This window comes from Canis aureus, chromosome 1 (assembly GCF_053574225.1).
Source record: "Canis aureus isolate CA01 chromosome 1, VMU_Caureus_v.1.0, whole genome shotgun sequence".
Taxonomy (NCBI): domain Eukaryota; kingdom Metazoa; phylum Chordata; class Mammalia; order Carnivora; family Canidae; genus Canis; species Canis aureus.
Genome location: NC_135611.1, coordinates 79,619,314 through 79,691,402, shown reverse-complemented (window position 1 = coordinate 79,691,402; position 72,089 = coordinate 79,619,314). Strand labels below are relative to the sequence as shown.

At 39.2% G+C, this 72,089-nt stretch overlaps 2 long non-coding RNA genes across 2 annotated transcripts; one reads left to right on the top strand and one right to left on the bottom strand.

Annotated features, from left to right (window-relative positions):
* Positions 1-5,798: 5,798 nt before the first annotated feature.
* Positions 5,799-16,702, bottom strand: LOC144288711 (uncharacterized). Its single transcript, XR_013356717.1, has 3 exons — positions 15,716-16,702; positions 15,064-15,151; positions 5,799-7,707 (listed from the first exon to the last, which is right to left on the bottom strand). It is a non-coding gene; the product is annotated as an uncharacterized LOC144288711 (long non-coding RNA).
* A 19,110-nt stretch (positions 16,703-35,812) lies between these two features.
* On the top strand, positions 35,813-40,540 carry LOC144288671 (uncharacterized). Its single transcript, XR_013356660.1, has 4 exons — positions 35,813-35,906; positions 38,790-38,900; positions 39,341-39,377; positions 39,878-40,540. It is a non-coding gene; the product is annotated as an uncharacterized LOC144288671 (long non-coding RNA).
* The last annotated feature ends 31,549 nt before the right edge of the window (positions 40,541-72,089 follow it).

Here is a 72,089-nt window from a genome sequence, read left to right as displayed (position 1 = left end):
GTTTGGGAAATGATTCAATAGTTATTTGTGGTTCCTAAATTCTCAACAGCAGTTGCCTCCTGATATGTGTCACTATATATTCTGAGTTGACATCTGCTGTCTGAATCACCAAAATAGTGCCTTGTTTTAAAATTTATCCACTATTGGCTTATGTTTTATCTTACTCTAGGCCATGTTATCACTACATGTGACATCTCTGTATATGTGTTTGTGAAACTGGGATGAAGTTGGCAAAACTTGAGATGGAGGAAACTCTGAAACATGTTTTTGCATTCGGAGAACAGGAGGCATAAGCACGTTTGGAATAGAGAGAACAGAGAAGCGAAGCGATATTGGAGGAGGGAAAGTAAAATGCAAGGCAGGAGCTTAAATGCCATTCAGGCAACAACCTTGGGAGTTCAGAAGACTATAGACTTTTATCATGGCTTTTGGTCTCCAGCAAATAGATTAACATCTCCCCCAGGAGGAAAGCTTTTCCTTAGTAGAAGAAATCAGTTTGTTGATGGTGATTTTGATGACAATATTCATGATGACATTTTCTGTGAGGAATGTCTCCAAATGGGACTTGACCAAGTTTTATGCCGATAGAGAGATCAACACGCTGACTGACACTTCAGGTATTGACATATCTAAGCGAGAAATAATTGATATGACTGAGTAATTGTGAAGCATAGCATATTAATCTCCAGAGTTTTGTAAAGCTAAAACTTGTGTAAATGAATAAAGAAAATCCTAGTATAGATTGTCATGATGGTGAGCAATGTAGTTATGCTTACGTGTAATGTTGCACAGCTGCCAGGGCATTTCCGATAATGCTTTGTTAATCATTAGTTTTAAGAACGCAAATAAATGTTAAGCCTTTTAATAATTCTCCATCTCCAATTCTCAGTTTCCTTTGTGACCAAAAGATCAACCAGTCCCAGGAGATCCACAGCAACTAAAGATAGGATTTTTTTTTTTTTTTTTTTTTTTGCAGACTTCTAGCCCCACATTTTCAATTCCTTGCTGCTATCTTATAATAGGAAATCCTATCGATCGTTCACATGTCCTCACTAAAGAGCTAATAGAGTTCAGACAAGTCAGTAATTGGCCCACATTGCACCGCGCATAGGCCGAAATGCTGAGACCCATCATAATTCATCTGAACCAAAGACCGGTATTCCTTTTAGCCCACAACACTGTTCCGTGGTGCAAAGAGGAAGCAGGAAGGATATTCTAGCTTGGTCACCCTTGGGTTGGGCTGTGCGTGGGAGAAGGAGGAGATGGGTGTGGGAGTCAGGCAGCCCAGGCGTCCAGTGATGGCTTTGCCTTGGCTTTTTTAACCTGGCTGCGGTTCTCACACCACTGGGTGTCTTTTCTCCCCAGATGACCTTAAAGGCTCCTTCAAAAGCTTACATTCCACAGTTCCTCTGTGTGGCACTCAGAGGCCAAAGCAAATAATTTGATTCTTTCCCGACCTCATCTCCGAAGTATCTTGTAATAGTAAAGTGGAACATTTTGATTGTCTGACTTTGGGATCTGGTAATGAAATTGTAGGGGACAGCATTATTGTTTTCCAACCCTCTTACATGGATGTGTGGCTTATAACCCCTCTGTTCTCTTCGTGTGCCTATCCTGGCTCTCTCCTGATTTGGGGGCATGTATATGTGGGCAAGTGAGGGTGAGCATTTCTGCAGAAGCAAAACAGGCCCTCTGTGCTTCAGCAGATTTTTGTCTCGATTGTTTTGTGAGGCTTTGTCAAGACTGGGGATTTTCCTGCAGTCAGCACCTACTGAAGAACACCTACTATGTGCTGGATCCATTTCAGTCTCTAGGGACTGGGAGAAATCTGGACATAGAGAGACTCCCTTGTATCTACATATTGAGATTATTGTACCTTGGAGTATCTCAAGGTTTGTTGCTATTAACCTATTTTCTTCTGGGTTTAAACAAGCTGATCCAAACCGGTGTTATGAATGAACTTAATTACCTTTAGGGGGAAAATGTCTCACTTGTTGGGTTTTTGCTACAAATTTTAAGAATGAATAGCTGTTTTCAGAACTAAAAGTTTGGCAGCCCACTTATGAGATGTAAAAGGAAGAAAAACTAAAGATACCTCTGTCGTTTTAAAGTATGTGGAGCCATTTTTCCAAAGTAGGCTTTGCTGGCAGAGCAAGTCTGTTAATAACCCTGCAGTACTCCCCGTGTTGAAATAACACAAATTAGCATTTAACCCGGGAGGAAGAACACATGAAGTTATTTAACATTTACATAAAATTATGGAGTAAACTCCAAAACAGGTCGCCTCTGAAATGTATAATTACACTCAGCAGTCCCGTCAGCATACATAGAAACAATTTTATTTCCAATCATCTTCTGCTTTTATTCACTCAGGAATGTATCATTAAAATTTCCACAGAACAATGAACCTTAATAGGTGCTAATGCAATTGTAAATTATGGTAATTGTTACCTAAATTAATCTCTGTACTTTCCATTCCTTATTGCCCTAATGCATAAGGAGTGTGAAAAAGATAATGTTGAAACTGACATTTGTATAAATGGTGTAAAAGATTTATCTTATTTGATAAAAAAAAATCATGAGAACTTGCTACATTTTAAAGTGGTTTAGTTGGGGAAAAAATGTTAGACTTGCTCTAGTTATGGTTTATGGAATCTTTAATGGGTGAAACTTGTGATGGAGCGAAGTTGATGACCACTAGGTCATCTTTGATACCTACACACTTACTAAGGTATCCAGAAGGCACTTGTATGTCCCCGCCCCCCACAGATCTTGCCATATCTGTGCATGTGATCACTTTCTGTATGTTTTACCTTCATTCGTTTATATAAAGTACATCCCACATGCTTTGCTATAATGATACCCACCATGATGGGCTGAAGTGTGCTTCCTTCCCCTAAATTTATATGTCAAAATCTCAACCCCCAGTACTTGAGAATGTGACTATATTTGAAAATGAGGTCTTTAAATAGGTAACTCAATTAAAATGAAGTCATTACAGTGGGTCCTAGTCCAAGTGGTGTCCTTGCAAGAAGAGATTAGGATGGGGACAAAGAGGAGACCATGTGAGGACATAAGGGGGAAGATGGCCATCTGTGAGCCAAGGAGCATGGCCTCAGAAGACACCAGCCTTACCAAACTAGGTCTTGAACTTCCAGTCTCCAGAGCTATGGGGAAATAAATTTCTGTTGTTTCAGCCACCTAGTCTGAATATATCTAGCCAGATTGGAAGTAAAGAAATTTAGGCTTTTGGTCTGTGACTCTTGACCTACATTTGACCTTGGGCATATTGCTTAATTTTTCCATTTGTAATTATAGTTTTCATATGTTTGTGTATTTTAAACTGCCTTATATCACAGCCTTTTCTTTTTCTGAGAGCACTTCGAATTTCCGTGGAGAAAATACTAACTCCTCGATCTCACTCCCCACAGTTGGGGTGAGGCTTATCTAATGCCTTAGCTTTAGATAGGGGCATGTTACTCAGGTCTGGCCAATCAGTATATTCTATGTCTTCATGGATGGACATGTGACAGAGATTTGGACAATGAGATTCCATTTTAGAACTTAATTTTGAAGTATTGAGCAATTAAACTCTATATATTTGTTGGAGCTGCTGAGGTATAAGGGTGTGCCCAAGGCTTCCACACTGGCAGCCACAGTAAAGGGCCAGACAGAGGATGAAGTCAACATGGAGAGAGCTAGGCCACAGATAGAAATATGGAACTGAGGACTCTGTGTGGGCCTCTGATTCAGCCTTGCCTGAAGCCAGTGATTTCCAGAATCCTGTCAATTAATAAGCCAGTAAATGCCCCCACTCTATCTTCTTTCTACTTTAAGGCAGTTTAGTATACATTTCTATCATTGCTACTGAGTCCTTAGTAATATAATGGCTAAATGCTTTGTCTCCTCCTCTGTGAAATGAGTACATTCTTGAAATGGTAACTATATTTTTTCCCCAAATTAAGTATCATGTAGAACACTGATCTTTCTCTAGTGTGTATGTGGCAAGAGGTAAAGAAAGGTAAAGAAAAGACTACCAGAGGTCACATGCAGGTATTTTTCCTCTCGGGGTCACTGAAGCTGCCAGATGGAAAGAGACAAGGACTGCTGTCGGGATACTTGATGGAATTTTTCTCTCCATCTCTGGCAGGACTCTAAGGTGTCAAACAAGCAAAGTAACTGGCATTAGAACTCTCATGGACAGAGGTATACTTGGGCCTGATAGTAATAGCAGAATTCAAGGAGCCATATCATTGGCTTTACCTAAAACAAAAACAAAGACCAAAACCAAAACCCAGGATGGTGAAAAGCCCATTGGGTTCAAGTGGAATGCATCATAATTAGTGTTTTTTTTTTTTTAAGTAGGAAATGTTTTATTGGGCCAAATCTATGATGGGTTTTGCCATTTATAACCATCTTTGGAATAATGATTATTAATCAGCTCTGAAGAAGACCTTAAAAATGCATGAGCCTTCTACTCTCCAATACCAACCTGCTATATAGTTTGCAATCAATTTCGAGGCTCTCTACTTTCAAAGCCCACTTGCCTACTGGACCCATGGCCAAGAACTCTTGCTCTGGACAGATATATCAAATGCATGTTTACTGATTTATTTTCTAAGCTATTTAGATTTTCTGAATCCAGATTCTTTAAACTGCAATTTAGGCAACACTGCTAGATCAGCAGTTATTCAACTGCTGTTAACTTTTTCTTTCATTTTGGAGGTTGTTTTGTCTCTGATTTTATTTACCTCTGCATATAATCTAAGGAGGAGTTTCCTTGTTTATTTGACAAGTGGTTATTTGGTGCATGCTGTAGACCAGGAACTGTAGGAAATGCTGGTGATATAACTAGACTAAAGAGAAAGGAGTCCAGTCCCCCTGGAATTTATGGGCTGTTGGGAGAACACAGGACTCAGGTGATATTAAATCAGCAGAATCTAATATTGGTCATTCTGTCTCTGGAGCGAGGGCACTAGTTCTGTGGGCCCAGATCAGCCAGGGACTGGAGTACGGAAGGGACTCTGGTATCAGAGGATATATAAAGGCTGCCCCTTTAGCTGGTCCAGCTTTGCAGAAGGACCAGCTTTGCTAGAGGGCATCACAGGGCAACAGACTTAGGAGGACCAAGGGTGGCTTATCTTTTACTGATGACTTCCAACTAGGATCAGAATTAGGATGAGGTGAATGAGTAAGACACTTAACCTCTCAGGTGGAAAACTGATGAAAATTCCAAAAACACCCTCTGCAATCAGTATCCAACAGGACCTTGAGGGAGTGAGGTGAGCCTTGCAAGGTCAAGGTGGGTTTCCTGTCTTTACTTAAAATTTTGATATTTTGTTTATCATGGACATCTTGATATTTTATTTATCACAGATAAATTCATTTTGATAGTTTAAAAACATTGCATTAAAATTTGATTTCTCTTGATTGCTGAGATTTTCGGTGCCCCCTTAAATTTTGTGCCCAAAGTCAAGGCCTCACTTTTCTCACTCTTGTTCCTGCTCTGCCTTGTGATATAGTGATAAGCACTTTGTTAAGAAATGTTTGCAGTGTATTGTTTTTACAGTTGAGTTTATATAAGATGTCTTTATTATTATTTATTTAGTTCATTTAATAATAATATCGATCATTTCATTTATTATAATAAACATTTTGTATACTATGTGATATGTACTTTTCATATACATAATTGGGGATATAATTATATAATCATAATCATATAATATAATATATAATAATTATATATATCATTAATTTGAATTCATAGAATCCTTAAAAATGTAAAGTAGGTGTTATTCAGAGTCAGCAGATTGAGACACATAGAGTGTCCAGACATGTCATTTTTTGAATCAATGTCTCTTAACTTAACTGGGAAATCCCCAGGCATAGCATCACATCCAGTTCTGAAGGTTAGTCCTTGTCTACATCTGTACTGGCCAGCCACAAAGAGCTAGTGATGAAGAGTTAATTGTGTGAGCGGTGGCCGTGGCCGGCAGGCTGTCTTGAGAGCACTGTGCTCCTTCCGTGTCCTGGTCCTCTGTGCGGCCTCTCAGCCCAGACCTCAGCCCTCATGTTGGCCTTGTCTCCCATGGCTCCATGTCCTGTGTCTCTGTTGCTTCCTCTCCCCAATGTCCTGCTTGCTCCCGGATCTCCCCAAGATCAGACTTTACTTTGTGTTTCACCCTGACTTGTCTTGCTGGTATCTATCTGTCTCACACTTGATTTCTCCACCATCTGGAACAAGTTCTAGCAGCCTAATTAACTTGTAAAGTGTGTTCAGTTTGGATGGCGAAATCATCTTTCTTCCCTGTGACTTGAACCTCCTGACCTTTCCTCATAAAACACTCATGTCCTATTTGCTACCCTGTGCTCAGTTGTCATTACTTTGTGTTGACAGTTTTATTGTTTCCTGGTGACCCCTGTCCATCCACAATTACTATGGTATGTGGCAATCTACTTATTTCAAAGTTAAATGTGTGGGATAAAAATAAAACCAAAAAGTTCCACATTTGAGGGAGGAAAAAAAAATCCATGTTTTTAAGATATAACATATATTCGTTCATATATATAAAAATTCATTGTAATTTATCTTGCTAAATGAGTGAGTAGGTCTCTTAAACATATCTAGATATCAGCTAGTAATGCTTGGCTTTTTAGATCTTCCAGGCTTTTAAAATTATGCATATAAATAAGCAAACATCTAAGGAAATTTTTTCAAAGAAGCGAAGATCGACTACAAAAAGATATATTGCAGCAAGAAACAAAAAATGGCTTTAAGGTATTGACGATAAATGAAGATGATTCAGTCTTTCAAAATATCCAAAATTTTTACATAAAGTAAATGTATGTACAGGAAACTTGTGTGACCAAATCATAATTTGGGAATGAAAGTAATGAACAAAAAATAGTCTGGGTTATGTAGCAGTATAGGGTGAGGGTAAGGAGACCGAAGTCTTTCCCTTCGTCACTATCACTGATTACAAAATAATCTTGGGTGGAATGTATACCATGTGGATGCCTCATGTTGGTAAGTAGACGATGGGGGCTAAAAAGAATGGCTTCCACCCAGTAATCTCTAAAGCTGATATAAATTAGTGTCACATAGCATAGCTACAGACATATATTTAAGGAAATCATTTATTTGTGGTTGCATTCCTGTTATGAATTTAAATAGGAAGGGACTATCGTTTACTTTTAAAAGTTGAAAGGCCAACAAAGATATGAAAAAAAAGTATGCTATGTTCCATAGGAGGCCAAGAAGTCTGGAATTTTTTAAGATACAAGTAAGTTCTTCTTTGCATCTATATGCTCTTTATTTAGAGTGAGTTTTTATTAATTTCCATATTCCTCTTGGAGTCTGTGGAATTCATGTCTTCTGGAAGAATGAATGAGGAAGAAGAACATGTCTATTTGAGGAAGCAGGCCCTTGACAGTTTATCTTTGGATTAACTGATAATTTTTGTGAGTCAAATTGTCCAGGATTTTATCCTGAGTTTCTTCAGAGAAGTGAAGGGAGGCAAAAGTAACACTTCTCCAGTGCTTTGGGATGCTTGGGAAGAAGCTATGTGAGAAGCACAAAGTATCGCTCTCATTTGGCAATCGTGATTCTAAGGCATATTGAAGCAGACACTTGAATGCTCCAAATGACGAGATAATCCAGATAAACTTTACGCGTCTTGCAGCTTTTGAAGTTCTTAAAGCCAACTAGAGTGGAGGGATAAAAGACAAACCAAGTTCTTAAGTTAGTTCATATCATACACTTAGTGTCTCTGCTTCATATGAATCCCCAGCTGCCAGCAGCGAATACCACAGCCAAGCACCTAGAGTCAACTCATCTGCGCGTGGAGAGTTCTATCACACATAAGTGCTATGGATTACAAAAATGAGACTATCTTCCTAAGTAACTTGCTTTCTTTCAATTAACACAATACTGAGTAATTAAATGTTTCTCTATAATATCAGTTGTAAATGCAAAAATAGTTCTCCATTACATAAGAATGAATCAGAATTTAACCAAATCCCCGTAATTGGATATTCACAATATACATTAGAAGACTCCACCAACATATCAACATGGAAACAGATTAGATCTGACCTTTTAAATTTCCTAAAGCTGTTGGTAAACACAAAGCCTGTGGAAAGCCCACATGGATAGAGTCAGAAGCCCTCTGAGTATCACACAGTGGGTCAGAAGGGTGTGGGTCCTATAGACCTTGTAGGAGGACTAGATGCTTAAGTAATAATCCATGTGAAGTCATTGTGTAAACTGTATCAAGTGTACAAATGTGACTAAGGCTAAGAAATGACTATCTTTCAACATAGATCTGTTCATCATTCTTTCCATCCTAAGATATTAGCCTATATTTAATCATTAGTTAAGGTTTACATAGTTTTATTTTGAGTGTATCTTTCTTAGAAAAGCCTTTTTAAAAAGATTTTATTTATTCATTTATTTAAGGGGGGTGGGTTGCAGAGGAGCAGAGGAAGAGGGACGAGCAGACACTGCTGAGTCTGACTTGGGCTGGATCCCAGGACCCTGAGATCATGACCTCATGATCATGGCCGAAATCAAGGGTTAGATGCTTAACTAAGTCATCTTAATGCCCCTTAGAAGAGCCTTAATATGGACTCATGTATAGTTCAGTTGAAAACGTGCTCACGGCTTTATAATCAAAGGAACACATTTAGATTTATGAAGTCCTGTGGCTTGTATTGTCAGTGTAGCTGAGCAGAACTACATTTCCCAGAATGCCCTTTCCTGGTAGGTTTCAGGTTCAAGTAGGCCATTAGGGAAATTCTTACAAGATTTGGAAGACCAAAATGAAGTCATAGCAGTCCAGTTATTTTTGGCAGGTTGGTTTAGCATGCCACACACGGGGCCACTGACATACATTGTTGCTGGTCTGGCCGGTCACCTCGCTGCTGTGGGCAGCACCCAGGCTCATCCTGCTCCCAGCCCCCACCAGATCAGCTCCTTCAACTTCTTCAAAAGTTGGGCCAGGTATGCATGTGGCTCTGCGGTTAGAGTACAGGTTTTCCTGCAGATTACCCCAGCAGCAGTATCTCAGAATGTGACTGTATTTGGAAATAAGCTCATGAGGGACCTAATCAAGGGAAAATGAGGTATATAGATGGGATCCTAATCCAATATGACTGGTGCCCTTGTAGGAAGAAGAGATTAGGACACAGACACACAGGGAAGCCTGAGTGGCTCAGTAGTTGAGCATCTGCTTTTGGTTAAGGGCATGATCCCAGTCTGGGGATCGAGTCCCACATCAGGCTCCTCATAGGGACCCTGCTTCTCCCTCTGCCTATGTTTCTGCCTCTTTCTCTCTGGGTCTCTCATGAATAAATAAATAAAATCTTAAAAAAAAAAAAAAGGATACAGACACTCATAGAAGGAAGGCCATGTGAAGACACAGGGAGCAGCTAAGCTGCAAGCTAAGGAGAGAGTCCTCAGAAGAAACTAATGTAGCTGATACCTTGAGCTTGAATTTTTAGGCTCCAGGATGGTGAGAAAATAAATTTCTGTTCTTTATGCCACCCAGTCTGTGGCGCTTTATTATAACAGTCCCAAAAAACTAAAATAGCATTGTTAGTTTTTATTAAATGACTCAGTTTCTATAAAAGCAATCTCTGTTGTCCGCTTAGATATACATCTCTATTTAACAAGTGACATAAGCTAGTCCCACAATAAGCATACTCTTGAACTTGGTACCCACCTACCATTTAGCAAAAATCAAGCTGAAATAATATTTATGAAAGGAAGTTTGCTCAAAGGCCCTTTATTTCATGAATTCCACCAGATATTCTAAAGCTTACCTCTGGAGCAAACTTTATCCTCTTCTGTGTAATGTTGGTTCAGCATTAGATTGTGTTTAATAAATTACTTTTTTATTAAGGTGTCATCAGCATAGAGCAAAGAAAATTCTAGAAAGGGTTTTGAGAAATGTATTTGTGTGTCTACGGAAAGGTTGCTACTGAAAACATTGCATGGGATTGTTGCTAAAAGATCCCTAAGGAGAAATTCTGACTAACCTAAGTACCAAGAATATCTGTTCTTCTCATAATCAATTAATCCAAAGATTAACTTAGTATTTAGTTTCTTCAAGGATGGCTAGAAAGTTGGATAATGGTTCTTAAGCTTAATATGCAAAAGAATCACCTGAGGAGCTAATTCTGAAACTGAGTGAATAAAGAAATGTGACAAAATATTCAATTTAGAATAAAGCTTAGTCTGATCAAAAAAATTTAAACTGTTTCTTTAGGTAATATTCAACTCCTCTTAGATAAAATTGCTTTGGTCCAGTTTCCCCTTATTTTCCTTCCTAGGATGGCATATGGGTTTATGCGGGGGCTTCAGTGTCTATGGTAGTGAGTGGGTGGAGGGGCCTCTTTGCTTTTCTGGTTCTTGAGTGTCCACTGGTTTCAGACCTTGGTTCTCTACCATGCCTTCCACCTAGTCTCGTGACCAGCCCACCCTGTTCTACCTTCTACTGTGGTGCCACTTTGTCCCAGCACAGCAGCTACCACATCAGTCTGGCTGGCTCACAACTCAGATGCCCACATGCCAGGTCTTGAGGGAGAATCAGAGGTGTCAACCCAGATCACACTCCCTCTAACATGTGGTGTACTTTCTATTTAATTAGGCTGAATGGTTGTATGTTGGTGTGGAGTCCTCTGCACCATCACCTTCTCCTTGACTCCCAGATGGAGAAAAGAGTCAAGAGTCCCTTCTCTTTAAGGTTTCTTTCCTTAAATAAGACAAATCACCCTTGCTGAGTAAAAGTCTGAGAGAGGGACATCACGAGACAGGACTGAACACTTGACTCTCATTTCTTCCTTCCTCCTCTGCTCCCTATAAATCCCCAAGCTGGAAATAGCTTTTGTTTTTCTTTACCTACATTTTGATCTCCTTCTACAATGGAGCAAGAGATTTCCTGTCATTGCATTCATGGGTGGAAATGGAATTTTTTCAATAGTAAGAAGAAGTCAATGGGCCTGGGTCCTCCTGCATTGCTTGTTGATATACTGAAGGACGAAATAAAAGCATTTGGGAAATCCCTTCTTTCTAAGAAATGCACGGCTCTTAAGCTTATTGACTTTCTGCTAAATCCTATTTTGTATGTCAGATGCTGAATATCACATCAGTATTTATTTTTATTTTTCTCTCCCTAACACATCTCCCCAAGCAGATGGGTGCTCTGAGACACGTACTTGGAAATGCAAAACAAATAAAGCACATTTATAATTTAAAAATTGTCTCTAATATGTACTGCTCTATTATAAATAATAATAAAAGATACCAGAAAAAAAAAGAAAAAAAAAAAAAGAAAATGGCTTTGAAAGTGGGGAAGAAAGTAAATAATAAACTCGAAGTCATCAAAACTGATTTCTTCAGCCCTGGTTGCAAGAAGCAGTCCTAAAGGCATAGATACCAAGAAAGAATAGTTAGTGTCAGTGCCATATATTGGTGCTCTAATTTGGTACATCTATTGATAGACATTTAACTACTTTGAAAATTAGATGTGGATTATGCTATGACCTGACTAAGGATTTAAGGAGTGAGGTCAATATTTCCAGGAGTAGTAGGATGCTGGCAAGTAATCCGCATTTTCTTTGCTTCAATTTCTTCTCTTCACTTTTACAAAGTTTGATAAAATCATTCTCTCATCTTTCTTGCTGACCTCAAATGAATGTGGTGGAGGAAAAAAAAGTGAAGAATAAAGGTCCCTTTAGAAAAAGGTCAAGATATTAAATTTATTACATCATTTATTGTTACACATCAGGAATGGGCAGCTTTCTTATTCTGTATCCTGAATAAAGGAACCCTGGCAAACTGGTGGGCAGTTTTAAAAACTTTGAAAAGAAGTGAGTCTTCCTATTTCATTTCACATGCCTCACTTCTTGTTTTGAGCGAGACTGAGATAAAAGGAAGACTTAGAAATACATGGTCATTGGACATGTAGACAGGGCAGGAGGAGAGACCCAGCATGTGACATTAGGTGCCACGTGATTCCAAACAGTAGCCAAACCTCAGCGAGGAAAACAAGGACATCTACAGTTAGAGAGTAACAGGAAAAATTTCAGAGCAGGATCACTTTCATTTGAGGGGATTTATTATTTAGGCTTGTACAGCAAGCACACACAGCTGGCTACAAAATCCTTGAAGATTTGAGAGCTTTACAGTTGGCTTAATTATGGGCCCCCTCATTTCTCTTTTCTTCCACAAAGAATCCTTGTTTTGTCTAAAGGTTGTTACCAGCTTTAAATTCCATCTTTACCATGAATGTGAGATGTGGTTTTTGTTATTTTTGGATCTACCCTGGTCTCCATTTTCCATCTCCAAAGTCCTGTCCTTATGCTCTTTTAGACCCAATTTCTTTTCTCCCCCATGTGTTTTTGTAGTAGTAAGGACATGCCATCACTTTTTTTTAATTGAAAATACTATAGTAAAGCTCGGCCATGAATATATTCTGGTGGCATGGCTTGTAAATGAGAAATTTTTAAAAAAATGCCTTTCTTGATGAATCCAGTAGTATTGTCTTGGTTAAAAAAAGTGATGGCAGGGTGGAGTCTCCTCTTCTCCCAAGCACCTCTGATCCCAGTGTACAAATAATGTTTATATTCCAGTTCACAGGAAAAAAAAAAAAGGAATGTGAAAATATTTCATTGAAAGCTGACAGCTTTAACGAACTTTAAAGGTTAACCCTGGTGCTAGTTAACATATCTATTCATGTCTCCATCAGCCTATTGAATTACTCAGCTGAACACGCACACAAAAGCAAAACTTGAAAAAAAAAAACACCCAGAAAGACAACATTAATAATTCATAAATACTGGAGGCTGGTGACTGACAATTTTCCCCCTACTGTGTTGAAGTCTGTTAAGAACTGAATCCTGATAGCTTCTACATTACTTTAGAAACTCAGTGAGCAACCCTGTCCAAGAATGTTAATGTTTCTGTAAGTGGTTAGCTACCGAAACAGTGGATTTCTATCCCCTCAAGCACTTGTTCATGTCCCTTTGGATTAGTATAAGGTACAGCTTTTCATGAGATGTTTAACTGACAGTTTTTATATTTGAATTTCTCAAGCATCTGCAGACCATAAAGAACTCCAAATTCAGCCATAATCCTCTGTTACAAAGTAAATCGGCATTTCTGAACAGATTCCAGATACCAATTATAGCATTAATGAAGATATACAATCGTGTTGTCTGCCTGGGCAGGGTTAGAAGCGATGTTGCTCCTGACAGGGCTGGCCTACCTCGGAATTCACCATCCTCCCTCTTCCACATGCATAAAATTGTGCTGATCAAACCTTACCATTAAAAAGAGGAGTTATGAACATCTTTAAGGATTAACCATTTTCCTGGGGACATAAGGGACAAATACCACAACTGTTTGTTGCCTGACAGTGAATTGATTTCAGGGTCTTGTCTAGGAGCAATAAACACTCAGGCTTGATGTTATTAGAAAGATATAGAAAAGAGATGCCATGGAGGACTGAGATGGGAACTTTGGACCCTCCCGCTGGTGCCAATGGCCTTTCTCATCATGGGTTTGCTTCAAAAGGGCTCCATGGATGTTGTCTATCTCATGGCTGATGTTTCTACCACTCAATAATGATTAAACTCTCTTTTATGTTCCCCACCCAGAGATTTTAATTGTCTGTCACACCTGCTCTTTGGAAAAGCAAGTGGAAGAAAGGGGTCTTCTCAGAATTGGAACTGGTTGACAAGAGATTCTCTATGATTCTCATAAGCCAGCTTCTAAATAGGAAATGATGGTGGTAGTCCAATGTTAAAACCCTTATGTGGCTTCCTAAATTTCAGGGTTAGGAAGGCTTATATGAGGAAGGTTTACATGAGGGACAGTTAGAGAAATAACCCAATCTCTGCCCTGATTAGCAACAAACTTGTTTCTATTTCTCTTACATTGCATTTATGGCAACAAACAGAAACTATTATATTAACTAGTTAAAGTCCTTACTCATTAAAATTTTAGTCTCAGAAACAGCCTCTAAAGGATGTGAGTTTTCAAGAAGCTGTTGCAGAGTAGAAACTCAAAAATAATTGATTACCTTAATGGATTGGCTTCTGTATTAAGCAATAAATAAAGCCCAAAACATCTACCGAGCACCTTCCCTCTAAGAAGGACTTCACCAGGTATGATGTCTGTGTTACTCATTTGTAATGGAGGCGGTTTGAAATCCTGCACTGCTGATCAATGACCATGTAAGAATGGACAAACTGCCTAAGCCTTCTGACTCTGTTTTCTGGTCTGCAAATGGAGGATAATAGTATTTACCTAATAGGGTTGCAGAGCAGTTTAAATAAAATAATGTAGATGAAATATCTAGCAGAATTAAAAGTAAGTGCTATTTCTTCCCCTTACAGTGGAATCAGAGTGATCTTTTAAAAGGTATTGTGTGTGTGTGTGTGTGTGTGTGTGTCTATGTGTGTATTGTTTACTGTGATCCTGTGAGATAGAAAAAGCAGTCTTTGATTACTGCTATTTTTCAGATGAAAAAAATCCAGGCACAAAGTAATGAACGTGATTTGTCCAAGTTTGCATCTAATTCCAAATTGGCAGGTGTCTATAACTTTTCTTCTTTATACTATTTCTGTATCTAGTGACTTTTTGCACCAACTTATAAGGAAGTTCATATTAAATAATAAATACCTTACTCCTAAGTATTTCAGTCAAACTTTGTCATTGGGCTAAAAGTTATAAGTTAACAGGAGGAAGAAAAAGGTTTCAAAGAGCGCTGATGCAATATTTAGTGGTCTATGCTTTTTATAGAAAAAAATGTAATAGTTATCATAGCTAATAGTTATTTTGGGCTTGCTAAGTATCGGAAGCTGTGTTAAATGCTATAAAGATATTAACTTTTTGAATTTTATTAGAGAGAGAGAGAGAGAATGCAGGTGAATGGGGGAGTGGCAAAGGGAGAGAATCACCAGTAGACTCCTCACTGAGCTTGGAGCCTGAAGAGGGGCTCAGTCTTGTGACCCTGAGATCATGACCTGAACCAAAATCAAGAGTTGAATACTTACCCAACTGAGCCACCCAGGTGCTCCTTAACTTTTTAACCTCTTGCAGAAATCCTAGGGTATTGATACTGTCAGCATCTCCATTTTATAGCTAAAGAAACAGAAGCATGGAAAGGTTCAGTAAACAGCACCAAATTACCTATATATAGTGGGTGGTGGAGCTGTCTCTCAAACCCAGGAGTTGTAATCAGAATTCACAATACTTAATGACTTGATTTTACATCCCAATTGTTTATATGAAATATAAAATTATGGTAAAAGAGACAATAATGTCTCAACATGTTTATGATTTTGACATTCCTTGAGGTTGAATTTCAAAGTTCTTTAAGAATAAAGGAAAAATTTCAAGGAATTCAATTAATGCTCATTCTGGTCTATATAAATTTTTATTTTTATAATTTCTTTTTAATCTCTTATTTAATAAATAAAAATTTTAATACAAAATTGAATGACAGGTCAGACAAATGCAATGGTGCAGGTGATCTACTTTTTGTATCTGAGACTATGTTCACTTTATTATAAAAGAGGATGTCAATTATAATTTTGTCTCTAAATCCAAATTTAATTAATATGGATTTAGTCATAGCATTTCCTCACCTATACAGAATTCTCAACTATACAGAATTTTAGATATTATTAAAAACATTATCAATACCTTTTTCTTGAATTTTTTGGTCCCTCTCCATAGCCTAGAGACTCATAGGACAGGTGGTTTAATCATTCCTCAGCTTGATCATATTTTAGAAAATTTAACTTTGAAATCCGGAATTCTCTTCTGTCCAATGTGCATTTGACAAAATCTATTTGATTTTTTTTCCTTGAAGATTTGAGGCAGTTTGTAACACAGCAAACCAAAACAAAATAAAAAATCAGGATCAGATAAAAAGAAGAGCATAATTATACACAGTATAAGGCTCAACCCTTGTTGCCAAAGCTGGTGTGAGAATTTGGCTTTAAGCCATTGTGTAACTCCTTGAGGGCAGTGAATGGATGTAATAAACACTGACCTCAACTACATTTTTATAACCTATAAAACACTAAATTTCATATGGCCTGATTATATGATGACATTTGATAAAAGCTGAAGGTAAACATTACTCTCTTAGGGATATGCTAATGTGTACCAAATATATCACTTTCTGGTAGCTCAGCTTACTTCAAGGATGCAAGTACCTAGAGAAGTTAATGGATTATATAAATATTTTCAAGACTTTTTTTTCTATATTACAGTTACTTTGCAAAAGTCTCATGAACTTTCTCTCCCAAATTTATAAAACATATATAAAGATACAAAGCAACATAAATGCTTATTAATCTTTCTCTCTCCTCTCCTTCTCTTTCCTTTCCTGTAACTGTATATCCATAATTGATGTGTATTAGTCTGTTCCACAATAAACAATGCAAAAAATGCTAGATCCAATGCTTTAAAATATCTTTTTTATTTTCTTTTTTAAAGATTTACTTATTGGTTTCAGAGAGAGAAAAAGCACAAATGGGAGGGACAGAGGGAAAGGGAGAGAAAATCTCCAGCAGACTCCGCACTGAATGCCGAGCCTGATGTAGGGCTTGATCTCACAACCCTGAGATCACGACCTGGGCCCAAACCAAGAGTCAGATGCTTAATCAGCCTCCACCTTTTTCTCTTTCTTCTTTCTTTCTTCTTTCTTTCTTTGTTTCTTTCTTTCTCTTTCTTTCTTTCTTTCTTTCTTTCTTTCTTTCTTTCTTTCTTCTTTCTTTCTTCTTTTCCTTTCTTTTTTAAAAGATGTATGGCTGAGCTAGGGTTATAGATTCTGAAATAATCAAAGTTCGAGGTCAGTGAGAAGGAAAAGAAGAAATAGGAGAGAACTGAAGCTGGTATTTGCCTTGATGACATCTGCTGAACTCTATAAGCTAGGCCCTATGTTCTGAAGTTCCACATGTGGGGAATAGGAGATAACACCTGTAACCCAAGGAGAATGGGATGGCAGGTCAGCACCTTCCACATATGGCTGAAGTCAACACCTTCATTTGGTACCTTGGAAAAGTATATGTCTTTCATAAGGAGACTAGCCTGTTTTGTCTTTGGTGAGAAAAATATAGTCTTCTCAGAGAAGTTAAAAAAACAAAGGCACAATCACCACTTTAACTGGAAAAGCTCATCAGTAAGAGAAATTCCAGGTTGTTAGTACTGCCAGGTCCATCTAGAAAACAAACAAACACGAATTCTATCTGGAGGGATGAATAAACCATAAACTCAGGAAGAAGAGGCACAGAGCTTTTGACAGTTTCATGGTACTCAGAAGACAAGAATTGGAATTCATTGCTCTTCAAAATGAGGAACTCTGAAAAATACTCCAGGCTTTAAATTGAGTCTCCTGAGGGATAAGCCCTGGGAATAAAGATAAACTGAAAATAGACTAGATCTTCCAAAAACTGACACCAAATCCCAAATCATCTCAATCTCTGATTGGGTAAAGATGATCAGCCTCTCATCCAGCTGCTTGTCTGAAAAATAGTAAATTATCTCTATGGAAAGAAAACAGCATTTAAAACTTCTGCATTTAAAAAATACATTACATCTGAGATTCAAAAAAAAAAAAAATTACCTGATATGCCAAGAGGACTACTTACTAAAAACCAAGAGGAAAAATATCAAAGATATAGACCTTTAGGTAATCCAGGTACTGACATTAATAACTTTAGAAAGAGGTGAATGGAGGAGAATTTCACCAGAGAATTACAACCTATAAAAAATAACACAGAGGGAATTCTATAACTGCAAAATTTATGAACTGAAATTAAGAACTCAATAGATTGATTTAACAGGAGATTAGATAAAGCAGGAGAGAAAATTAGGGTAATCATTAAAAGAATAATAAAAGGAGGCATAACTAAAAGCTAACAAAGGGGAAAAATTGAATAATAAAAGCTACTTGATAAATCCAAAAAAAAAAAAAAAAGCAAGGAGAAGACAAAATGAAGAATAGTTTGGACAAATAAGAAGCAAGAGAAATTTAAGCAGAAATAGTTCAATAATTACCTTTAACAGATACGGAGCAAATACACCAGTTAAAATACTGTCAGTCAGATTGGGTCAAAAACAAATCAAAATATGTTTTATATGATTGTAATATATGACACAGAAAGGAGAAAATATAGAGGAAGCGCACTGGGCAAACACTGACCAAAAGGACCTGGTGGGCTGTACTACTAGTACTAGCACATTTAGTAACAGGTAAAGTGTCCTTCAAAGAATAAGTATCATTAGGAAAAAAAGAGGAAGATATAGTGGTAAAAAAGTCCGTCAGAAAGCTATAATAATTCCAATTTGGTATGCATCAAAGAACAACACCTGAAAATGTAGGAAGCAAAATTGACAAAACTAGAGTGAAAACAAGTCCACTATCATGTTAAAAGATTTTAACTTAGAGACACCTGGGTGACTCAGTGGTTGAGCATCTGCCTTTGGTTAAGGGTGTGATCCTGGGATTCTGGGATCGAGTCCAGAGTCCAGCATGGGGTTTCTTGCAGGGACCCTACTTCTCCCTCTGCCTATGTCTCTGCCTCTCTCTCTCTGTGTCTTTCATGAATAAATAAAATCTTAAAAAATTTAACTGACACAATATGAACACAAAAATTCAATAAAAATAGAGACAATATGAACAGCATAATTGTCTAATTTGGCCCAATTAGCAAACATAGAACACTACACTTCAGGATATACCTCTTTTCAGGTGCAAATGGAACATTACCCAAAATTGACTACAGAAAGCCATATGGGGTAGAAAGTAAGTCTCAATAACAAATGACTGAAATTAGAAGTGTGTTCTCTCTAATAAAAAGGTATCTTGAAAGTCCTCAAGTATTTGGAAATGAAGCAGTTTTCTTTTGAAATGAACCAAAAGTTATCATAATGGAAATTAGAAAATATTTAAAAGTGACTGTTGGGCAGCCCAGGTGGCTCAGCGGTTTAGTGCTGCCTTCAGTCCAGGGCATGATCTTGGAAACCTGGGATAGAGTCCCACGTCAGGCTCCCTGCATGGAGTCTGCTTCTCTCTCTCTCTCTCTCTCTCTCTCTCTCTGTCTCTCCTCTCTGTGTCTCTCATGAATAAATAAATAAAATCTTAAAAAAAAAAAACACAACCTGACTGTTAATAAGAGCATTCACATATTGAAACATGAAGGATACAGCTAAAGCCATGATTGTAAGGGAAATTAGAGTTTTCATTGTGTACATTGGATAAGAAGAGAGGCTGGAAAGTCAATGATCTGAGCATATAAAGGTGTTAGAATACAAACAGCAAATTAAGACCAAAGATAGTAAAAAGGAGAAAATTTTAAAAAGAGAGAAAATTAATGAAATAAAATACATATGTATATAGAACATATCAACAAAATAACATTTGACTCTTCAAAAGATTTTTAAAAATTCATAATCCTATGGCAAAACTGATAAATAAAAAAGAGAGAAATACAAATTACTGATATGAGGAATAAAGAGGGGACATTATTACAGATCATACAGTCATTAAAACTCACATCAGCGTATTATAAACAAGTCTATCCCAATATATGTAAAAATTCAGTTTAAATAGATATATTTGTAGAAAACTACAGTTTACCAAAGCAAATTCAAGAAAAGATAGAATATTTGAAAAGTTTTATATCAATGAAGGAAACTGAATCCACAGATAAACAGTTTTCACAAATAATTCTCTAGGCCTAGATGGCATCATTTCTAAATTCTTCCAAATATTTAAGGAAGAAACAAATAAACAATATTTAGGCAAACTTTTCCAGAAGTTATAAAAGAGGAGACAACTCCCTATACTTTTTGTATCCAACATGTAATACTGATAACTAATTGGACAAAGACAACAAAACATAAAAATTATAAGTCAATGTCTTAAACATAGGTGCAAAATCCCTAAACAAAAATATTTAAATAGCAAGTCCAGTGATGTATGGAAAAGCTAATATATAACAACCAAATTGTTTAGAAAACAAAAGGTGAATTTAATATTTGAAAATAATTGAAATAAAAAATTAACCAAATAAAGAAGAAAATTATATAGTTATCTCAATATAGTGGGAAAAGCATGTGAAAAAATAAAAAAATGGTTCATGATAGAAATACTTAATAGCAACTAGCAAACCGATAATAAAGAAAAACATTATCAGCCTGATGAAGAGTATTGCTACATATTGAATGTTTGTATGCCTCCCCCAAGTTCGTATTTTGAAATCTTTATAAGATACCCAGTCTTTGGTATTTTGGTATAGCAGCACAAATACACTAAGATGGGTATTCTACAAAATACCTATAGCCAGCCTCATACTTATGATGAGATGCTGAAGGCTTTCCCTCTTATATCAGGAATGACACAGCATCCTAGCTCCTGAAAATAGGCAAGAAAAATAAATAAAATATATAAGGGTTGAAAATGATGAAATAAAATTTCATTATTAAATGGTGACATGTAAATATAGAAAATCCAAAACAATTTACAAAGAGTTAAAAAGTGAACTTAGTGAAACACTTAATAAATGTCAATAAACAAATATCAATTTTTCTCTATATTAGCAAAACAATTAGAAAATTAAACTTTAAAAACATGTTATCTACAGTAGCATCAAATAACATCAAATACTTGATCATAAATACAAAGGAATTGTGAGGATCCTCTACACTGAAAATTAAATAACCCTATTCCAATCTATTGAAAGTTGTGAAAGAAGCCAAAATATGGGCCAAAACCACGGTCACATGTTTGGAGGTTTAATATTAAAAAGACATTAGCCCTTCCCCTATGGATTTATAGATACAATACTATTCCAAGTTGGTTGGTTTATTTATTAACAGTCATCTCTCTCTCTTGCTCTCTCTCTTATTTATCTCTCCTGGAAAGTGCCATGTTGATTCTAAAATGTATATGAAAATATAAAGGGGTAAAATTAGCTAAGATGATTTTGAAGAAGAGGAACAAAGTTGCAGGGCTACAATACTAGATACCAAGATTTATCATAAAGTTGTTATAATTAAGATAGTACGATATTGATATGAAGATAGCCTAATCAATGAAACAATAGAGTCCAAAAGTGACTCACCCTTATAAGGTCACTTGATCTATGATAAAGATTAAACTGGAGATCTGTGGGAGAAAGAATAATCTTTTCAATAAATGGTGCTGACTCATTCAGATATACATATTTAGAAAAAGAGTATTACTCCTACCGTAGACCATATTGTAGACAAAAAAAACAAAAGCAAAAGCAAAATAATCCTAGAATTAATGATTAAGTCTAACTAGGGAAGTTGAAACAATAAAAATTTTAGAAAATAACACAAAGATTGTAGAGACTACAACTTCTTAGTGGTATCTATAACTCACAAAAGAGATGCAACCCTTCCAGAGATTCTGTCCAGAGTGGCAGGGTAGAGAGACAGAAGAGGTTGGGGGGGGCGGGGGATGATAGGAGGAGAGGTAAGGGAAGATGATGAGAAGGGAAGGGAGGGGAGGAGAGGGAAAGAGAGAAGAGAGAGGAGGGGAAGAGAAGGAAGGAGAGGTGAGGGGAAGAGAGAGAAACACTACCTGGCTTCTCCCACCTTTAATCTCCCACTGGAGCCTACCCTGCTGGACAGAGGTAAAAGCCAGTTGTCAAGGAAATTTGAAAATACAGCAGAGCAGAGGACACAAAAGAAATGTATCTGAGAGTAAACAAACAAAACAAGAAAGCAAACAAAACAAATAAATAAAAACTGCCTGACACAATCAAGTTCAAAAGCTAAGCATCAGTCAAGGAATAGAAGATGAAGCCTAAGTCAGAAGATGGGAAGATACAGAAATGAGACATACAGAAGGGAACAGAAATCCTCTGTGAGGTGAGAGAGTCCACATTAATTACAGAAAATGAAGCAATGGCATCAAATGGGCTATTTTCCTGAGGTCCACATAGACTATGTACACAACATAGACCAGGTAAACCAATTCTATCTCAGATTTCACAGAGTCTTCTCTTCACTGGGAGTTCTCCTGCCTGTGTTGCTTCCTGATTTGGATTGTGAACAAATACTAAGAGGAGATAGTAATGACTTCTTAAAATGCCAGTCATCTTTATTATTATTTGGATAAATTGATTCCATATAACAAGAATCAAAAAAGCTCATGGGTGGAATAGGATAATTATTAAAAATAAGTTTATTTCCTTTAACCCACCTATTACTCTTTATTTACTTTTATTCAAACTTTAAAAAATTCCATTTGATTTGATTTTTAAAAGGCCTTTCTATTGAAAATTTTAAATCCATCTATACCTATACTATTCCTATATCTGAATATGCTGTTAAGTACATTCTGAAAGGTAATAAGTCAAATAGTTACTGTTGACAATGAATTGAATATAATCCTTGACTCTTATTCAGCCTTTAAATTGTTAGTATGAGCTGAGAGGAAGGAAAAAACCCAACAAAACTCCAAACTGGTTCCAAGAATGGCTTTCCTTTTTAGCCAGTGTTACATTTTTCACAGGATGGGGGAAAAAGCTTTAGTGGTTGCATGCTGTTCTCGGGTAATACTTTTTAGTAATGCAAGAGCTTAGTTGGCTGGGTAACTTGATTACTCTGGAGGGCATGCTATTAGCAGAATGGGAAGGAATCAAAAGAAAAAAATTTACATTAAGGCCACAGACATGCCATACAATACAATTACTTCAGGTTTTATATCCAAAAAGCTATTATACTTTTTTTCCCCATTCTTTTAGCACTGTGGCATTCTGGTAAGGGGCTTTATAAGAGGCAAGAAATGGATGCTAGCCCAGAAAAGCCCAAGAGATTGTTTTGTGAATGAAAAAGGCCTGAAGCTGGGAATAAGTCCATATGGATTTTTCTTTTTAGCTCTTTCCAATGAATTGTGGTTATCCATGGATAATCAATTTACTTCTTTTTGCCTTAGTTTTCACATGGAAATGATCATTCTAGTTTTTATCACAGAATGCTATATGCATAAAAGAGACAATCTGTACAAAATACTTTTGAATACCTGACAAAAAAGCGTAATGTCCTTCCAAATCATTACATGGAATCTCACTGTTACTCACTTCTCAGTAGAAATTGTTATAAGAGAAGTGCATTTTGGAGTTGTTAGCAGTCAGGACAGGTTAGGTTATGCTGTAGTAACAAATCAGTCCCCACATCTTAGTAGCTTAACAGAAGGGATTTAATTTTCCACATGAGTTTCCTACATGGGTCTACAGTAGAAGGCTTTGCTCCAAACAGTTACTCAGATCCAGGCTCGAGAAGCCCACCATCTTGTGTTGCTGTCACCTCAAAAACATGGTTTCCAGGGCACCTGAGTGGCTCAGTTGGTTAAGCGTCTGACTTTAGCTGGGGTCATGATCTTAGGGTCCTGGGATTGAGCTTGGAGTTGGGTTCCCCACACAGTGGCAAGTCTGCTTGTCCCTATTTTTCTTTCCTCCCCCTGCTCATGCTTAAATAAATAAATAAAATCTTAAACACACACACACACACACACACGCACACACAAACATGGTTTCCAGCATCTTTGTGAGAGGGAGAGAGAGATTGCATAGAGCACTCACACCTCCTTTTCAGTGTCTTGACCAAAAGTGGCACAAATCATTTGCTATTAATCATGTGACTGCATTTATCTTCATGAGGCCTGGAAAGTTTCGATATGCCTGGGAAGGAGCAGAAAACCACAGGGGGTGAACCCTGTAGTCTTACCCATAGTTCATTTGAAGTCAGTGATTGAAATATGGCGTGGGGCTCATCAGAAGGACACCATTGACAAATGAGGTGGACTGTTATCACTTAACACATGTACGTGATCACTGTAGTGTTTTAATTTCACTCCTACTTTGGTGGATGTCCAACCAAAAATTTTCATGGTGTTAAGGTGAGCCATCAGCGTAGGTACAAATTCTTACCTTAAATGTTAGACTCTGAGCTGCTCTTTGAGCAAACTATGACCTTCTGCTTCCATTGGGAAGTCTTAAATAGTCCATTTATCCTTCCAGGAGCCTGCTATTGTATTTTGGCTAGAGAGAACAGGATCAGGGACAAGTTAAGATCTTGACATTTAAGACAGAGACACATCTAGTCTGAGTTTGCTGAGCAGCTTATCAAATCCTGCCTTAATCTCAGTACATGTGCTGCAGAAACTATTTGATAAGCAGGTAAAAGAGATAATTTATGTAAAAGTGCCTAGCTCAGTTCCTGGCGTGGCTATAGTGGGTGCTCAATTGTTCCACTTGTCCTCCCTTTGCAAAGGAAGTGAAAATCATACTGGTTTCTACTCTATGTATGAATATATTTGTTGGGATTCTCAGGTAATGATATCCTTCTTATTCCTGTACTTCTGTCTTACCAGTTTTATAATTATGAAGCTATTAAAACTTTTTTAAAAAGATTTTATTTATTTATTCATGAGAGACAGAGAGAGAGAGAGAGAGAGAGAGAGAGAGAGGCAGAGACATAGGCCGAGGGAGAAGCAAGCTTCATGTAGGAATCTGATGTGGGACTCGAACCCGGGAATCTGAGATCACGCCCTGAGCCAAAGGCAGACACTCAACCGCTGAGCCACCCGGGCATCCTAAGAACCTATTAAAACTTATTCAAAGGTAGGACTTTCTTTGCAGTTAGGACAGGTTAGATTATGCTGTAGTAACAAATTTCTTATAAGCCATGTACTGAAGATACAGCGGTGAATAAAACAGCCATAGTGCCATTTGTGCTTTTTGGCATAGGGGTCCAACAGCAATGGAGCCAGAGAGTAAACAAATAGATGAACAAGTCAAAAATATCAATGAGATGTGCTGGGGAGAGAATTAAGGGCAGAGGTGACATAGCAAAGGACTGAGGGCTACTTCAGAGTGGTGGTGGATCAGCTTGGTTTCCTCGTGGGAAAACAGAGGCAATTTAAGTGCTGCAGGAATAAGGAGTCAAGTGAATGTGGGAGGAACTGGAGAGTGAAGGTGTGGAAAGCCTCAGACTGGGAGTCAGAAGCAGTCACTGGCCCATTTGGAAAAGCCACAGATCAAAGCAAAGCTCAAGAAGTAGCACAAGACCGCTCTTGAAGCTAGACTTCTTGGGCTGTGCAGTGAGGCTGACTTGCCCAGACTTGCAAGAATGATGATCTCTATCTTCTAAATCTTACTCAAATTCCTTTCCATGGGGGAAACCTAAAGCAGAAGCATTACAGAAGCTAAGCAGAAGCTTAGCTTTCAGTGAGTATAGTGATTCCACCCAGAGCAGACAGCAGACATTTTAGCACCAATGGTAAGGATGACATTTAAGGGAATCTGATGACATAAAGGAGTCAACTTTGGAGAATGTTAGGGAAGAACATTACAGGTGGAGGGAAAAGCGAGTACAAAGTTACTAATGCTGGAAGGAGCTTCCTGTGTTTTCTAGAAACATCCAGGAGGCCAATGTGGCTGGAGATGAATGAGAGAAGAGTAGGAGAGCTATTGGGGAGTAAGTGAGGAAATGAGTCATGTGGGGTCCTACAGCCTACAGTGGGCCCTTTAGGGGTCTATGTTCCTGGCTGGCTTGTGCCTGAGTCCTGCGGATAAACTGTGGTAGAAAGCTGAAGAAGCTGCTTAGAAAGGGAGACTCTGTGACACCTAAGGACCCAGGCTTTTCTGTTTTAGCATTAGGCAGTGGATAGTGACAGAGCAGAGAGAAGGGTGTTCACTGCAGAGTTACCAGCACACAACAGGGTTTTGTAGCATAGAGTGTGCAGAGAATGCAGTACTGTATGGAGACTGGAGAAAAGACATTTGGGAACATCTGGAGACAGTTACGTTAGAAGAGACATCAATGCTTTTACAGTTGGAAAGAGCCACCTTGTCAGAAGGGAGGTGCTCTGTAGTAGGTTTGAGTTGTCAACTGACAGATTCAGAAACAAATGTGAGAATTCTCATCCAGAAATGATAGGATGAAAAGATAGAATGAAGCTTTGAAAGGGAAGATGAAGGTCCGGTGAAATATGGGTTATTAAATATTAGAGTGGCCTCATGGTCCTCCAAGCTTGGGTAAAAGCCATGGGGAACCTCAGGTTTCATTCACTAAGCCCTTGCTTGAATGTGTTTAGAAAGTTAAAGGATATTCATTTCCCTCTGGGAATTCAGTGATTTCCTTCCCACTAGATGTACATGCTTCATGGAAACAACTAGGTTGCTTGGAATTTTTATTCCTCATAATTTCAAACCTCAAAGCTATGGTTTTAGATATTTCAGTTCTTTTAACAAAAATGCTGGCTAGAGTCTATCAAAGGCAGGTTGGTCTGTGCCCCATTGTAGTGACGGTTCTGGGATGAACAAGATGGCTCCAGTGCCCTCACATGTCTCTCCTTCCCATTGCCTGAAGCACCATGACAGAGAGGCACTTGGCCTGTTAAAATTGAATCGCAGTTGCCCACCATGATAACTGCTCATTAAGGCTCCCTGTTTTGGCTTTCTTACCTTTTCTATCAAACTTCTGCAACCCCCTACCAGTCCTTACTAAGATCACCTCCCAAAAAAACCACTTGTATGCAAATGCTACTCTCATTGCCATTTTCAGTGAAAGTCTAGCTAAAGCCAACAATCACAGCTGAACGTACTGAGGGTGTGCTAGGTGCCAGGTGCTACACAATTATCATCTAATTGCTGAAACAATCCTAGGAGGTAAATATTTCATCATTATTATCCTTATTTTACCCATGAGGAAAACGAGGCACAGAGTAATAATGTAGTTTGCTCACCGTCACCAGCTAGAAAATGGCAGAGCCAGGAACCCATGGGACCCTTATTTGATTGCCATCCCTCTTTCACCAATTTCTGATCAATTTGGTTCTTTCTGGCATCCCATTGGAAAATATTTAATCTCTTTGTTATCCTACTTTCTAAAAATTGCTCCCCCCACACACTTCCTTCCTCATTATAATATATAATAACACGGTGCTGTTTTTATAAAATTCCCCTCATCTGAGCACTTCTGTAGAAGCATATATTACTACTGATGGTAATAACAGGCCACCAGCCTCGCCAACATCTTAACGTTCTTCACATTTACCAAAGAATGCCTTGATTGATGTATTTCCCCCTAAAGCTTTTGAGACTTGTCTGCCTCTGTATGAGAGGCTGAGGCTTTGAGCCCAAGGCATCTCTTTGGAGAGTGATGATTGCAAGGAGAGGAATATGTGTGATGCATTTAGATTGCAATGCCTGTGGGTCTTTACTGAGGTTCCTTTTTTTTTGCTTTTTTGGGTGCAGTCCCAAAATAGCCCACTTTCCTTCACCCAATTTGATTTCTTCTCTCGGGGCTCCTCCGGCAACACTGATCTGTTTATCTATCGTGGTACCAGTCTGCCCCAGGATGGAAGCTAGAGGACTAGAGGTTGCATCTATGTTTATATGGCTGTTGAATCTCCTGCTCAATCTTTCTCCCTGTGTGTGTGTGATTCAAACTTTGTTTCAGTGGGATTTTTCTATGGGATTTGTTTGATTACACTGGAAACTCTTAAAGAAGCCTAATGTATATTCTTTATAGTTTAGGTCACAGAGATGGACTCCATGATTTCTCCCTCCTCTCTTTACATATAACACTCATTTCTGTTTCTCTTTTTGTTTGTTTTGGTCTCTCTTTCTACCTGCTGCCTTTTCCGCTCACTCATCTGTCTATCCACCATAGTGACCTCGGTTCCCATACTGTTATGGTCTTTCAGCTTAGCTTCCTACAACTAAATGAATTGGCTTCTGTGCTCTGTTTCTCAGTTCCTGGGAGATGGAATATGATTTGCCATATGATTTGCCCAGTTGGAGCCAAGAGACCATCCCTGCTACAACCAGTTGGTGGGGACGATGTTGTTTACTCAGAAGGAGTTGCCAGTCTAAGAAGATGCTCCCAGTGGCAGGAAAACTGACCTTTGTGTTGACTAAAATGTTTTTGTTTTATATACATATATATTGTTTATATATATACAATGCCAACACATTTCCAAAATTACACTACAAACATTATCTCATTTAATTCTCACAGTTATCCTGAGATATAGGTGTAATTATCACCATTTTACAAATGGAGAGTCTGAGTGTCTGTGGCTTTCCCAAAAGGAGAGGGCTGGTGTTGGATTTGTAATAGAGCTTAGGACTCTATCTCCAATACTGGTGCCCTTTCTCCATGGGAAAACTGATTGGAAGGACTAGTTAGAAAAACATTTTGTTTTATTTTCATTTTTAAAAAAAATTTATTTATTCATGATAGACACACAGACAGAGGCAGAGACATAGGCAGAGGGAAAGGCAGGTTCTCTGTGGGGAGCCCGATGCAGGACTTGATCCCAGGACCCCAGGATCATGCCCTGAGCCAAAGGCAGATGCTCAATCACTGGGTTACCCAGGCATCCCTAGAAAACCATTTTAAATGCAGGAAGCATACTTAGTAGATGTTACTGATCTCCCATGAAGAGAGGGGTGAAGTGCATGGAGCACATTTTTATTTTCTCACTCCATCAGGTCAGCTCACCAGAGGTGAAGCCTGCCTGCTGATACATAACAAGGTTCTGAGATGATGAGCAAGAAAGCCCTGCTGTTCTGGAGCAGAGTTCCCTGGGGACAAGACTCAAAGAGCAATAAGAAGAGAATAAGTGAATCAAGAAGACTCCAGAAGGAAGATGAGAGCTAGAGTCGGGCATCTGGAGAGCAGCGGCGTGGCCCAGACAGGACTCAGGGACCATTTGAGAAATTATTTCATGCTGCCTTAAATGAGACTGAAGAGCAAGAGTAGCCCTTCCCCAAGGATCTGAGGAAGTTCTAGTTTTATTAAGATAATAAAAATGCCTGATGTTTCCTTTGCCAGTTTAAGTTTTGTATGCACTGTCCTCTCCCCTCAGTCCTTCTCTCTTGCCCGCTCTCTTACTCAGGAGCTGCTTGTATACACACTGGAGTTTTTCAATCTATTTATGACTCTTTGTGTTCTTGCAACTTCTTCGTCCCACTCCAAGGACACTAAGGAAGAAGCGTTAGAGATAAAGCACTAGTGTAGGAAAAATACACTAATTCATGCAAAATGTTTACTGCCAACAATGGCTTTATCTGTTGGCCAGGCAGGGTTTTCTGCAAATTCCCGTTTCCTGTGACCTATTGTCTTAACCAAAATGAAGGATGCTTTGATGGAGAACAGCCCTGGCTTGTCGTTACCAGAACATATGTATTCCCAATTTTCACATGACTGAGGTTGGCTTATGGCTTACTTAGCTTCAGGCTTAATAAGAAGTAAATGAATAGAGTGACGCCTGAGTAGGTCGGTGGTTGAGCATCTGCCTTTAGGTCAGGCCATGATCCCAGGGTCCTGGGATTGAGTCCCACATCTGGCTCCCTGCAGAGAGCCTGCTTCTTCCTCTGTCTGTGTCTCTGCATCTGTGTCTCTCATGAATAAGTAAATAAAATCTTAAAAAAAAAAAAAGACTGATATCATGCTCTTTGAAAACTCAATCACTTCAATTTTTAAAAAAAAGACGTAAATGAATAGAGGGAAAGTTTTCTGGAATACATGACAAACATCATGCAGGAAAATCTTGATGGAGTCGAGGGGATACTAATTTAGTGAGGATCCACAATGAACCAGGTACTCTATTGATCACTTCCCTGTACACATTCCCTATTCTTATCATTTTATATTTTGGTCTCCCCTCCCCCCCCTTTTTAAAGATGTGTGTGCAAGGGACACCTGGGTGGCTTAGCCTTTAAGCACGTCTGCCTTCGGCTCAGGGCGTGATCCTGGGGTCCTGGGATCAAGCCCCACATTGGGCTCCCTGCATGTAGCCTGCTTCATTCTCTGCCTGTGTCTCTGCCTCTTTCTGTGTCTCTCATGAATAAATAAATAAAATCTTAAAAAAACCAAAGATGTATGTGCAAGGGAGAATATGGCTCTTAGGACTCCTGCAACATGCCTGGGGGTTCTGGAAAGTGGAAGACTTCAAGATTTCTCTCCTGAGATGAGAAGTAACTCCTGAGGGAGATAGGTAACAAAGTTTCCTTACAGTGTTTGCAATTATATATATTTATTTTTATTGAACATAGCCCTTGGATTAAGATTAACAATAGTGACAACATAGCCCATTCACACATGACTAGCACTGTTTTAGGTTCTCTGTTTATATAAACTCACTTAACTCTCTTGCATCCCTGTGAGATACATATTATTATTTTACAAATGTGGACATTGACATAGGTTAAGTGACCATCTCCAGTATGCATAACTGGTTTCAGTAGTGAAACCAGGATTCATGCATGGTGAAGCCTTGCAGAATCCACATTCTTAATCAGCGCAGTTATCAAAGGTCTGAAACAAGTTATACACACATTAAATTATGACAGGAAAGTTATATACACAGAGTGGGACATTACTGAGAGGTCACATCAATAGAATTCAGTTCTAGTTCAAGTTTTGTGAATCAATAGCCATGTGACCTTGGGTACTTCCTGCTCTGAGCCTCAATCTTATTTGCCAAATGAACAAAAAGTAGGCCACTTCCTGTATTGCTTTGTATTAACAGTCTAATTATTCTTGGTCTCTATTCTTTCTGTGCCTTGGAAGTACATGAGGGATTCTGAGTAGTATACCCCATACTGCAGAAAAAATGTAAAGCATGGAATTTTTTTTTTAAGTAGCCTTCACAGCCAGTATGGAGTCCAATGCGAGACTTGAACTCATGACTCTGAGATTAAGATCTGAACTGAGACCAAGAGTCAGATGCTCAACTGACTGAGCCACCCAGGTGCCCCTAGAATATTTTCAAATAGAATAAAGTGTGTCTTGTTGTAATCATGTTAATTTGTCTTTAATGTTATTAGAATAATTAGAGAATAATTGCACAAAGTAAAATACAAGACAATGAGAAGTTGGGATACTTTCAGCTGTATCAGAAAACCAAACTCAGTAAGGACATGTTTCGGGTCATGTAACTGTTTCCAGGATGTACTCTATGCCATACCTAACAGAGTATCTTTGCTTAGGCCAGAACTGGCCACACTGGATCTTAAGATGGAGAGGACTACACCTGCTAGTTTTCAGGTGGGACTAGCCATACCAGAAAGACCAACCATGTGACTTAGGGTGGAGATTTTGGGTGACTGGGTTTCCGATGACTTAAAGAGTTTAACCACACAGTCATGCCCGCATCACAAAACGCCCCCCTCAAATCTAATCACTGGTGCTCAGGCACATTTCCTTGTCTGGCAATGCTCCATGCATATTGTCATGCATCAATACCGGGAGGGGAATGTGTCCTGAGGAGTGGCACCCAGTCACTTGCATTTCTTTCCTCTAACCAAAGCCAAACCCAGGAATCCCCACTCTCAAATGATAGACTTGTGGTTCCTGGGGAGGTAAAATAGGACAATAGAAAGTGCTTGAGTTTTGGAAATAAGTGTTTGTAATTGAACACTAACCCTGTCACTTATTAATGATGTATTTGAAAAGTCATGTAATCTCCCTAAGGTTTATTTATTTTTTTTAAATCTCTGAAGAGTAGAAAATAGAGTCTATTGCAGGGTAATTGAAAAGATTTGGGATAATGAATATAAGACGTCTTACATATAGTAAGCACTTATTTTTTATTTTTTAGAGGGGGGTCGAGAGGAAGAGAGAAAATCTTAAGTCAGCGTGGGGCTTGATCTCACAACCCAGAGATCATGACTCAAGCCTAACTCAAGAGTCAGATGCTTAACCAATTAAGCCACCCAGGTGCCCCACTAAGCACTTACTTTAATTAATATATTTTTGTCATTATTCTTAGGACATAGATATTTGAGGGTCTTGAAATGAGGTCAGGGTTCATGGGAATTTGGTGCTCAGGAAAACTCAAAATATCTGGAACTATTACTAGATTTAGTGTACTGAAATTATGAGTCAAATAGGCTTATTTTAATTCATCTATTGGCAGCTAGACTATGTTTTTAAGTAATTCTTTCATTAACGATACATAGTGGTATCATGGTCTGATTTCTTGGATATTTATGATCTTTCCTTTGGTTTCCTTTAGATTTGATCAAAAACTTGAAGTCACTATTTTTCAAAATATGGTTGTCTTTGTGATAGTTGTTTCACTTAGTATTACAAAGAAAGCAAATGTCTGATTTTTGTTCTTTGTATGTGTATGAGAGTTTGTGTGTTGTAGCTGTTCCTATGTATCTGTGCACACACCTGTCAGAATGTTTGAGGGAGATTTTATTTACTTATTTTTATTTAGTTTTGTTTTTATCATACATAGGCAGCTTTTAATGCCTAACATCTCACATTCTGGTAAGCACTCTATAGTTTTCTTTTTTCCCTTAGTTTTATTGAGATGTAATTGACATACATCACTGTTTAAGGTGTGTGGCATAATGGCTTGACTTAAATTGTGAAATGATTACCACAATATGTTTAGTTAGCAGAGGGATCTTTTAAAAGGAAAAAGTTGATATATGTCTAGGTGTTAGTTTCTTTTCATTATATTTTCTTTCTTCTTCTTCTTCTTCTTCTTCTTCTTCTTCTTCTTCTTCTTCTTTTGCAAAATACTTCAATCTTCAAAATCAAATTTTCAGGTAAAAAGAGTTTCTCTTATTCCTTTAATTATTGCTTTGGTGATGTCTATTTTACTCTTCTTAGATTCCCTTTACAACTTTATCAAATCCCCATACGTTTGTCTTCCATGTCCTCAGCTTTCTGTAACCATTTAAAACTATCTGCTTTCCCTGTGTTGGGGGGAATTTCTAGTTGGTCTACTACCTTACAAATTAGAATTCCTTAAATAACTAACTGGTAAGGCAGCCTCTATTAATTTCATTAGGTTTTTTATTTGTGCTTTTTACCTCCGTGTCTGATATGGTTTGATAGAAACAGATGCTGGTGACTTCTATTGTAAACACATGATATAGATGTTCTAAAGCCCTTCTTTGTTCCTTGTAGTCAATTTATTATTTTATACGAAGACATTTGCTCTGAATTCTCATGGTGATCCCTTTCTTTTAAACTCTTATATCTTTTTTATGTCTTGTACTTTTTTTCTTAGTTGTTTCCTTTCGCAAAGGAATAGTTAGGCTTGTCAGGGATTGGGAAATGAGAAGGGCTCTCCCAGACATGGGCACGAAGCATTGTTTGAAATTTTTATGCCCAGATGAAGGGTAAAGGACAGTATTTGGTTTCATTTTGCCACTTCAAAGATCCTTCAGCCTGGGGGGAATGGGGATAGAGTAGAAGCCAGAGCCAGAGCTGGAGCCAGTTATACTTGGGAACTTTGCCCAGAATTTCTATTTTGTGTTTGGCATGCAGTCAGGATTTTTTTTTTTTTTCTGGGGCAGAGCTCCTGCTCTTGTCTGGCAAAACCACACTCTGTTAGATTTAATGGTATCTCTTTACCAAGTGTGGTCACCGGGGTCAAGGTCAGTCTTAACCAGGGTGAGTGTCACTGCAGGGTCCCTGCATGGCATGGGCTTCAGTTGGAGGGTCCTTTTGGCTTCACTGACGGGATGTAGATTTCTCTTTCTTGCTCCTCGTCTTCCTCTCTGATTTTCCTACCATCTACTACCCAGCCTTCTTTTTCTTTTCCACCCTCCGAGCCTTCACTCCTCCGACTTAGGCTTCCGGTCAGCATCTCCTTACATAAAAGCAGAAGGGAGAAGACTGCTGAGAGGGGCAGCTGGGCGCACAGTGTAGGTACATGGGGAGTTTGCTTGACTGTTCTTTGGTTTTATTTTCGGACTATTCCTGGGTCTCCTCTTAGACATTCAGTGTTAGAATCTCCAGGGGAGTAGGTTGAAATCTATATTTTTAAAGTTTCCCAGCTGATTGCAACGCAGCTGGCCCTTGGATCTCCGACGGTGATTTGCAAATCTCGAGCCTGAGAGCAAGGCCTGAAAAAAAAAAATGCGCCAACGTGCCTTTCTAACACTTTCCGAGCACCTACTTTATGCAAATTGCTCTGCTTTGACTGTGCGTAGGATAGAGAGAAGTACAAGGGAGGAATGTACAACCTAATTAGGCAGAAATAGTTCCCATTTACCCAGCGCTTACCACACCCCAGGCACTTCCCTTAGCACTTTACACACATTAGCTGGAATGATCCTCGCAGTAACCCCAGGATCTGGAAAACTACTATGTTCCTTCTTCCACCAATAGGGAAACGGAGGCTGGAAGGGGGGTAAGGAGCTCGTCAGCGTCACGCACATGGCCAGCGGCGGGGCTGGGACCTCAACAGGCGAAGTTTGTCTCCAGGCTGCATTTGAGCTGAGCTCTGCGGCCTCCCCCTGAAGGTTAGGCCAAGTGGGGGTTCAGGCCCTAAATACCGTGCGCGTTCAGAGGGCCGAGGCCAGGGGCCTGCAGGCCGGGGCGGTGCGCGGGCCCCCTAGGCCGCAGGCTCTCGGCGCAGCTGCAGCCGCGTTAGGGATGCACCTTGGCCCCCGCCGCGCATGCGCCCTGAGCGCCCGCGGCCTCCCTTCTCCCCGGTTCCCGGTGGCCGCCCTCGCGGGTGGGGGCTCCCCCCACCTGTGTTTGCGAGAAGCCTGAAGGCTCCCTTGTCTGTTTCTAAGCCGTTTGCCTATGCCAGAGTATGCATAACAAGATCGGAAACATCTCTATTATAACTTTAGAGGCCCTGTGTGCCACTGCAGCGTCATTTCGTTGCCTTTCCTTTTCTCCCTTGGATTGTAAAGATTGGCTACTGGCTCCGGTCTTTGCAAAGAGGCATAAAAGGGTCATTTACTGGCTTTCGGGATAATTTATCCAAGTGGATTTTCAAATATTTTGTATAAACAGCTTGTAAAAAAAAAAAAAAAATGTAGCCTAAATGCAACAGTCACATCCAGGGGAACTTCGGAGGGAAAAGATGTTTTCAGGGTTGGTCGGTTTCTTTTCTGTGATGTCATTGGGGTTTGGTAATATGTTATGTCATTGTTATTACTAAGCATTTAGGAAGTGATTAACTAACTGCACAAGTTGTTTCGGTTGGCTTTACACAGAAAAGTAGAGAAGCAGTCTCTGAAGGGATGCTGTGTTTAAGATAAATTTAAGACAACAACTACTGATATAAACACTAAATAAAACTAGAAATGATGAAGCCCCTGTGACAGAGGTGGTGTATCAGGGCCTTCAGTGGTTAGTGTATAGGATGCCACAGTGTAGTATTTAAGAACACAGATTTTGAAGCTAGACTGCCTGATTTCAAGTCCTCACATTCCATGCAGCTCCCTGACCTTAGGTAGGTCACTTACACTTTAGTTTTCTGATCAGCAACGTGGAGAAGCTGAGCCCAGCTGTCTCAGAAGGCTGTTGTGCTTATTAAATAGGGTGTATATAGCATATATTAGAGCAAACTCTTTGTATTATTTATATAGATCATAGATTCATGTCTATAATATATGTAATATCTGAAAAGAAAAATTAGCAGCAAAATTACAATAAGTGTATTGCCTGGATGCTAATTATAAAAGCCTTGTGCTTGATCAAAGATGCTACTACAAGAGAGCGTTGGCTAAGCCTGGTTTCCCTATGGTTGAAAGCAAAATAGGGAAATGGAAGCATTAACAATAAATAAACATTTATTTATAACATTTATGTTATAACTATAACATATAAATGAAAACATTTATATATTGGTGGATTTTATTTAGCCAAGGGTTTATGTAGTGCTTACCATGGGCCGGGCTCTGTTCAGAGGATTTGCAAATATTGGCATATATAATTGTTTAATTAAATGGGTTCTTTTTATTCCCATTATTTTTTTTCAGATGAGGAGACTGAGATATTGTAAGGACTCCAAATCATACCTTGTTAGTTGCAGAACTGAATTCAGATGGTCTGTTGGGCTTCTTGGCCAGCGCTGGTCAGTGTTACACTATGATGCCTTTCCCAGTATGTACAAATTAAAGTCACAGCAGAATATTTTGCCACCATACTTACACAGCTTTGAGCACAGAAGAGTAAAAGGAAAAACTTAAATATGTTTCTTTACTTGCTTGCCCCAGCTGACTCAGCAACTATTGGATCCTCAATAGTTGTGCATATCAGACACAAGGCATGAAGGAAATCCTAGGGTGAGAGCCAAGAGAGCAATGAAATATGTTTTAACTTTTCTACAAGGGCCAACGTCTTGCCTCCCATTTGCTAGTTTTCCTTACCAACTCTTGGGTTCATACCATTATGAAGCTGGAATGGGCCTTCGTACAATGCTTCTCAAACCTGAAAGTGCATATGGTTTGTTCTGGTAACTTGGTAAAGATCCTGATTCTTTCGGTCTGGGTGGGATGAGAGTCACTGCTAACAAGCTCCCAAGGGATGTTTCAGGTTCCTGGATCACAAGGCCTTGGAGTTCTTTGTGTCAATGCCTTTATTTTACAAAAGGAAACAATGAGGGCTAGGAGGTACAGAAGCTTGCCTATGGCCTCATGCCTAGAGTGAGATATGTTAGAGAGCATACCCAAGAAGACCTCGAACATTTCTGTCACTCACAAGGAGCCTTAATCCTTACAACATATTCCTGGGGTTTTTTCTCTTCTTCTTATAAGAAAGTAAGATGAAACACAAGGAAAAAGGAAAATGACTTAATTTGAGCCTGTTCAGTAAAGTGTGCTACACTTGGAGTGTAAGGTAAGCTTCATCTCAACCCTCCTGGCATCATAGTCCCCCTTGAGAAGTGTCATGTAGATCAGACAATTAGGGACGTCCGTGCTCTCAGCACTAACGTGTGTCCTAGACACAGATTCAGGCACATCAGTCTCTAGGTCCTGTTAAAATTGCCCTTTATTTTGAGAACTCCCCTCCATTTTAGCAACTTAATTTAGAGACCATTAAGTAGAGTTTCAGCTGTGAAAGTCACATGATCTTTTTTATTGAGGCTATTTGTAGTGCTACTCTTGGTCCCAAGGACCTTTGAGGAAAGCACCACTGATGTGATGCCACGTGATGTTTTTGTGTTTTGACATCTGACACTTGCCATGGAAAGATCCATTTCACCTATTTACTGATTTCTACCTCTGATGTCATAGAGGATTTAAGGCCATTTAAAATTAAATGTAGCAGGGATCTTAGTTGGCCTAGAATTTGTCTTGTCAGAGCAATAGAAGCTCTCCCAGTTGCTGAGCCTCTACTTGGGCTGGGGTCTCAGTGTCTCTCCTCTTTTTCTTTTTAAGATTTAATTTATTTATTCACGAGAAACAGAGAAAGGCAGAGACACAGGCAGAGGGAGAAGCAGGCTCCCCGCAGGGAGCCTGATGTTGGACATAATCCCAGGACCCCGGGAATCATGCCCTGAACTGAAGGAAGACACTCAACCACTGAGCCACCCTGGCATCCCTCTCAGTGTATCTCCTTAAATCCATACACTAATCTGCTTCAGTTCAAAACTATGAAGATGAGAAAACTAGAGCCCAGGGAGTTTGTGACGTTCCCAGGGCCAAACAGTAAAGAAAATGGCATTGCCAAGCTTCAAAGTCAGATCAGCCAGATCTCAGAGCATTGTACACAGCTTTGTAACTCTTGGACAAATGCAGATTAGTCCTTTGGAAATCTCTGGACAGATTTTTTCGAGGTGGGTTGGGGTTGTTTTTGTTGTTGGACCTAAGATCGGCCCCGGACAAAAATAATAAAGTAGGCAACTTTCCCCCATCTCTTTCCCTTGTTCTTCCAGGTCCTCTGGAAACCAGAGTCTGTTTTGTTTTTCCAAAGGCCAGCAACAGCCCTTTCCTTCCTCTTTTTTTTTTTTTTTTTTTTACATCTTCAGTACCTCATTTTTTCTCAGCTAGCTCTTATATTCAAAGTAATATCTGGGAGGTGTCTGGGTGGCTCAGTGGGTTGGGTGTCTGCCTTTGGCTCAGGTCATGATCGCAGGGTCCTGGGATGCAGCCTGCTTCGGGCTTCCTGCTCAATGGGGAGTCTGCTTCTCTCTGCCTCTGCCCCTCACTCTCTCATGCTCTCTCTCTCTCAAATAAATAATCTTTATTTTTTTAAAGCAATATCTGCTTCCATTTATTTGCAGGGAGACTCTTATTTTAAGTAAAGCTATTTGAAGATAAAGGAGTGCAACCCCAAAATTCTCTAGTTGGGTTTTTGGCATTCACTGGAAAAGATTGACTTAAAGACCTTCCTTTAAATACTACTTTGGAGTTGTCTACCTACTTTCTCTTTATCGGGGTTTCCCCACTATGGCACTATTGATAGTTTTGACCAGATAATTATTCCCTGCTGTGAGGGAGTCTGTCTCTAGACATTGCTAAATGTCCCCTGGGGCTGGGTACACAAAATCAACCCCAGTTTGAAGGCACTAGTCCTCACAAAAGTTAAGTTCTGCTAAAAGTGATGATATAAGCAGCTTTTTGTCTCTTAAGAACAGAACTCACTTGTAACAGACTTCAGACTCTGTGTCTATACTTTGGTAAGCCTATGACTGCCTGAAACATAGATGTTGAAAAGTAAATAAATTTTTTTTTCTCATTCATTAAGAGGCATGACTTCTCATTCCTACTTCCCTATAAATATTATTCTGCTTTTAAAAACATAACACAGTGCAGTGGATAATAGCATAGTCAGTGCTGAAAACGGATCAGAGATTACATTTCAACTCTATTAACTGCCTACATAAGCTTGGGTGCGATTAGTTTTTGTGGATCTCAGTTTTCCCATTTGCAACAGGGGACTTTGTTATAGGACAACATCTTCTTCACTTGTCATGCTTCTATAAAAGGGGTATGATTTCCACTCTACTTCCCAGACAGGAGAAATTGTCGGATGATGGAATGAACACATTGGACTTCTCCCTGGCCCTCCCTCCTGCCTTCCCAGGAATGAAAGAGCCTGTTGACAAATTGGGTGATGGAACTGGGTGAGTCAGGCTCAAGACCTTTTCTCTCCACATCTGCCTCTATGCCATCTGCCCCTGTGGTTTTTCTGCTGGTGGCCAGGTATGACTCAGGGTAAAGTTTCAGGAAACCTGCTGAAGACTCCCGCGGGAGCCCTACTTCTCAATCCAGTTGGAAAGCTGACATTTTGGTCTGAACCTGTGCTCTTCCTTTGAATGTTCCACATTCAAGTTGTAAGGAAATGTTCTCCACGGCTCCACAGCTCTCAACAGCAGTACCTAGAGCTCCTGTGGAGGGTGGAATTGAGTGCGTAAATGGATAAATACAGATCGCCAAAGTGGTGCCTGCTGCATGGCAGATAAACCCTAGTTACTTCCCATTTAAAACATTTTTATGATGTCTTGCTTTCCTTTGAACAAATTAAATTCTTCTTAAAGCTAAACACCCTTTTACTTTTGTCTAGTTCACAGGCCATGAAGGAGGAACACTGTCCATGGGAGGTAAGAATTCAGGTCTTCACGGCAGTGTGGAAGTAAGGAACCTCATTATTTCACTTCTGAAGTAGTGGCCTGAATAAACTTCACGGTTTATCATTACAGTGGGATTTGCTTAGCTTATCTTAAAACATAACTTCCTAGGGGCACCTAGGTGGCTCACCGGTTGAGCATTTGCCTTTGGCTCAGGTTGTGATCCTGGAGACCCAGGATCGAGTCCCACATAGGGCTCCCTGCATGGAGCCTGCTTCTCCCTCTGCCTGTGTCTCTGCCTCTCTCTCTGTGTCTTTCATGAATAAATAAATAAAATCTTTGAACACTACTTCTTATTTCTCAGAACTGGCAGTTTCTCTGAGAGAATTTTCTCAGGATGATTTTTCTGTACTTCTTTTCTCCAGTTTTCTCTTTTTTCTTACTAATCCTCTCTCGTGTCCTTGCACTTACTCATTTACCTCCTCTCCTCTCTTATTTTTATGTCCTTCCCTCCCTTCTTTGTATTTTGCAAGAGGCAGGTGGCATCAGAAATTTGGGCAAGGGGTTAATTTCTTCATCTGGAGGCTCAGTCTGCTCAGTTCTGGAGTTTCTGCAGGATTCACAGCCGACTCCCTGAATGTGCAGCTGCCTGCGTGGTTCTCATGGGCAGCGCCCTTGAGTGACACACGGAAGGGTCCTCGCACTGAGACATCAAGAGGCCAGGGTTCCAGGCTGGAGGATGCTGACAGTGAAATGTGAAAGGTGAAATGTGAACCTTACCTATTCTCTCCCGGTCCCATCCAACTGTTTCTGCAGAGTAAATCCAGTGCGGCATGAAGATAAGAAACCCATACTGAACCCCTCAAATGCTTGTCACCAATCAGCAAACACCTTCTCCCCCTGGATTGGGAGCATGGATACTCCTGTGACTAATTTGCCACATCTTTTTATAATAACAAGGGATTTTTTTTTACAGGTGTTTATCCCATCTACAGCTTTTTAAAGCAGCATGTTCATTTAAATAATTACCTAGTCATTTAGTTAATGCATTCTTTTTTAAACTTGACTAACCACAGCGTATGTGGTTTTGATGGGAAAAAAAGCCCCCTTTATGTAATAGCACTGTTTTTTTTCACCCCTGCAAAATAAATGCAACACAATTATTTTACTGCAGAGAAATTAGCTCATTTGCAAATGCCACCTCAGAACACAAGAAGAATGGCATTTATTGAAGCACTAATAAAGGCACCATGTTAGAATAATTTTATGCTGACGGGCCCACAATCACTCAATATTTTAAGAGCTGTCATCACACCAGCATGAGCTGCATGCAAAAGTACAAATTTATGCTGTGACATCATGGCATGAAGAGTATAATTGGAATAAAATTACCCAGCTTCTCTCTGGCATTTGCTGGTGTTTCCGAGCCCTTCTCTGCCCACCCAGAGAGGATTTTTGGTTTCGCACCAGCAGCCACACATCCCCTTGAGTGTAGGATGATGCACCAGGTTCCCACTGGTGAGTCCTTCAGGTTATTCTGGAGGACACTTTTCAGTAGGTACTCAATGACCTGTGTGCTGTTGCTGAACGGAGGGCTACATAGACCTAGAAAGCTGAAAGAATCACAAATCAGCCAAAGCCACTCTTTAGATATGGATAATTAAGCAAACAGCCACCACACAATGGCTGAAGACCTCATAGCATCAGTTTTAGCGAAGTTAATAAATTCCAGTCATGGCCTGTGGTTAAATGCGAAGCTTGAACAAATGAGAACGTCTGCATGAAAATCGGGGCTTTAAGATTCAACCTTAGGCCTTTCTACTGAGCAGCTTTCTTCTTATTGGAGCTGGGGGAGGGGGCTAAGAGGTGGGGGGTGTCGAAAAAGGGCACACACTCACCTGTCATGTTGAGACATGACATTCCGCTTGAAATCTCACATCTCCTCTCCCCCTCTTGGGCATGATCAGACATGTTGCACACCACGGAGGGAGGTGTTAGGGTACCCCTGCGGATATGTGGGGTGAGCTCCAGGCATGGGTGAGTATGTTGGGACACACAGGTGTGCCTGTCTGTTAAGGGATTTGCGAGGGAATGCCAGCCGCCCTTGGGGGAGCACCGTGCACCCTTCCCCTCGGTGGGGCTCGAAGGGTGCAGCTGGGCGAGCCTGTCTGCAGCCTCTGGGACCGCTGAATGCGTGTCTTTAGTGAGCTTGATGAGATAGTTAATTTGGATGTAAGAGAGGAAATGTTGTAATTAACGGCCCGATAATTGGTAAACATAACACAGTCATGGGAGTGGATGACAGACTATAGCGGCTGTTTAACTGGAGCGCACAGATAGACGCGTGCACTCAGGCTGTCTTGTTGATAGACTTTGTGGTGGGCACAATGATGCCCCTTCCCCAAGATGCCCATAGTCTAACCCCCAGAATCTGTGAATATGTTACCTTACATGGCAAAAGGGACATTGCGCGTGTGATTAAGAGTCTTGAGATGGGGAGAATATTCTGGATTATCCACCTGGACCCAGTGTACTTACAAGAGGACTGGCAAGTGAAAGAGGGAGGCAGGTGGCTTGGGAGTCAGAGAAGGAAGTGTGATGGCAGAAGCAGGGTTGAAGTGATGAGATCACTGCTTTGAAGATGCAGGGAGAGGCCTCCAGCCAAGGAATGGGTGTGGCCCATAGGACCTGGAAAAAGCCAGGACACAGATGACCCCCACTCCCTGGGGATTCTAGAGGGAATTCAGGCTGCTGACACCTTGATGTTAGCCCTGTGAGATCCATTATGGACTCGGACCTCCCAAACCATAAGATGATAAATCTGTGTTGTTTTAAGTGGCTAAATTGGTGGTAATTCATTACAGAAGTAATAGGAAATGAATAATCTTTTATTTATAAGTACCTTAAATACATTGAAAGTATTTAGTTTTTGATGTTTGATGAGTTTTTTGGTTGTCATATGAATGAAAGCTTGATGGCTAAAACACTACACTTTCCAAACATATTAGTAAAAACAAAAAACAAAAAACAAAAGAGGACACCTTCATTTGGAAAAGAATTTTTATTAAAAAAAACAAGTAGACGTAGCCTTGTCTATAGTACATAACAAGTACTCACAGACATGATGAGTAGTGAGAAAGTACCCGGCTTTGGCATCAAATGGACCAGGGTTTTTGTACAATGCTGTGTGTTTTGGGTAAGCCTGCTAACTCCTGAGCTGTTGATGCCACACTTATCAACTGGAGATGATAATAGTTTCTTCGTAGACGTGTTGTAAATAAAATTCCTAGTAGTGTGTAGTACATAATAGGCAATTAATCAATATTAGTTTCTTCTCTTGCTTTATCTACATTTAAGATGTGGCAATTTTAAACATGGCTGCACATTCTTTGACAGCATCAAGAGGTGGTATCTGGGTCTCCTCTTTTTGAACCTGGGTAAGCCAGGGATGCTTCAGCCCAGACAGTACAGAAGAAATGATGCCATGTGATTTCCTAGTCTAGATCAGGAAAGGCTTTATTTGCAGAAACCATCACTCTTGGTGCCCTGGCCACCAGGTACAAAGTGACCACTGTGGTGCTTCCACACTATGAAGAAGGCCATGCCTCTGAGACAGGCACAAGTAGGCAGTTTAGTTGACGGCCCCATCTGAGCCCAGCTTTTGCGTCATTCCATGTCAGGCACCAGATGTGCAAGTGAAGATGCCTCTAGATGATTCCGGATCCAGCTGTTCCAGTCACTCGAAGCCACTCATCTTACCAGATGAGACCCCAGACATCACGGAGTAGAGGAATTATCTGACTGTGCCCAATCCACATTGTTGACCCACAAAATCCATGAGCAGAATGAAATAGTTGTTGCTTTCTGCCAAGGCGGGCTGATTGCATGGGCTACAGCAGACTCCTGGAGCAACAAATTCATGACCACTGTTGGTGACAAAGGAAGGCAGAACAGTGTGGTGCTAACCAGAGCCCATTGCAGATCAGCAAGTCAGAAATGAAACACAGACAAATGTACTTCCATAGTACTTGCAGTCTCTTTGTGAAAAGTAGAGATGACTGTAAATGCTTTTATTTGTATTTCTTCTAACTGTAGTGTACTTAGGACAGTCTCTTCCTTCTCATTCTTCTAAATTAAGACAGGAGCCATGCTTTTAAAAACATCAGAGAGGATAACTTCTGGATCTTCTGGGTCTATCCCTGCCTCATCAGCAGATGATTGCTTGAAAATATAAATCTGGATGGTAACACTGGCTCAAATGTGAGGAGACAACGTCCTGTTTGTCCAGATGATTAATTAACAAACCTTGGATTCCTGACTCCCCTTTGTAATGGCTTCTTTATTTGTGTATTACTGTTATCTCCCTCCTGCTTCAGATTTGAAATACAGTATTAATCATATGCTAGACATACAAACAAAGGGATTGCAGCTAGATCATATTGATAGGATCACGCTATTTGTGTTACACAGAACCTAATCTCATCCCTCCATTTTTGGATGACTTGGCATTGTCTCTCGAATCAGCTTCTTGCAGGATTTCCAGCGGGCACAGAAATGGGAAGCTCGCCCAGACTTCACAGTTTGGCAAATGTAATGAGATAGACCTTACAATGGCTGCATGTATTTTCATGGACCGCCCCCCCCCCCCACATTCCGTTTTAATTTAAACACATATGTTCATTATTTTTGAAGTACATGCATATGCTTGACTATTTATTTGGAAATAAACAAAATCATTTTCTTCACAATTATTTTTCAAAAGCTGAGGCTAAAGTAACACAAAGGAATCAATATTGCAGATTATGCACACAGAATAAATGGCTAACTGAAAGTTTTGACAGGTTTACAATATTTCACAAGATGAATGGTTGCCTTTCTTTATTTAATGTGTATCTGAAATAACAAAGTGAAGGAGGAAAATGAGTTAAATTTCTTACCTTATTTGTTAAGTCTTCCTATTATCATGTTACCTTGCCTTGCCTCAGATTCATTTGGGAAATTAGAAATTGTAAAATGCCATTGACTTTCAGCACTATCATGATCTGAATGTGATGAAGAGCAAATCATAAATGGTGAAGTATGTTTCTTGGGAACATTTGGATATTTTCGGCAACTAGCATGACCAAGCGTACACTGCTCAAAGCACATTTAGGCTGCCCACAGGTGGCATTATCTTCCTTTAAAGATTCATTTATTTATTTTTTGGGGGGTGGGAGGAGAGAAAGGAGGGAAGAGGGGAGGGGCAGAGGGAAAGAGTCCCAAGCAGACTCCCCACGGAGCATGGAGCCCGACTTGGGCTTGATCTCACCACCTTGAGGTCATGACCTGAGCTGAAATCAAGAGTTGGATGCTCAACCAATTGGCCCATCCAGGCAGTGCAGTGCTATCTTCCTTCAAACTAATGTGTTCAACACACCTTAGCAATAAAATCTCATTCTCTTTTCATGGCCATGGCATTTGCCCACCACTTCTTCTGGAATCCTCTTCCAGGGCTCCTCACGCTACCGATGGTGGCTTTAGTTATTGTTCCTCTCACTACCAACACTGCTTTCTGAAAAGCTGAAGCCTTTTGAGTCATGTTTCTTTTGCTGTCAAATGTGTCTTCTTTGTTGGATGATGATAGCATCTTAAGTCATTACTTCTTGGCAGCAAAACTCTTTCCATGTTCATACAAGTAATTTATAGGACCTAAATTTCTGGACCAGATTATATTTGGGAAACATGATCTGGGCAATCCCCGATCTGAAGTTTATACAATTTGATGGGTTTTCTGTAAGGAAAATAATACAAAATTCTAGATAAAAATAGGTAAGAAAATGAATGTGTATTTAGAGTGAAAAAAAGAAATCATGACAAATTATTGGAGCCTAACAGATTCAGGTGTTTTTCTTCTGATGTCCTTTGAAGCAATTGGCCAGAAATGATTTCATAGAAATGTTTCTTCTTATAACCTGGCTTCCCCTGCCACCTAGAACATTCTACAGCTCCCAGTGGCTTGTGACACTCTCAGAGTTGAGCGTAAGAAATGCCCTGAAGCTTAAATTCATTAACCTTAGTGTAAATTTTCCTCTGGTCAAGTGACTGGTTTTTCTTAAAAGGTTTTATTTACTTATTTGAGAGACAGAGAGAGAGTGAGAGCACTATTGGGGTGGAGGGGGATAGGGAGAGGGAGAAGCAGGCTCTCTGCTGAGCAGGGAGCCTGACATGGGCTCTATCCCAGGACCCTGAGATCATGATCTGAGCTGGAGGCAGACTCTTTTATTTTTTTAAAGATTTTATTTATTTATTCGTGAGAGACACACGCAGAGAGGCAGAGACACAGGCAGAGGGAGAAGCAGGCTCCATGCAGGGAGCCCCACATGGGACTCGATCCTGGGACTCCAGGATCATGCCCTGGGTGGAAGGCAGGCGCTAAACCTCTGAGCCACCTGGGCTTGGAGACAGACTCTTAACCTACTGAGCCACCCAGGCACCCCAGTGACTGAATGAATTTTGCCAACAGCAAAATAGTACTTTTGGGCACTAAGCTGGATGGGGCCCTGTTGCAACCACCTCCCATGCACTGACTCATTCTCTCAGTAGTACCTTTTGATTGTCCAGACCAAGAAGCCAGACAAGTGGAAAATAATTGTATAATTTCATTTATATAATTTGTGACATATAATATTTATAGACTATTTATAGCTCATACTCAGAGATGAGGAAAAACTCCGTAACTCCTGGCAGGCAAGTTTGTGGCAATGCTATAGACTTCATTAAAATACTCAGAGAAATATTAATATCCCAAAGAATGACATTCTTATCAAGTAATAAATTCTGACTCAAAAGTAAGTATGCTACTGAAAATTGCTATTATTATTTTTTTGATTTAAGAATTCACAGTCAATTCTACCTTGTCCAATTGAAAACAGGGTTTCTTGTTTTTTTGCTCTCTTGTTAGGTTACTCCATACTGTGAGATAAGTAGTATCAGGAAAGGAAAATATTTTCAAGGATATTTAGTCAATAATTTCTAGAAGGTTCAGTTATAAATATTAAATATTCTATTTAATTAAGTTTCATAATTTGTAAATATTTCTCCTCCCATACATGATAGAAGATTATCAAGGTGTTTAGTATATGTTAAACCTGGCATAATGGCATACAAATTGGAAGACATCTTATTAGTTTGACATATATATTAAAACTTCCTAAAGTAATTCATTTTAATATTTTCTGAAGAGTAAATTAAATGAGGTACAATGTAGATTTAACATGGCCAGATTTCAGCCCACACTGAATGTTCACAATGAAGCTCAAAATCATAATGAAAACACAGTTGGAATGGTGACATTCCAAGGGTGGAATGCCAGTTCTGAAAGGAAACAGGTAGTGAGTGAGCTCACACACAGTACTCTGTTGTGACAGATGTTTGCTTAGTACTTTCTCTAGGATTCTGACTCCTTGGGGTTGTTAATTATTTTAACCGTTCCTTTCACTTTTTATTTGTTTAAAGCTTTTAAAAGAAATTCATCATATATGATGTATCAGTCAGGGTCCCAGCAGGAAACAGACTCCACTCAGATCAGCTTAAACAAGGGAACTTAAACAATGAGATTACTTACAGAGGTGTAGGAAGGGGTTGGCACACACACTGAAAATGGATATTGAGGCACTCAGAGAGTAGCAGCTAGAAGCCAGAGAGCCTTGACCTCTAAAGCTTGAAGGGCAAAGGGTGGGGAGAATATTATCAGAATCCAATGACACTTGGCATCATGAAGAGGTGACCACCCATGGGTAGTCATCATAAAACATGACTGCTGATAGAGAATGGCCCAGAAGCAAGAAGAGCGGAAAGAAATACCCCAGCCTCTCTCTTCTCTCTTTCTCCAATTTCTTGCCAGTGCCCTCTACTCACCTAAAAGAATCAGAAGGTAGCTGGAAGCAGACAACCACAGTGATGTAGAGCCTGGAGCACACAGTATGGAAGAGAAGTGCCGAAGAGATATGGGTGGGGAAAAGTGGAGAAGAATAGACACCGTGACTTCCGCTGATCCTCAGTTTGAGATGGTGAGTTATCAGGGTAAATATTATTTCCATTTTATCAAGGAAGAAGTAGCATACGTAGAGTATGACCTGTGAGCTATAAGAAGTGATTTTAAATAACATTTTATTGCCTGAGCCTAGTAGAATGCTCACATGTTGTAGGCACTTGATAAATATTTGTTGAATGAATTGTGTATTGATTGATTACTGCATTTTGTGCAGGCATTATGATTGGATTTTATACTCTTAGATGATTTATACTTAAGCTAGACCGGCTCACATAACCAATTTGGCCATCTCTCCTTTAAAAGTTTTTATAATAAGTGAGAAAAATCTCTAACTAGATAGCTTAAAATTGTTTTTCACATAAACTTTCAATTAAGAAATTTGTAACACTCAACTAGTTATTTCTGTATCAATTAAGCATAGACTCCTGAGTATGCCTGACTATATAATAAATGACATTGATACACTAGGACAAAATAAGTATATGTAAGTTGAATCAAAGTTTAAACACTCTAATAGGAACCCCATATCCAAAGAATGATATTTTGTGTTGTATTGTAAAGCAAATAATCTCTGCAAATTGTTATGTTTGCAAACCTGAATGTTCAACTCTTGGTTTGGTCAATAATAGGTATGTCACAGCTTGGAGTCAGATCCAAGCTTTGAGGGATTTAGAATTTATAAACAATGGAAGGGGGAGTTCTTTTAAAAAATTATAGAATTACAATTCAAAATTGTTCGATTATCTTTCAGACCATGGGTAGGAGCCCATGCAAGTATGCAAGGTGCTTTACAGATTCTAACGTTTCAGGGTACCTGAGTTGCTCAGTCAGTTAAGTGTCTGCCTTTAGCTCAGGTCATGATCCCAAGATCCTGGGATCCAGCCCGACATCAGGCTCCCTTCTCAGTGGGGAACCTGCTTCTCCCTCTCCCTCTGTCCCTCCTCCCTGCTTATGTGCTTTCTCTCTTTCTCAAATAAGTAAATAAAATCTTAAGGGAAAGAAGGATCTCTAGGATCACTTTACAGCAATGTGTCTGTACTCTTCATGCACATTTGCTGTCTGCCAGCTGTGCGTAGGCTCGATTGATCTAAGCTAATTTGTCATTCAAAATTTCATTATTCTTTTGATTAGAATAGATAAGGTTAGATGAGGTTTAAAAAGCCACCTGAAAAGTTAGTGGTGCATGGGTTCAGCTATTCCCCCACACCACCACGACCTGGTACCATGAAAGCAAGTCTCATACCACATTTAGTCACATTCATTGACAGCTATTAAACAAACATTTACTAGCAAAACAGGAACCAGAAACCAGGGCAGGACTAATACGAGGTGAGTGAGACCCATACCTAGGGCATACAATTTAAGAGGATACCAAAAACTCAGTAGTCAAGATAAATAATATTTGAATAGATATTGTTTTTCAACATCAAAATTAATGCAACATAACCATGATGAAAAAAGAGCAAATGTTTAAAATAAAGATGGGATCAATATTACTGGGTTTTTCTTTTGCATTTGGCTGCAACATGGTTCTGCACAGCACCCCAGAGGATTTTATACAATCTCTTCGGTGAGCCTGCAGCATGAGCTTTCCTTGCATGAAAAGTCCTCTCTAGGCTGGCTCAGCATTCCAGGGGCAGGACTCTACCTTCTAGGTGGTGTCAGACCAATAGAAATACCATAAATAGAAATACCAGAGTGACCAGGTCTGAAGCTGGGATGTCATTCCCTAGGATGGTGCCAGAGGTTAGGAAGTGCTTAGAATGTATTTTTTTTTAGCTAATCCACATATCTTGAATACCATGAGGACTTATTTCCCATGTTCACTCTACTGATGTCACAATTAACACCTAATCCTGACCTTCATTCTGAATAAACACAAGGCGTTGGCTGGGGATGGTGATAGATTAGAGCTGGGCTTGCGGTGGTCCCTTTGGGGAGGTGGCTTTTGCTCATCCCAGTACTATCTGACCTCTCTGTTGGTGGCTTCCTGATTGGCCACCCTTACTGCATTCTTCCTTAGCTCTGCGGCTCTGGCTCACCCTGGGTCATAGCCATGTCATGCACAATAGGCTCTAGGATCTTAAAGCAACTTAGAGGCATTGAGGTCTTAGAGTGAGGCACATGGCCCCGCCCCTGCTCTCACAGAGGGAGCTTTCAGTGGGAAGGGGAGACAGAGACAGCAAAAGAGCAAATATAAATATATGTTATAATATCATAATCTCAGGCATTGATAAATGCCATGAAGAAAACTGAAGCCGTATGAGGGGCTAGGGCCGATGAAAGGCATTGTTTCATTTAGGGGTCAGGCAATCTTCGAAGACAAATGACGTTTGAGCAGGGACCTGAGAGAGGCAAAGCAGGGGAAGCAGGAGCTGTACAAATATCTGGAGCGGGAGAATGTTTCCTGCAAACGAAATAGCAAGCACACAAGTAACACGTTAAGAAAATTACCACACTCATGTTGTGAAAGATTGAAATAGGAAAATAGAAAGCACTAAAGTAAAAGTCTTCTCTGTTCTTATTCCTCAGGGATAACCCCTCAGAGCAGTTATTATGCCTCCTTCCAGAAGTTTTTCTATATACATGAAACCCTATATCCTTCCTTGCTTTGTCCTTCCTTCTCTTCCTTGCTTCTTCTTTTCCTCATTTTTTCCCAACCATCTCTTCTTCTTTAAAAATAACCATATGGGGATCCCTGGGTGGCACAGTGGTTTAGCGCCTGCCTTTGGCCCAGGGCGCGATCCTGGAGACCCGGGATCAAATCCCACGTCGGGCTCCCGGTGCATGGAGCCTGCTTCTCCCTCTGCCTATGTCTCTGCCTCTCTCTCTCTCTCTCTGTGTGACTATCATAAAAAAAAAATAATAATAACCATATGGAGTGGGGTGGGGGGTGGGAGCACCTAGGGGGCTCAAGCATCTGACTCTTGATTTCAGTTCAGGTCATGATCTCAGGGTCCTGAGATAGAGCCCTGTTTCGGGTACCATGCTGGGTGTGGAGCCTACTTAGGATTCTCTTTCTCCCTCTCCCCCAGCCTCTCCCCTCCACTCAAAATAAAATAACCATACCGTACACACTTCCTGGCAATGTTTTAAAATTTTTACAATTTCTTTTAAGTATTTCTTTAATGTCTTCCGTTTTAGCACATGGGAAGAGAAACTTCCTTCTTCATTTCATGGTACCATATGTGTTTCATGGAATGGATATGCCCACATGAACTTGACCAGTCTTTGGTGATTGAACTTTGTGTGAGTTTCCTTTCTTTTGCCTCTTAAAATAATGCTGTGATGAACATCCTTGTATATACTTGGCATGTGTGTATGTGTATGTGTAAGTACACCAGTGCAAGTATTTCTTGCAAATCCTCAAGTCTGAGTTATAGGTCAAATGACATGCACTTTTCTGATTATAATATACATTGCTGAAGTGCCCTACGAAAAGGTTATGATAATTTATATTCCCACTACTCTTTATGAGAGTTCCTGTTTTGTGATATTCTCACCAGCATTGAAGTATTGACAATCATTTATATCTTCACCAGTTGATAAATAAAAATTACACCTCCTTATTAGGCTTTAGTTCACCCTGTGACACAGCATGGCTTTGCATTTCTTTTCTTTTTGGTGAGGATGAATATTTTTTTCTGCAGCGTTTGGCTATTGACTAAGACAAGGGTACTAACAGTAATTGAGGATAGAAATCTGTACCCATTACCTGTCTGATTTCAAGGACTGCCATGAGTACATACTATGTCTTAAGGAGAAAGGTATCCTTTCCTTATGAACTTTATTTCTATCCACTAGAAAATTGCCGTTATAAATAAATCCATGATGAGTATTGTGTGAAAGGTTTATGAAGACCTGCAGAATTGTGCAGTGCTCAACCTGCACATCTGTAGGGGACAGCTCTGCTAATATTCCAGTTTAGCTTCTGAGTCTTAGCCAAGATAACTGTTGGCTTCTTGACCTCTAGCTTTCATTCATTGTGAGTTAGCTATCTGACTAAATCTAGGACATGGCCCCGTTTTCTCTTTCTGAGACAGAGTACATTCCTTGGGCTGTCTTACTCCTTTCTTTCTGGCTCATTTAATCTGTCTGCAAACTTAACTCTTTCAGTGATCTGGTGGGTGCCCTTTTGTCACCTTCTTGACAGAAAGAAGTAATTCACATTTTCCTATAGAAGCCCGTGATTTAGGGTCATAACCCCATCAACTTTCCTAAATGCCAAGGAGACACACTGTGATCATGTAGCCCATTTCTCTTTAACAACACATACCATTTTCTTTCTTTTTAGAATATAAGTATCCTGTAGGCTTGTGGCACAATACATATGATAGTTAAGATTGATTGAGCACTTACTAAAGACAGGGCACTTTTCTCAGCTCTTTACAGGTGTGAATTTATTTTATCATTTAACCACTAAGTGAATTAGATGTTAATTACCAATAGTATTACTATTATCCCATTACTATTACAACTACTACTAGTATTTTCAGAGGCAAGTAGATAAGGAAGAAATGGTAGAGAAAAGGAAGCAAAAACAAGCAAATGTAAACCTAGGATTAAGGGCAAATATCCCATTCTCATCTTTTCAATAAGGGAGGGCACTGAGTTTACCTACTCAGAAATATAATAGAGGAGTTTAATGCCGTTGGGCAAACTCTACAACAACCCAACCCGCAAGAGGCTGGAGATAATTCAAGCCCTTTAGCTTTAGAATAAACTGATGAGGCTCACAGAAGGCTGTATCCTCGGGAAGTAGGTCCCTGTTGACCTCCCTTTAAAAGTGTACAAAGTTCATGGTTCCCCATGATCCGCTGAGCAAATGTCACATGCCTCTGATACAACTCACAGTCCAACAAAAAAGCAAGCAGGGGACTCTATTTGAAAATACCCAGATGAAAGTATGTGTATATGTGGGGCAGGCTGAGAGAAAAGTTGAGGAGCACAGTATACCCAGTAAGATGTAGAATCTGGGGACTACAAGCAGCCTTGGAAATCAGAGCTGAAGACTCCTGTATTTAAGACTTGGAAACTAAAACACTGCAGGGGGCAGGGAGTGACTTGGCCAAACTCCCATAGCTTCAAGTGGCCCACCACGATGCCCAGAATTGTGCCCTTTCCCGAAGCACACTGCTTCACTACATTGAGAGACAAGGGGCTTCAGTTTTAATATCAGGCCTATTGATGGTTGATTATGCAGCAGTGGGCAAATCACTTTATGCAGTTGCATAGAGATTAGATTTCTGAAGGTTCTTTGCTCCTTAACATTCAATGACCCAGCTGTAAGTTTCCTTTCTAACCCTGGCTCTTTCCTTCCAGGCTCCACATCCATTGAGTCTCCTTGCAGGACTTAAGAATGGCCTTCCTTTGTGAGATGTCTCAGCCTGGGTAGGCAGCAGTCCTGGGGCCCACCCAAGAAGATTTATAGTGTGGAGCTTTCTCTTAGCAGTGCTTTGACAAGGAAAATGGCAGGCAGCCAGCATCCCAAACCAAACAATTGTCAGATGGCTGGGGAAAGAAAAATAAATGTTGAGCGGGGTCAAGAACTCAATAGCTATTTTCAAGGCAGTAGAAGGCTTCCTTTATGGACATTTCTACTGAAGCATCAGTGCATGCCTGAACCTGAGGATCTGCCCCTTCCTGACCCCAAATGCCTGGGGTCCAGCGGCCTGGGTGCATTCGGTCAGCCATCTGCTTAGGCCTGTGGGACCACCACCAGTGAGGGCAGGATTCCAGCTGCTACTGATGGATCTCTGCGGATCTCTCAGGCCAGCAGGGATGCGTTCTGAAACTCTTGCTAGCCATATCGCCAGTGCACAGAGCCGCCCTCCTATTAATCTTGGTATGCAGAAATATGCTTCTCAAGCTCACAGGGGCTTTTTGATGACATATGCTTGTTTCCTTGACCAATTACTCTCTGCATCCATCTACCACACCGTGGGGTTGACTTTTTTTTCCCCTAGATTGAAAATATGAGATAAATGACTTATTTTCACTCTATTCCTCAATCTGGGAGACAGGGTTGCTTTCTACCCCCACCTCTCTCTTTATTTATGTTCATACTTGCATCTATTTTTATATGTTTTATAGATACTGTGTATTTGGGGCCATCTGAGCTCCATTTGTGTGGAGATTCTATACTGGCAAATACAATGTAGCCAATTTAGATTCTTCAGCACTGAACTTAATTTCAGATTTCTTCCTTCTTTTGTCCATCTCTTTTTTCCTCTCTTCCCCATTTCTTCCTCTCACCTTTTTTTCTTTCTCTTCCATTGAAATGTTTTCCTCTGCATCAGTGACAGTAGAGCACAGTGACTACATCAGTAGAAATAAATTTTACGGATGTGTATTTCTTGATTGGCATAATCTCATATTTAATAAGCCTACTTATGAAAAAGGCAGTGTGAATTCATAAAATCTGTGCCCAATGAGAAGAAAATATATTTTATTCCTAGGAAAAACTTGAAAATAGCCAGAGGATAAAACAGAAAATATCCATTTTGAGGTGTTCTCTCAAGCACAAATGCCTTCAAAGCTCATCAGATAAATGTGCTTACCCATTCAAGGTGAGGCCATTGGGAATGGTGGAGTCTGGAGTTGAGCCAGAATGTCATGCCTAATATTCAAATTTAGTATTAATTTATTAATTTTTTTTAATCCATCACATCAGCTACTCTAAGTTTGTAGACTCAGGGCAGTACTTTTGCAACTACTTCTTTAGGTAATTATGACTTCTATTTTTTTTTTTTTTTTTTACTTCTCTAGTAAAACTTATGCTTGTCCTAGAATAACTTACTGAAGATTATGATGTCCCTCACCACAGTCATGCTGCTCCTCTTTTGCCGTCATTGTTTTTAAAATAAATTGAAAATTCTTCTGGCATTTAATGTTTTCTTTGATCTGATCCAACCTGTGTTTATGCCCATAATCTTTTTCTGTATCCCTCTCAGATTTTTGCCAATCTCACCTACTCATATTTTCTTAAACAGGCCCTATTCTTTCATTCTTTCTCACCCATGTGCTTTTGTTGATATCATCTTTTCCTCATCTTTGTAGGTACTCTCTTTAATGCTCAAAGCTTTGATTTAAACTTCCTTTACTGAGTTCTAGCCCCTTCCTTTGTGATTTCCTCACACTTCATGGAAATGTCTTGCATGTCAGGGTGACATATGTCTTAGTTTGTCCTGGACAGTCTCTTTATGCTTGTTGTCTCAGCTTAATTATTTCCTTGTATTGGTCATGTTTATTATAACACTTACTTATATTTATGTCTCATGTTTAAGTGTATTTATGTCCTCATTGGACCAAGGTTCGTCTTTGTATATCCAATGGCCAGGCTAATCCATTCCTATTACATTTGTGAATTCTGGTTAAGGCAACTGGTGAATTTTATTTCATTTACAATAGAAAGAAAGGATCAAAGATAGTATATTTTATAAGTATCCCAGAGATTAAGTGAGTCTCATTTTTAAGTGTTTACTGGTCCTCCTTCTTGTTTGGAGAAATTGGACTTTGGTTCTTTTTTGCATTTAGATAGTGGTGATGGAGAACAGATTATGGGATTATGTGCCTTACAGCCTGGAAGAACCTTACATGCTTATCTGGGCAAGTCTCCTGCCTTCACTCATGTAAATAATCTTGGAGTGGACATCTGCTATATTTGACCTATGTATCACTTTTTCCCCCTTCTATACATTGCAGCACACTGATTTTTCTTTAGGGAAACTATCTCTGCCTACCTTTCAGTAGCAGGGCCACTAGAACTAGGGTGGGGTCAGTGAGGTACCGAGGGTGTGAAATTTAAGGAAGCACTCAGTCTCAGGGTTACACAAGAACAGGATCAGCAATGTTAGAGTACCTTCTTAAACAATGTGCCCTAGACGCCTTGTTTGCCTCGAGATCCTAGTTCTGGCCCTAGATCAGAGGTGCTGATCCAACTCTTTCTCTAGGAATGACCCATGTCTGGTCAAAGAGCGTTCTTCCCACTGGTCATGGTGATTGATTGGAAGGATGTCATGTGGCACAGAACCAGTGAGATTCTATTCTGGAATTTTTATTGGAATTCCTAGGAAAGTAGTCTCTCTGGTGCAATTTGAATTGAGGATGGAAGCCTTGAAATGCTGGACCACCATGGGAAGAAGCCCACAGGAGAATGGAGTCATAGTAGAAAGAAGCAGACCTAAGGGCAGAGAAGGGCTATCTACTAATGCATTGTTTAAGTACCTGATTTCTTCTAGAATGTTTAGGTGCATAGTCAGGAAATAACTCTTCATACACACACACACACACACACACACACACACACACACACAAATCCTTTGGTTTTTCCTGCATGCCAGTAGATAACTCAGGTTTCTGTTTATTTGTAACTGTTCATAAATATGAAGTAGTGAAGCCCACAGGAATTGACACTTGCTCTTGGTCACATGACTTTCGAGTATAGAGAGTAAAGCTGGATCTCTCCTTGTCTGTGCAGTATTTCTTCATTCCTCTTCAGGGTTTCTGATAGTCACCAGCACCACACAATAGTTATGGCATTGAACCACTCATTTAGAGTGCTTTTGACAGAAATCACAAGTTAAAGGTATTTAGAAGCCAGGAGTTTATGCTCGATTTTTCAAAGAGAATTGTTATTTTCAGATGAATTTACTGCCCGGCTTATTATGTTAAGTATATAAAAGTGGTTAAGCTAAAAGAAATAAAGTTAAAATGAACTCCGCTCTCTGTACTTACATTCAGTGATGTTTTCAGTACATTTCACAGCAGCTCAAAACTCTTCATTTTGGTCTTCTAGCTGGATTTTGACAATGCAGTTGGGGCTGGTTGGGTGTCTAGATGACAGTTTATTACAATGCTTACTCAGCTTAAGACAAAGAAGTGGTGATTGATTTTTTCCCCTCCCAGTGGGGCACACAACGTGGTTAGCTAATGGTGACAAATGACATTAAGAGACAAATCAGTTTAAATTAATGACCCTACACTTGCAAAATACCTCAGGGAGGACAAGTTCACTGTGATATTGGAGAGAGAGTGGTCCTCTTGCCACCTGCGATTAGTGAAGTTAATGAAAAATCCAAAGGCTATCACAACGTCACACACTCCAGCGTGCATTTGAATCATCTGGAGGGTTCACTAAAGCACAAATCGAGAGGGGCTGTCTCCAGAGTTCTGAATTGTGCAGGTCTGGGGTGGGACCCAAGAATTTACATTTCTAGCAACTCCAAGGTGATGCTGATATGGAAGGTCTGGTGACCATACCTTGAGAACTGCTACTCTATATTAAGGATGGAATTTGATCAAAACAGGGAAACAGTCGGTGAGAGGTGCTAACAGAGCTGCCTAGCCAAAGATGAACTTTCTGAAGCTGTGATAGAAAGAAGAAAGCAAGCCATTTCCAATGCATCCTCAATCTTGTCCACAGGTGTTCCATTTTCCCTTGTTAACTCTTCAAACCCAGATATGCTGGTCTATAGAGTCCCTTTAAATGCTTGAATGAATGCATATGGTGGAGGATGTATCATTCATGTGTAAAAAAACAAACACTTAACTTGATTAATCTAGTTGTGGCTTTTAGTTTTCCAAGCCCAGAAACTTTGTTGTTTCATTGATTGGAGATCAATCTTTCTGGGATGGTGGGCATTCACCAGAGACCATTAAATACATTTGAATGGGAATGTATGAATGCACAATGAGAATTATGACAGGTAAGAGAACTATTACTCTCATGTCAGGAGATAACCTCTTTTACACTAGACAAGTTATTATGAAAACCAAAATACTGTCCAGTTATATCTAAAGGTTGCTTAGGGAGTGTGACCCTGGATCAAGAATTTGAGGAATGTTGGTTACAGGCTGGTTCAATACACTCTCCCCCCATTGAGGAGAGCCTTTTGAGGAACATGAGTGCTCCCAATCTTTTCATCAGGGTGCATCCACTTTGCTCTCTAAGCAATGCTGGAAATACATTCCAAAAATGTGCTTGCCTTGCTTGCTTTTTTACATGCCAAACTGGTCAGATGATTTTCAGAATATGTTTTAATATTAGACAAGATGAAAGCAAGGCTTGCTCTGGACATTGAGTCATTCTGTTTCTTAATTTTGTACACCTAGCTCTCCTGATCTATGTAAATATATCACAAAAATGTCTACCAAATTTAATAGTAAAAGGAAATGAACTTCCTGTGGATATGAGAAGACCTAAAGGAATATGTGGGAAGTTCAACATTTTTAAAATTTATTTTTTTATTCTTAGTTCTAAAACTTAGACCTTTCTCTATAAATTAATGCCATTCAACTATCAATTTTTGTCCCTTTGTCCAGTCAGACTGATATAAATTAGTTTCCTTGGACCTCACAGAAGTCTAAGGCCTCCTCAAGAATTGCAATTCTTGGAGACTTCTGTTTTTCTACTCAAGTAATGGTTCTGATTTTTTTTTTTTAAGATTTATTCATTTGAGAGAGAGAGAGTGAACAAGGGAGAGAGAGGGAAAAGCAGACTACCCCCTGAGCAGGGACCCTGACGTAGGCCTTCATCCTAGGACCCTGAGATCAGGACCTGAGCTGAAGGCAGACACTTAACCAACTGAGTCATGAGGAGCCCCATGCTTTCTTTTTTTAAGATTTTAGTTATTTATTCATGAGAGACACACAGAGAGAGGCAGAGAAACAGGCAGAGAGAGAAGCAGGCTCCATACAGGAAACCCAATGCAGGACTCGATCCCAGAACCCCAGGATCATACCCTGGGCCAAAGGCAGATGCTTAACTACTGAGCCACCCAGGCGTCCCACCCCATGATTCTTTCTGCTTCACACTGACCTGTATGTGGAATAAATAAACTTTTAAAAATTTCTAACAAAATCACTTACCCAAAACATTTCTTATACTGGGTTTTTACTGAAACTGTAGGGTGATGATGGAGTAGGAGGAGTGTTGGGGGATGGTTGTGAGGGCAGGTGACATGGAGAATGACAAGATAGCATCACATAGCAGAGCATTCAGGATGGAATACTAGATATCTGTGTTTGGAAAATGCTTCAGGATCCTATCATGTTGAATTGAATTCCTCACAGGATATTTATTTTCCTCCCATACACTCCAATCTCCCACTACATCATGCTATTCCTTTTTGAACTTTTCTTAATGACTCATTTTTGAGTCAGTAGGAATGTTGAGTCTTGAAACAGCTTGGCTCTCTCCTTTTCCTCCTATCTGTCTCCATATCATTTCTTCAACAACCTATTGTCAAATCAGAGTGGTCTAGCATGATATTTTCTAAAACAAAAACAGCTCTCTGTAGACCACTACGCTATCAATGTTTCGAAACAATGAGAATAAACTTCATACTTCACAATGATTTTTCACATTTTTCTGCATGGTCTTTGGTGAGTTTCTGTGATCTCCAATTTGAGAAAAATAGTATTGGTAGTCCATTTTGTAGTTGAAATCTCAGACAGCAGCTGGCTTGCCATGGCCTTGGGCATGTGGTACCTCCCTTACTAAGGATCCTGCCTCAAGTATGTCCTATGTACTGCTGTACATTATACTGGCATCACCATACCAGTGTGAGGAGACCCCAGTTAACAAAACAATGAGTGAAATATTTGCAACATCTGGTCTGGTTACACAAATAATTTTTATATCTCTCAGGAAATTTTAATATTTTCTTGACATTGAAATTCCAAGTTTCTACTTAAAGGTTTTTCCAAAATAGTTCCTGTGTGTGTTTTATTCATATGTTATTGTCAATCTCTTGTCTGAAAACAATTGAGCCAGGTATATTTATCTTATTTTTAATTGCATTGTATTATATTTCATTGTATTTATTAATCCTAAGAGTCATATTTTAGTGGGCTTTCTGAATAAATATATTTTCCTTTATTAAGAATATTTGAAAAGATTGCATTCCACTAGTCATCTCTTTTTGTCTACTTCTTGTATTATTGAATTGTCTATCCAAGTTTGTCATGTTGAAAAATATTCTTCTATTTTTAAATTAAGAAAAAAAGGAATCTATAGTGAATGCTGTTGAATGACTCAAAAACATCTGAATGGTTAAATTAAATGATATATCTTTTTTTCTTATTAGGCCTATTTTTTGAATAATTATATTAAGAGATTTCTCAATATTATGCCTGAATTCTTGGGATAAACCCTACTTAGTCATGGTGGCTAATTCTTTTGTACTAATGGATTCAGTTTAAAGTATTTATATTAATAGGTTTGTGTTTTTAAATTTCTTTTTGGTGCTTTTTGTATCTAATTTTGGGCTTAGAGTCTAAAAAACGAGTAGCTTCTATGGCATGAGATGATCTGTTTTTTTTTAAAATCTATATAATTTGTAGATAAATTACTTTTAAAAGTAGTTTCCAGGTAAACTTTTAAATAATTTTCCTGTGATAGTCTTTTTGTATTTTTAAATCTTTAATTGAATAATTTTAGGTAATATACTATTTCTGGTAAACTCAAGTATTCTATCAGGATGTTCTTATTTTTAGAATCACAGAGTATTTTCTATTTGTTTAATCTCTATATTAATATTTATTATACAAATACATGCTTCATTATTTATTATATTCATTATTCATTAAGTTTCATGAGCATTTTAAAACATTTTTATGGTTTTTTTCATAGAACCGATGCTTGGATTTATTTACCTATTTTACAGTATTATAATCCTTTAAAAATTATTCTTTTTATCCTGATTTTTGTAATAAGTTTTAAAAAATTATTTAATGCCTTATTAAGTCTATGCTTTTTCAAGTATATTCTTACCTATAATGAAAGCATTAGGGATTAAGAATTTGCTTCTGACTATAACTTCGATAGGATTTTTGATAGCATTAAGTAAATACATTTATATACAGTTCTCCCAATTCCACTCTTCTAATGGTCTGTAATTTTACTTGTGATTTTCCTTTAAGACCCTTTGAGTTTCTTTTATTTTGCAACTTAATTACTGTTCTAATTTTATAAATATTTCATGGACAATTGGAAAAAGTGTGTCTTTTGTTAAGTCTAAGCCTTAAATATATGCACATGTTGTGTATACATATATGTGTATATATATATGCAAATACATTGTTTACATATATATATTTTATGTGTAGTGTGCATATAAATCAGTTACCTTTAAAAACTGTTATTCAAATTGTATCTTTTTTTTTAAGATTTTATTTATTTATTTATTCATGAAAGACACAGAGAGAGAAAGAGCCAGAGACACAGGCAGAGGGAGAAACAGGCTCCATGCAGGGAGCCTGATGTGGGACTCGATCCCAGGTCTCCAGTGTCACGCCCTGGACCAAAGGCAGGCACTAAACTGCTGAGCCATCCAGGGATCCCCCAAATTGTATCTTCATTGCTTTTAAATAAGTCTTCTTTAGATTTTAAAAAGAGCTACGTTAAAAAGTTCCTCACAATTCATTTTCTATCCCTTTCCTGGAATTTCTGTTTTGTTCACTGGAGTATTTTGATGCTTTGCTAGTTAATTAGCTCTTTGGAGCTAGCTACCTTATTTTCTCTGGATGTTTATAGGGTTTTACTTTTATTTTTTTAATTAAATAATTAAAAATTTTCCTGAACTTCTGCAGATGTAGGGTTCTTTTCAATAATTTTTCCAGGAACATAATCAATTCCTTTGATTTGACTGTTTGATTATTTAAAAAAACTTTTTACTTTAAAAAACTTTATTTTTTATTGGAGTTCAACTTGCCAACATATAGCATAACATCCTGTGCTCATTCCACCAAGTGCCCCCCTTAGTGCCCACCACTCAGTCACCCCAACCCCCCTGCCCACCTCCCTTTCTATTTCTATACTATTTCTGGTAAACTCAAGAACCCCCCTGCCCACCTCCCTTTCCACCACCCCTTGTTTGTTTCCCAGAGTTAGGTGTCTCTCATGTTTTGTCACCTTCACTGATATTTTCACTTATTTTCTCTCCTTTCCCCTTTATTCCCTTTCACTAATTTTTATATTCCCCAAATGAATGATACTATATAATGTTTGTCCTTCTCCTATTGACTTATTTCACTCACCAGTTCCTTCCATGTCGAAGCAAATGGTGGGTATTTGTCGTTTTTAATGGTAAAATAACTTTAGATTTACAGGAGAGTTACAAACATAGTACACAGAATTCCTGTATATTCCCAGATTTACCTAATGTTAATATCTTATACAACATGGTATATTTATCAAAGAAATATGACATAATGACTAATGAAATAACATTAGTTATAACATTAGTATAATATTACTGAACTACAGACTTTATTTTGTTTTGTTTTCACTAGTTTTTCTACTATTGTGCTTTTTCTCTTCCAGGATTCAATGCATTTAGTTGCCATGCCTCCTTAGAATACTCCAATCTGTGACAGTGTTTCATAACCTTGACACTTTTGATAAGTGTATTCAATCATTTCTTAAAACTAGCAATGGAATGCATTCTTCATCTGTGATTTCTGCCTCTATTCCAATCATTCTTCACATTTTGCCTCTGGGGAACATATATAATTAATAGGTTTGATCTCCATTGTCTTATTTCCTTATGTGTCATCTTCTTTCAAAGATTTTCTTCTCCCCTCCCTTCTCCCCTCCCTGATAAATTTGGACAGTATTTCTCATGTTTGCCTTCCACCATGATTACTTGATTATCTGCAATATCAATGTTGTCTCATTTTGATTTTTGTGCACCACTTTCTTATATAACATTTTATCTTAGTTTGTAATCTACGCCATTCATCTACTATAATTACCTATTATATTAATTATAAATATTCTTGGCCCCTTGTCTCCCTTTCATTACATGGTCTTGTTTCATAAAACAGAAAGCCATAAGGAAAAAAAGAAGACATAGCGAGACAAGCAAAAATAAGTCTATGTAGCTGCAAAGGTGAGGCTGCAAGATCAGCTGCTTTGGTTTTGAGAATTTCCAACTCAATTGAGATTTCTCAATCTTCTGAGAACGTCAAAAATCCTTGTAGGATTTTCTTCTGCTTCCTTCAGAAGTTTGTCTCATATGAAATTATATTTACCTTATTCTTCAGTACTTTTTATTTTTAGTAGTCATAATTTTGTCTTCATCTCATTACATATCCCCAAGTGGGGAGTGCTGGGTGCAGTTTACCAAGCATCGGGACATATGAGGGTCCTTGGGCTGCCTTCCCCACTCCACATTGCACTGCTTGAGAGCTCTTCTTACGCAGACTGAACTATCTGTCAATTTCCAGCTTATTTCCAAAACTGAGCAAGGTTTCTTCTAGTGTTGGTCGTTGAATGAAGTTAAATGCCCTCCTTCTCTGCATCAGTGCTCAGTTGCTTGAGATTCAAAATAATACGGTGTATAAAAAGTAGACTTCCTTAATGTGAGCTGCATCTGGTTTCTTCCTATACCCGTCTCCCAATCCACAGTAAGTTGCCTTGGGAGACTGTATTTACCATAGAATAATATGCTGTTATTCTCTCCATGTTTCTGTTTTCTTTTTTTTTTTTAATTTTTATTTATTTATGATAGTCACACAGAGAGAAAGAGAGAGAGGCAGAGACACAGGCAGAGGGAGAAGCAGGCTCCATGCACCGGGAGCCCGATATGGGATTCGATCCCGGGTCTCCAGGATCGCGCCCTGGGCCAAAGGCAGGCGCCAAACCGCTGCGCCACCCATGTTTCTGTTTTCTGAGACCAGTTGCTTCTGGGTGAATATAGAAAGATGAGGCAAGGAGGAAAAGCTAAGTCCTAACAGCACAGAGATGACTATCTCAATTCTTTTGGTGGTCAGTAAAGATTGCCTGTCAATTGTAGGGGAATAAAAGTTGGCTCCCTATATTTTGGGGGAGGAGGAGGGTGGGCAGCATTGTTTATTCATAATGCAAAAGGTGGATAGATTGCATATTTTAAAAATTAATTCATTGATTCAACAGATATGCATATTGGACCATGGTTATGTGTAAGGCACTGTGCTTGGTTCTGGTTACATACACCTAAATAAGAAAGACATGGTTCCTGCCTTCATTAAATATTCTTTCAATTGCTGAGAATGCATTAGGAGTTTTGAATGTCAGCATTTGCTGAATGTATCTTACTCCATGGAGTTGTTAACAGAACTAAACATGATAACCTTTTTTGTCTTAAGTTTGATTGATCGATTGATTGATTTTAGAGAAGGGCAGAGGGAGAGGGAGACAGAGAATCTTAAGTGGACTCCATGCTCAGGGGCTCCATCTCAGTAGCCTGAGATCATGACCAGAGCTGAAACTAAAAGTCAGATGCCCCTAAACATGATAATCTACACCTGGTGTTTGTTGCATGGTAAGCACTCAGCCAAGGTTAGCTATTGCTGTTTTTATTCTGATTATAATGACCACTGCTACTGTTTTTTTTACACCTATTGGTCAGGAATTAAGGTGAACACTTTACATGTCTCAGAAAGTTCAGTCTTCAAAACCAATCTTTGGAGGCATTTGTCTTCTTATTTTTCCTTGTATTTTCACCTTTTTTTGGGGGGCACTTTGGTAACCAGAATGATTTCAGACTTAGAAATGGTTGCAAAAACAAAGAATTCCTTTATTCCATTTCTGACCTTTCCCAAACATTAACATCTTACATAATCACAATGTAATTATCAAAATCAAGAGATTAACATTGCCACAATACATTGAACTGTTCTATAGGCCTTATTCAAGTTTCCTCCTATATGAGTTCTTTGACCAATGTCCTTTTTTGAGATCACAATTTGATATAGGATCACCGATACCATCCAGTTATTAAGTCATTTAGTCTCTCTTAATTGGGATGCTTCCTATGCCTTGTGGTCTTTCATGACCTTGGCACTTTTTGAAGAGTCCTGGCCAGTACTCAATTTGGATTTGTCTCATGTTTCTTCATGATTAAATTTAAATTAAGAATTTGGGGCAAGAATATTGAGAAAGTGATACTCTATCCTTCTCAGCACATCATAAGCAGGAAGGACGTGATGTTGATATATCTCATCATCAGTGATCATAACTTTGACTGCTTGGTTAACATGCTGTCTTCCAGCTTTCTCTATGTTAATGTGACTATTTTTTCCCTTGGTAATTACTAAGTGTCTTGAGGGGAGATACCTCAAGACTATGTAAATATCCTGTTTCTTCTTGCCTACTAGTTTTAGCATCCATCAATGATGATACTGATGCCGCTTTTAATGGCTACTGATTATTTTTGCCCACAACAATAATTATTGTGATGTTTGCTGATTTAGGGATCTTCTAATTCCATCTATACTTTTTAATTGGAATTCTATAGTGAGACCTTTACCTTCTTCTCCACTTATTTATTTATACAACTCTTTATTTATACAGTATGAACTCATGGATGTTCATTGCAATTATTATTTTGTGACTCAGATCAAAGTGACCCAGATTTGATGACTGGGAGCCCTTGCAAGTTGTGTCCTATTTTGGATAATATTTTAAATTGGAAATTCTTTTATATTTAAGTCTCCCCAAATTTTATTATTAAAACTTTCAAACACAAAAAGTTAACCAATCGATTATAAGTTAGGATAAATAACTTGGTCAGAAAATCTCCTATGAACAGGTTTTTAATGGTGGCAAGGAGAAGAGAATATCCAAATATGGGGGACCTTGGGACTTTTATGTGAATAAGGTGTGTATCCCAATGAAATAAAGAAAAAGAGGCAGCTGAAACAAGAAATTAAACAAACTGCACAGATGAAAAAAAAAACTGCACAGATGTTCTTACAACATTTAAATGGTGCAAGGCCCAATTTTTGGATGCAAATTTTAACCTACTTCGCTCTTTTGTTTAGGATTGAAGTAGAGGAATGGAGTGATTGAATGTAGGGAATCAGGTACTTGGTCCTCCTTTCCTTCTGGAAAGACTTTATCTGACCTTTTCTGCAGTGGAAATTTAGCCAGACACAGTCAGCACTCAAATCAAGTGGTTGCCTATGTTTCCATCATCACAGGCCCCATTGGAAATGTATCTATTTTCTGAGAAACCGTCAAGCTCAATCTACATTTCTCATTTTCATTTAGTAAGAGAGGGATTGCAGTTGACTGTAACAGATAAAGGGCAATTGCTTATTTTTTAATCAATTCTTATTGATTTGGGAGACTCAGGATTCTTAATTGTATGTGTGCTTCATCTTTCCATTGGAAATTTCTACTTCATCTGATAGATAGATTCTGGTTTAAAATCAGTGGGGAAAAATCAGAGACGGTGACAGAACATGAGAGACTCCTAACTCTGGGAAACAAACAAGGGGTAGTTGAAGGGGAGGTGGGCAGGGAGGTTGGGGTGACTGGGTGACGGGCACTGAAGGGGGCACTTGACGGGATGAGCACTGGGTGTTACATGTTGGCAAATCAAACTCCAAAAAAATATACAAAAACCCCAAAAAACGAAAAACAAAAAAACAAAAATAAAATAAAATAAATTGCAATGACATATCCTTATGTGCATTGTTGGAAGAGGCTTTAAGTCTTTCAAATACTTGAGAGAAGATTCTGCAGAACAGGGGAGCCTTTCTTTTGCTGATATTGGCTGTCTTGACTGGTGAGGGAGGCTCTGAACCCAGACTTCTTGGGTTTGGATCCCCCTTTGGTCACTTATTACCTTTATAACATTGGGTGAACTACTTCGCCTCCTGATGTCTCACTGTGTTCATCTGTGAAATGGGTATAACAATAGTACCCTCTACCATATGAGGTTATTGTAAAGATGAAGTGAGAATAATTCATGTAAAGCATTTAGTTTTGAGATTAGCTTCCTTTGTTTTCTTTTTCTCTCCCCTTGGAAGAAAGTGCAAGTCACCACTACTTTCTAGCTGAGCTGTAAGCTTCATCTCATTTTCCTTGGATTCTGTTTTTTCAATTTGTTGTATATGTGCTGCCTAAGTGAGCACTCTTTTCAATTTGTTGAAATAAATTTTTAAATGCCTGTCTTTCAACGTTTTTAATAATCCTATTGATAAAAAATTGTGTGCTATTTTTGTTCACATATCCCTTTTCTTTTCCTTGTGACATACTTACAAGTGATTACAGGTTGATTTCATATTTGTGCTACGTATCTTTATCATAAATATGTTTATATATATATAAAGTGTATGATTGTAATTGATTCACAAAAATAGGAACACTGAGATCAAAGGTATGAATTATTTTTAAGATTACTATACAGCTTTAAGTAGTTCAATAGATGCTTATACTAGTAATATTCTTTAATCCCTTCTCTTAAAAATCTGACCTTATTTTGGCATATCATTAAAAAATTTCTTTTTTAATCCATAATTAATATGGATTTCTAAATTATTTCATTCATAAATATCTCATTATTTATCTCTAAAAGTTAAAGATTTTTTAGCATAACCAAAATAGCATTATCACCTCTAAATTTCTTTAAAAAGTTGAATTTGAGAGAACTGTACGTTCATCTGTAATTATGAAAAATATCACAAAGAAATTCCTTTACCCAGTTTTTTCCAGTAGTAACATAATCATGATGCAATATGACAACCAGGAAATTTACATTGATACAGTCCATCTGTACATGTAAATTTTTTTTTTTTAAGATTTTACTTACTTACTCATGAGAGGCACACAGAGAGAGGCAGAGACATAGGCAGAGGGAGAAGCAGGCTCCCTGCAGGGAGCTTGATGTGGGACTCGATCCCAGGACCCTGGGATCACAACCTGAGCCAAAGGCTGAATCACTGAGCCACCCAGGTGCCCCAACATCTAAAATTTTTAACAATAATTCTTTAACATCACTCAGTGTAAAGGTAGTGTTCAAATTTCTGTATTATCTTGTAATATTTTCACAGCTGGTTTCTTATAAGCAGGAAGATCTTCATGCTCTTGAGAGCAAAACCAACTTCTGTCTTGCCAATATTTGCTGCCTTTCCTAGCCCAGTGTGACTAGGTATGTTGCAAGCCCACTCTGCACTAGGTGTGAGAATGGAAAAGGACAGAGAGATGAGGAGACCTCTACCTAGTCAGAAATATTACCCCTAATTTGGAGGTAACAAAACTGACATGCGTGGAAGATACTTATGCAAGAACCCAGGGCCAGTTTGTGCCACAGCTTGAATTCTACTCTGAGGCTTTTTCGTGTGTTCTGTGACAGAATAAGAGATCCATGGATGCTCTAGGGAAAAATTCTTATAAAAATTCTGGACAGTTTACAACCTGCAGGACTGGTGGCACTCAAATATTGCTGACACAGCTTAATACTTTCCGGTACACTGACCTCGAGGGCTAGTTAGTTGGGCTATAGATGAAAGGACACGGGACCTGGCTTTAAGGACACAGGTTCCACCCTGATCCCATCATGTACTAGTGGTGAACTTTGGGCAGGTCATTTAATCTTTTTGAAATTCTATATTTCATCCATGCAGCAGAAATAGGAGTGCTTATTTTATAGTTTTATTGGCTGATGACACAAGATAATGTTTGTGAAGCTGCCCAGCACATCACAGCGCTCAATAAATGCTAGTTCAACCCGGGTGCTTGGCAAACAGCAAAATACAAATGCTACAGAAAACGTTATTCGATGTTAGCAATGAGGCTGAAAATTTGAAAACTATTTTTTTTAACTCCCTGGGTAGTTTAATTTTTCTCAAGGAAAGCACAGGGTTGTCACAGGGAACCTCTTTTGTAGAGGGGGTCATGACAAGGGACTGGCATTCGTCACCCTCTCCCCTCCAGCCCCACTTCCTCTACAGATTGGGATTGATGCATGCTCAGGATCCCCAGGCTGATTATCTGCTCCTAACAAACTGCTTGTGATTTTAGCTAGACCCAGTTGAACATCAATGGCCCTTTTTGTAAACCATTTTGTTCTGTTTTTCTTAGGAACAAAATGCCAGCCTGGTCAAGATCTAGAAACTTGCTGTTTCATTGTAATAGGATATGCATTTAAATCAGAGCTAAGCAAGTTGAAGGATACTCCTGCTCGCATCAGATTCAGCAAGCCAGGGGGAAAATCTCTGGTCTTCTGGAATCACTGAGCCTGAAGGCCTTTGAGGCTGGCAGCAGGGCTGCCTAAGAGCAGCCCACTCTTAATGTAGATATTTTGTTTCTGCACCACCACTGGCAGTAAAACATTGCAAATAAATCCTATTATTTGTTCCCTTCCTTTCTAACATGTTATTTCCGCACTTATGATTTTAGAAAGATGTTATTTCCAAACTTTGGGTATAAAGCGAGAATTTCTTCCACAACACCTGCCATGATGTTGTATTTTTATTCCCTCATAAAGGAAGAGTTTCTTTATTATGGAATTTGTGACTTAAAAACGTCAATTGTGTCATGATGTAATCCAATTCCTAAATGCATTTTTTTTTTTTTAGCTTCTAATACCAGGATGTATAAAATGAGCAAAAAAGCACAATATTGGGTTAAGCCTTGGGAACTGCATGGAGGGTTTGGGAAAGGTTTTAGGATGCTTTTATTTAAGATGTTAAAATCTTTTGGTAATATTAGGAGGAGTCTCTAAAGGTTTTTCTAATTTAACTATTTCAATAAGTGCTAAAGATTTTCTGTGGAAAGAGCACAAAAACTCTTTAAACAAAGGCCCATTTCACATTTTAATGCAAATTAGTATAATTTGGAGAGGCCGCCTATATTTCTAAATATAACGCTGCATAAAATTAGTGGCATATTTTATATTATCCATTCACTTAAACTAATCTCACTTCTGAAAAGCCCTATAGGGATGAATAGATTGCCTGTAGAAAGTAGGCTCATAAGCTTTCAAATATTTAAAGAAAAGATGAGACTATAAAGGCATGGAGGAGAGAGGATATAGAATTCTCGCAAAAACATTACTCAAGCTTCAATGGCAATAGTGTTGGAAGAATAAGGCCTGTAAGTAGCTCCCACCTCCTGTGGTTCACCAAGATTGCTCGGGCCGGGAACAGTGGCCACTGCAGCCGTCTGGGAGGGACAGTGCTGAGCCCATTCCTGGTAAGGCTGGTAATTGCCTCATTTATGATAAAATGCCCAATAGCATTTCACTCCTTTGCTTCATGCATATATTTGTGATGAATAGCCTGCCCTTGAGTGAGGGGATCGAATACAACCACTGCTCTGCTCCTGGGACTGGAAGGTCCCAGAGGACTCTCGAGGCCGCTTCCCTTACCCCTTTGGCTTTCAGCGGTACCTGGGATGGAGAGCACAGAATGGGTGAGCCTCTGTTTCTCCTCTGGGAATTCTGCATGGGAATGACCATCCATGCAGTTGCTAACTTTATTCCCGCAGACAGAGTCCAGGACAGAAGGCACCTCTCTCCTCTGCCCAGGAGGTAGGTGTTCCTCCCTAGCCTTAGTGAATGAACAATCCACATTTCAAGAGCCTGGCAAGATCTTGACTGGGATCCTGAACCTCTGATAAAAGCAGGCCTTTGTTAACAACCTGAGGAATGTAGAGTGGGGTATGAAAATGAAGCTCTTTAGAAGAGAAAAAGACTCTGCTGTTTTTTATGTTGAGAAATAGATAATCTAGAAGGGAAGAGCAAGGTGATGGTGTTAGAAGTGGCAAGGGGGCAGGGGTCTCATACCAGCAGCCAGTGCAGAAGGGTGACTAACAGCCACACGTCCAGGTGGAGGATCCCAGGTTGCTGTGATGGAGCATTTCTTCTGCCCAGTGCTTGAGGAAGGCGGGCCAGTACAATAAAAGTAGCAAAAAAACCTGAGACTGGTTCAGGAAAGTTGCAAAGTATACCAATAAACTCCAGATCAAATGCATTTCCGAGTGTCAGGATGCCTGAATGGAAGCAAACAGGATAGTTAGTGCTTTACTTTTGGAGACTCTGGGATATAGAAAGGACTGTTCAAAAATCTAGACTGTACATTTCTGTGTCCTTCAAGTCTTGCATGAAAGTCCAAGTAGGTCTGAAACCAGGAATAATCATGGGCCCATTTACAAACTACACATTCCTGTTTCCTGGGCATTCTTAGCCAATCGAAAGTTTTAATATACTTAGGATGATTGAGGGACAATAGTCTCCAAAAGCTGAGTGATAGAGTGAGGGTGTAGATGTTCTGAATCCCGGGCACATCTGTGTATGTGTGTGTAAAGAGCAGACGTTTCCTCACAGTTTCCTGCGGAATTCTTTAGTCCTCGTGGCTACAGGGAGATTAATCTAGGGGAGATGGGTTTTCATCATGGCGGCTGCCTTTTCCCTAGTGGCAGCTAGTTGGAGGCAGCTAGTTCAAATTCCACTTGACACTGAGTTCCACCTCATTAAATATTCCAGCTTCACACCTTGGTTTGGGCCACCTGGGACCTGGATCAAGGGAGAAATTTAGAAAACCAGGCGGAATAGAGAATTTGAAGCCACAAGATCCACAAGGACAGGATTGCTGACCTTTCTCTATTTGAAGAGCTCCAAATTCCAGTCTCCCCTTCTTTGTTCTTCTTTTTCTTAAAAAAAAATTGAGGTTTAACTAACATAACATTATAATAGTTTCAGGTGTTCAGTGTAATGACCCAATATTTGTATGTATTGCAAGATGATCACTGCGATGAATACAATGAATATCACTCACTAGACATATAGTTATACATTTTTTTCCCTCCAACTTCTAATATGAATGAGCAATGTGGGCACCATGAACTGTGAGCCAGATGAAGTCACCCATGTGGATGGTCTCTTGTACTACCTGGTGCTGTCCCTGTATATGCTGTATTGGTCCTTGGCCTAGTATAGGGCACACCTGAAATCCTCTATGGGGACTATCAGAGTGCTGCCCACATTGTATCTTCTCAGTCCACTGAGAAGTATCCCAAGGGTGGAAAGAATTCCTAGAATAGTTCTATGGCCCCTAACTCCTTAGTTCTCAGATTTCATAAAAATAGATTCTCTGCTGCAAATGACATATTAAATTTGAATGTCAAGTGGAGACATTTTAAATATGGGAGATAGGTTATCTCCCATATTTAAAAAGTAATTAACTGCCCAGAAGAGGTGGTCCTCTTGACCTTTTGTGAACAGAGTTTGGGGTATGCTCTGGGATCTGAGTAGGTAGAGAGGGAATGGGTCACTGTTGTATCCAATGAATCTCAGTACTGTTGGCCATCCTTGATTAAACAGAAGTCCTTATATTGCATAAGAGATAATGTCTTGCTCAGTGTCCTATGGAACATTCAACTAATTCTTTACATGAGTGTACAAGGCTGCCAGACATAGGAATTTTTGGCCCTAGCAATCTTGGACCATCTTAGACCCAAGAAAGCTTGGTAAGTGAAGTACTTTCCCCACTCTTGGCTTCTTCCTTCTCCCCAAGGACAGCCTATCCAGGGTATTTGAACATAGACCTACCCAATGGAAGCTCAGGACTAAAGATGAATTCTTCCATGAATAGTTCTGCTGAATAACAGAGCATGCTAGGTTCTGAGTTCAGGTCACAACCCCATTTTCTAGGTGTGTTCCTAGGCACAGGCTACACTTTTAGATTGAGGAAGGAAGTAACACGAGGATGGTTCTGGAACTCCACAGCTGCCACTATGCCCTGTCAGGTGCTTTTGAAGGTTGCTGAATATAACTGGGTACCTACCTCAGACAGATTTTAAATAAGGTTCAACATGCGTCAGATCAGAGCAAGGCTGAATGGCTGTCTAAAGAGAGAGGTTCTTGAGAGCAGGAACGGGGCAAGCAAAAGATTCAAGAGTTTTCATAAGGTATAGGCAAGTCTGAGTGAGAGAGTGAATG